This window comes from Mesoplodon mirus (genome assembly GCF_964341445.2).
Source record: "Mesoplodon mirus genome assembly, chromosome: 16".
In the NCBI taxonomy this organism is placed as follows: domain Eukaryota; kingdom Metazoa; phylum Chordata; class Mammalia; order Artiodactyla; family Ziphiidae; genus Mesoplodon; species Mesoplodon mirus.
The window spans coordinates 32,727,861-32,799,949 of record NC_138992.1 but is presented as its reverse complement, the minus strand read 5'-3'; positions in this window follow the sequence as shown (position 1 = coordinate 32,799,949).

Here is a 72,089-nt window from a genome sequence, read left to right as displayed (position 1 = left end):
CTGCTTAGTGTGTGTGTGAATCTTAATGATGGAATCAAGAGCTAATACTTATTGTGGATTAGGTTCTGGACATTTTTGTGGTACAAAGTAAGTGCTCAATAAACAGAAGTCAAAGAAGCTGAAGGTGTAGGTGGCATGTAGGTGAATGAGACGAGGAAAAGAAGGAGCAGTAACTCTTAGGTTGGCTGCACAAATGGGGACTTTCTGGGGGAAAGAGCAGCATATTGTGCCCTCAGGAGCTGTAAGTTAGGACCCTCGGGCCCATAGATACAGAGATCTTTGCTATGGACCCAGGATGAAGAGATGCATCCTGGTGCTTGGCTCATCACACGCTGAGAACAGGCCAGGAAGTTTACCATAGGTGATGTAAAGGCAGTAAATTAGCAGAGTAATTTAGCATAGTTAACAGTTAAGCAGGGCTCTGGACTCAGCTCTACCAGTTACTAGTTATGTGACACTGGCAGGTTACTTAACTACTCTGAGCCTTAGTTTCTTCTTCTGTAAAATGGGGGTGATGGTATTACCTACCTCACAGAGTTGCATGAAGATTAAATGAGATAATGCAAGCAAAGCACAGAGTAAGCCCTCAGTAAATTATTATTATTCCTGGGCCAAATGTATGGGATACTGGTAAAGCATTTCCAAAGATGTTTCAAGCCCATTAACCACTATGTATTGTTAGGGACTTGTGTGAGGACACTAATTCTATGTCAGAAGAAACCTGACAAGCACGTCTAAGGCTCAGGAAATCCTGGTTAGGAAACAGAAAGCCTTGAGGACATGCTTCAAATCAAGTGTTGGGATTTGGGGAGAGAAAAGCGATGTGAGAAGTGCACGTATAGAGATATAGACTGTTTGGCAAAATAGGATTTAGTTTTTTGGACCATGAGTTAATAAAGAAGAACCAATATCTTCTGGCTTGAGACAGAACATAAGGGGCAGGGCGTGTGGTGTGTACAGAAACATCCTGTGTGCCATGCCCTGTGCATGCCCTCATTTAAACCCCAAAGTAGCCCTGCAGCTGAGTGTTAAGTGTCCACTTACCCCATAAGGAAACACAGGCTCAAAGAGGCAGAGGTGAGACTTGAAATCAGTCTGACTGAAGCCAACATTCCCGCTTTTAAGATGCAACCACGGCAGACGGTACGTGAGGTTTTCAGGACATCATCACTGGGAAGAGAATCAGAATAATACTTATGGCCTAATATTTATATGAATAATAAAGAGATCTCAAATATAATCTCTAGGAGTTAAGATTCTTTTAGTTATAAGAAAGAAAAATCGGGGCTTCCCTGGTGGCGCAGTGGTTGAGAGTCGGCCTGCCGATGCAGGGGACACGGCTTCGTGCCCCGGTCTGGGAAGATCCGTCATGCCACGGAGCGGCTGGGCCTGTGAGCTATGGCCGCTGAGCCTGCGCGTCCGGAGCCTGTGCTCCGCAACGGGAGAGGCCACAACAGTGAGAGGCACGCGTACCGCAAAAAAAAAAGAAAAATCAATTAGATCCAGCTTATAAATAAATAAATAGATAGATAAAATAATATTATTATTTTTGGAGGGGGAGGATCCCAGGGAAAGTTGACCAACCAAATCTCAGAAGGAACAGAAATTGGGGATCCAGGTAGCAGGAGTTTATTATGGACTTTCTAGAGAACTGCCCCCTACATAACTCAGCTACAGCAACCCCTAGGACCTGGGTCTCTTCATTCAAAATTCTGAATTTCTAAGAAAGAGAACCTGACTTGCCCAGCTCAGGCCAGGTTCCCATGCCTCCAGCTGGGTCTAGGGACAGGACCTAAAATACAAACATGGCTGCTGAGGGTCAACCCCATGCATCAGGGCTGCCTCAGAAGAAAGGGGTTCAAGGGTGGGGTGTTGAGCAGGCACCCACACCTCCCCCAGAGGGATCCAAGGTACTGTAGATTCCAGCAAGATTCAAAAATGGGATCAGGCAATGGAAGAATAAATCTTAATTTTTTTATCAAAAATAACTTAGTTATTTTTGAGTTATAATAAATTTCATTATATGAACTCAGTAATTCAGATATAGAACAGGTCATCCAGGTGATGTCATCTAACTGTGGATCTAGGTGGTAATTCAGGTAGTCCAGGTAGTAGTTGTGTGGTGTGGGGTTAACTGTTCTGGTGACTACCTGTAGCTGGTGGGAGGAAACCCATGTCTGGGGACACCACCTGAAATTTCACTTTCTAATTTTGAAAGGTATTATGGAAGTTACATTACAGGAAACTTAGAAAGAGGAGAAAATGCTGCCCATAATCCCACTACCTTAGTTCCATCATTCTCTTGTCACTTTAGTTGCCATCACAATGTTCATACAACATTTTTAAAAAAAATAAATTTATTTACTTATTTATTTTTGGCTGTGTTGGGTCTTCGTTTCTGCGCGAGGGCTTCCTCTAGTTGTGGCAAGCGGGGGCCACTCTTCATCGCAGTGCGCGGGCCTCTCACTGTCGCGGCCTCTCTTGTTGAGGAGCACAGGCTCCAGACGCGCAGGCTCAGTAGTTATAATAACTTTTTAATCTGCTTTTTTCATTGTCACGAGCATTTTTAAGTGCTCATAGTCTTCTCAAGCATGATCTTTAATAGCAACATAACAAGAAAGTACTTTGTATAAAATAAACAGACTTGGTGTGAAGGGAGGTAAAGTAGACATTCTTGCAAGAAAATACTGACCTATATGAAAAATTCCTAAATCTGATGCCAGCTGCCAATCAACCCACTAAGGATCACCTATTCCTGAATTCTTTATGGCCATGATCTTCCTGTCTGTCCTACTGTGGGATTTCAGATCTGTTGCTTCCAGGCAGGAGGAGTCTGCAAAGCAGAGAATGCAAACTTAGTGGGGCAGGTACGAGATGTTTAGTCCATGCTGATGGTCTGGACATCTAGAGGGGTGGTCCTCAACTGAGCGCAGTTTCCTCCACCCACCTACCCACCCAGCGGACATTTGGCAATGTTTGGCGACATTTTTGTTGCCACCACTGGGGACAGAGGAGGAATGTTGCTAGCATCTAGTACTAAACTAAACATCCTACAATGCACAGGAGAGTTCCCACAACAAAGAATTATCCCAGCCAAATACGAGTAGTTATCAAGGTTGAGAAACTCTGTTCTAGACTGCACTGCAATTTCTTTTAAAATGTTAATGAACTCCATATTTACATTATCTGCCCTTGTTTGATCTGGGAAGGATTCTGGGATTTTTGCTGAAGGTGATGGGAATGAATGGATTGAATGGGTTTGCAAGATACTTGAAATAAAGCATGGGGCAGGGGAATGCAGAGGCTAAGTGTAAAGACTGGAGTTTGGAAGAATCAAGTTGAAATCCTGGCTCACCAAGTAAGCCCTCTAGGGCCTGCACATGGGGTGATAATACTTGCCTCCTGGTGCTGAAATGGGGAGGAAATTAATGTGTCTGAAGCACTTAGCACAGGGCCTCGCATGCAGTGAGTACGCGAGAAATGGGGGGAGGGGCGGTGGTGGTGATTACTGTGCCGAAGCTCAGGTTCACGGTGTTTACCACTTCTCCAGCATCGACATTGCAGCTGCATTTCGTACATTCTTACTTTAGGAAAAATAGATTTTAAACACATTTTTATGATCTCGTCTGTGGAGACCCAGGCAATGTATATAAGAGACATGATCTACATGCATTTTACAGGAAGAACTCCTTAGGTGAGGGTTGTCCAATTGAAATCTCTAATATATTTCCTCTGGTGTTTTGGTTTTTTCTTTCGAATATTTATTAATTTTCTTGTTAATTTGGAAAATACTTGTTTCCTGACATTCTTTGTTAAGCTCTTTTGATCTACTGAGAATTTAAGAGTGGGCCAAGCTGAGATAAAGTTATTGGGTAGCTAAACAAAATTATTGTCCACAGAGGCAATTCAAGTCCCCCGTGCGGTGTAAGAATCTCTCTCGTCCCCATCCTGAGCTAAGTGTCTGGTTATCAGAAAGCAGCCATAGGAGACCCAAGGGTGCACTGGGGATCTGTAACCACTCTATTACCTACAGCTTGTTTTTGTGTGTCTGAGAACATCGGAGGAGCATTAAACACGTTAGGAGCATGAAAGGCATCCTGGGCTTCCTGGGGTGGCCACAGAGCGAGTCCTAGCACAGGCAGGAGTGAGGAGGAGAAGGAAGGAAGGCGGGGGGTAGGGAAGAGGGCCTGCCGGGGACAGCCCAGGACAGGGGCCCAGTGAATAGGCAGGGGTGGAGCCTCAGGAGAAGAAAAAGGAGAAGGGATCCACAGTGTGAGAAATGGTCCAGATGAAGACCGGTTCTGATCAGCAGGGCGATTGTGGGGAAGCCACGTGTGGGTAGATGGTCCTGGGTGGCCCTGGACTGAGATGGCCTCTGATAAACAAATATGAGGCCTGAGAGAAAGAGGATCCGGAAAGAGCCAGAAAGGTGGGGAATAAAACCAGAAAGAGTGTTTGATAGGAACCAAGAGAAACAGGAGTTTCATGAAGAGGGAGTGAAGAACAGATCCAGTCACAGTAAGACAGCGCCTAACCGTGTCCTGGGGATGCTGGAAACGGCGGTGATGTCCGTGGTAGGAGCCGTTCCCGCGCTGGTGTGGCTGGGAACCAGGTGGAGTGGCCAGACGCAGGGAGTAGTCGGGAGAGCATGTCAACTGTTCTTTCAGACGTTTGGCTCTGAAAGGGGGTCAAGGCCACTTGCGGGGAGCTGGATGCGGGATCAAGTGGGTTACGTCTCCTGTGTTGTTGAGTGTGGTGATGCACTGGTGGAAAGAAGCCAGGACACGACCGGGAATAAAGGTTCAGGAAAGAGAGTGGAGAGAGACGGAACAGTTCTAGGTGCCCAGTTCTGGATATGGGGAGGGAGGGAGTGAAGATGATGCAGCCTGTTCATCACACAGAGGCTGACGGCCCAGTGACCTCTGCTTCCCCCAGGAAGTAGTGAGAGTGGTCGTCTGCTAAGAGAGATGGGGCCGGGATAGGCTGGACTGTGGAGGGGAGTGGGGCAGGACCGACAGGGGTGACGAAGCAATGGGGAGGCCCACACATGTGCAGCCGCACCAGTTGCCCCATTTGGGGGTTCTCTCCAGCAGTGAGACTGCTGTGGATACCCCACTTGACGAGTCAGATCTCTCCTTCCCAGCATCACCAGGTCCTGCCCTTCCTAGCTTCCTGCTGCTCCTTCAGGAACTGGCACCAGGCTGAGTGTGCGTGCGCGTGCGCGCGCACGCGTGTGTGTGTGTCTGTGTGTGTGTGTCTCTCTCTCTCTCTCTTATAAAAGCCCTGTCAACACTTCATTGCCTGAAATGAGTTCAGTCTCATGTGAAAGTTCTCATCATGTTGATTCAAACCCTGCTTCCCAGATAGCCTATGTCTTGGGGTCTCAGTAACTTCTACAAACTCTTCTAATTCTATGTTCCAAAGTCAGACCAATCTAGGTTTGAATCCTGTCTCTGCCCTCACTAACTATATCCTTGAGCAGAGTTTTACCTAACTGTTCTCTACCTCAATTTTTTCAACTATACAATCAGAATAATAATACCATTTTAGGGGGTTGTTGAAGGATTGAATGAGAAGGCGTGTAAAGCATTTGGCACAGAGTCTGGTATATGGTGTGAGCTGAATAAATGATCGCCATAATAACAATATATTAGTGACAGAGCTTAATGTTAATCTTATCAATGTTAATAATAATTATAATTACGGTTCATCAAATATACAAGGCAGCTATGTTTCCACTGAACTCTTTTTTTCCAGCTTAAAGATCCTCAATTCTTTTAACATTTTCTCCTGGGGCAAAGGTTCAAACAGCAGCTCTGTTGGGGGTAGTGAATCCCGTGTCCCTGGAGGAATTCAAGCAGAACGTGAAGCGTCACTCGGTGGTGATGCTATAGAGGGCCTTGAACTTCTGACTGAGGCTTAAGCTGAAAAACCTTAGGGGTCCATTCCACCCTATGTCCTTCCAACGTTCTGACTTAAAAAACAAGGTCAGAAAGTGTACAATAAATGCTTCTCTGTGTCGTAATCATTGTTGTGTTATGTATGTTTGTCATTGTTATCGTATTTTAAATTTTATCACTTTTAATAGTTGTCACTGTTATCATTGTCAAGGCCAGGGTTTGTTTTTTGTTTGTTTGTTTTTTGCGGTACGCAGGCCTCTCACTGTTGTGGCCTCTCCCGTTGCGGAGCACAGGCTCCAGACACGCAGGCTCAGCGGCCATGGCTCACGGGCCCAGCCACTCTGTGGCACGCGGGATCCTCCCGGACTGGGGCATGAACCTGTGTCCCCTGCATCGGCAGGTGGACTCTCAACCACTGCGCCACCAGGGAAGCCCAAGGCCAGGGTTTTAATAAAAATGCCCATCTTCTAAAGTCTAAAATTATTGGAGAGGGTCTAATTAATTCAGAAAACATCAACAGCATCGTGCTCGATTCCTAAGGCTGTGAAAATGTGTAAAGTGTTACCTTTCTTGATAAAAATAATAGCACCACTTACATGGTGCTTATTCTTTAAGTTCTGCCCGTTTCACATGTATTCATTACCTTGATTCTCATAAAACGTTATGAGGAAGGTATTGCTGTTATCCTCATTTGACAGAGGGGAAACTGACACTCAAGAGGTTAAGTGACATGCCCAAGGCCACAGGCTGGTGAGTGTGGGAGCTGCACTAGAGCCCAGGTGAACTGGTTTCAGATCCTTTCTTGACCACTAAGCCATACAGCCTCTCCGCTGAGGATGGAAACCACAAACATTTCATCGAGTTTTTGCACCATTTCCCAGAAGAACTCCAGCCCCTTAAACTCATTTCTTAGTTGAAAAGGAGTCTTTGAAATCACTTTGGCCCCCATTTTACAGATGAGGACCCCGAGACCCCGGCAAATCTGGGGACCTCGCCTGAGTCCAGGTTTTTATTCCTAGCACAGGAGCTTTTCTGCCCAAAATGCTTTTTGTCCCCGTCACTTCTCTTCAAGGGGGTGAGGCCCGGGCCCCGAGTGGTACTCAGGGCCCTTCTCTGGCCTTGATGGATGCTGGCAGAGAAAATCAAGGGCACAGTTGCCTCGTCACAGAGACTGGCGTTTCCGTGCCACAGTCAACAGGCCTTGCCTGCGCCTTTAAAGAGGAATCAACCCAGTCCCTGTTAGTCCAATAGAAGCCCCACTAACTGGACACCTTAACTCAAAAACTAGGCCTTTCCAGGTCAGACCCAGGGGGCTTTCTCCTGGTCTGCCCCACCTCCATCTGTTTGGGCCGAGATCAAATAAATAACTTCACCACCAGGGAGGTGTTAGGAGCCAACTGGGAATTCTTTATCTGAGATAGGACTTGATTGGGAACAACTTGGGATGACTAATTATGGCTTTGAGGGGAATTCACTTAGTGGCTGCCGCATTGCGTGAAGGATTCTTCCCATGTAAACTGGGCCATCTCACAGTTCTGAGGCTGATGATTTAATTAGCTCCATAGATAGTCAGATGTTATGGAAGCCAGTGCAGCACGTCAAATAGACAGTTTTACAATGGTCCTGCAGGGAGGCTTCACAGTCCATGTTCGTGGGTAGCTGACGTCTTGTGCTGTTGAGAGGTTGCGGCCGAGTCTGGGCTCCCCAGGGCTGCCACCAGAAAATCCTCTTAGAATCTCACCAGGTACCTGTTTTCCCTTTGACTGAAACTCGGAAAACTCTTTGTTAAGCTCTCAAGATTTTAAAAATTAAAATTTTATTCATTTGATACTTTTTCTGGAATTTTAAACACAGACACAAATGTAGAAAGAAGGGTATGAACCCCATTGACTCAACACTCAGCTTGAACCATTGTCCCACTGTCTTTTCATTGAGCCTTCCCCAATCAAACAATTTTATTTATTTGTTTGTTCATTTTTGCTGGAATATTTTAAAGTGAATTCTAGACGACATATCATTTCACTTGTAAATACTTCAGGATTTATCTCTAAGCAATAAGTACTTTAATAAAAACATTACTTGATGCTCTTGTCACACCTATCATTACCAGGAACTCCTTAATATCATTTAATATCCTGCTGATAAGATATAACAACAATATATTTGGATTCAATTGTCTAATTGGTTCAATTTTCCCCAACTGTCTTTAAAAATGCCTTTTTACAGTTGGTTTATTTGAAGAGAATCCAAACAAGTTCCACACTCTGCATTTTTTTAATCTCTAACAATTCCCCTCCCAACCCCACTCCCTTTTTCATGCCATTTATTTGTTCAAAACCCGAGCCATTTGTCCTATAGAGTTTCCCTTGCTCTGAGTTTGGATGATTGCATCTTTATGCTGTCATCTAACATTTTCTGTTTCCTTATAAAATGAAATCTAGAGACGTGAGTGGAGTCAGGTTCAATTTTTTTTTTTCATTTTTTTGCAAGAATTCTTCATAGGTTGTTCTGGGCTCTCCCTATTGTGTCACCTCTGGAGGCACCTAGGGACTGGTAGACTCAGTCTTAGTGAAATTCACATTGATCAGGGGCTTCTGGTGATATTGGCCTGATCCATCCATTATAAAGTCTCCATCATCACCTAAGTCTGTTCTTTTATTAGGTGTGGCTCAGTCAACCAGACTTATTAACCTTTAAAGAATAAACTCAGTTTCCGTTAGTCATGATTTTCCAACTGTAGCACCAGATTTCTTTTCTTTATAATTCTGTGTATCATTCTGAATGCTCTGTGATCCTGTCCAGAACAGTTTTCCCTCAGGAGAGCAGCTCTGACCTCCCGAGTTCTCTGGCCCTGGTGAGCTGGGATCGCCATGTGGGGAGTATCACTCTACATTGAAACAAACTCCGGGGCCCCACCACGAACCCTAAAGTAATTCAACTAGAAAATCAGCAGTTTTGATTGTTTGATTTCCTTTTCCCTTCCCTTCTTCCCCCTCTTGGTGGTTTTAGATAGATGAGGCAAAGTTTTCTCACGATATCCAAGTACTTTAGTTTCTCACGTCTTGACCCCATAGGTCGTGTTGACATTTGTTAAGCACGTCCAAGTGCCTGCTTCGTGCAAAACATGTTCTGTGTCTGATCTTGCTCAATCCCCATGACATCCTTGTGATGTCGGGTATTCTCTCTAGCCCTACTTTTCAGATGGAAAGCTGAGATTCTGAGAGATTCAGACAGAGCCCCTGCTCCTAGCCACCATGTCACAATGTCTCCTAAAGATATGCGGGGAGCTCTGTCAGGTTTTGTTCACCTGTTTTCCAAGAATATCCACTCTTGGTCATAGGGTCCAATCTGGAGGTCAGCAGGGCCGTGGAGCCAATGAGTCAGGCAGAGTGGCCAGTACTTAGCATATACTTAATAATGAAAATTTGTTTAATGAATTACTTAGTCATTCTGATCCTTAATTTGTTTGTTTATAAAAATGGAGATTAAAAAAAAGATTTTTGCAGGGCCGTTATAAGAGTCAATAAGGGGCTTCCCTGGTGGCGCAGTGGTTGAGAGTCCGCCTGCCGATGCAGGGGACACGGGTTCGTGCCCCGGTCCGGGAAGATCCCACATACCGCGGAGTGGCTGGGCCCATGAGTCATGGCCGCTGAGCCTGCGCGTTCGGAGCCTGTGCTCCACAACGGGAGAGGCCACAACAGTGAGAGGCCCGCATACCGCAAAAAAAAAAAAAAAAAAAAGAGTCAATAAGATGGTAGTACAGTAACTGGTGCAAAGTAGGTACTTGGTAAGTAAAAATTGTCATCATATGAATAATCAAAAAACCCAGATAATCCCAAATATCCTTATATTTAGCTTTGGGAGTGCCTTATCGGACTTAGGCAAAGTTTTACTTTCCTAATTATATTTTGTCTAGGCTAGTGACACTGAAAGCCCAGTCAGTCCATGGAACACTAGTCCCTTGAGATGGTTAATCATGGTTCTGGCCAAAGAGCCTCATAAGTAAATCATGGAGCCCCTTTTCCAAGTAATACTCTTTGAAGTCCAACAAAATTATTTTCTGTAGACCACCTTTGGGGAATGCTGGTGTAGGCAAGTTTTAAAGCTAGTTTGTATCACCTCATTTCTCCTCTGAGGAATGTGATATGCTCCGTCACAAGCAGGAGAGGCCCCAGGAAATAGCCCTGATGAAAGTTTGCCATCCGCAACCTATAAAGTAGGTAAGAGAGACAGCCGAGTGTTTATAGCAAAGGATGAAAAAAGATGAGTATGTTTATAGCACATGGATCAAGTCTAGACGTCCTAATGTTCTAGGGCTGTCTGGTTTTAATTATTTCAATTTATCTATTTGGAATTGACTTTTTCTCTGTTGGGTGCCTGAGTTTCTGGCTTCCATCCATGAGATATGAGCTAAAAACATTCGAGAATAGCATAAAGGCAAACAATGATCTGCTCCTGAAGAAGGCTGCTTCTGCAGAGTTGCTGCTTTGTCACTTTTTTCCCTCTCTCTTAAGGATCTTCTTGCTGACATGATTCTTTATTATGTAAAAAACATCAACAAGGGCTTCCCTGGTGGCGCAGTGGTTGAGAGTCCGCTTGCCGATGCAGGGGACACGGGTTCGTGCCCCGGTCTGGGAAGATCCCACATGCTGCAGAGCAGCTGGGCCCGTGAGCCATGGCCACTGAGCCTGTGCGTCCGGAGCCTGTGCTCCACGACGGGAGAGACCACAACAGTGAGAGGCCCGCGTACCACACACACACACACAAAAAATCAACAAAAATTAGATAAGTGATAATTACTTGATATGATGGAGCAGCCATTAATCATAAAAAATTATGTTTTTGCTATATCAGGGTAACATCTGTATTATTATTTACATACTATTTTTCTTTAAATCATCTCACTTTTTTTAACATAAAGAAATATATTTAAATGGAAGTTCATAGTACTTTATAAAAGCCAGTATCACTCATCATGAAGAAGGAAGTTTTAAAATTACAACAAAAGCATAATAGCTTGTTAAATTTAAAACATGAAAAGGATTAAAGAAAACAATGAAAAGCAAGTAACACATCTAATAAATTTTCAAAAATGCATACCTAGAAGTCAAGAGATATTTATTAAATTTGTTAGATAAATGTAAGTTCTATAGTTCGGAAAGGGTAAAAGAGACCAGCTTAGCACTAGTTATCAAAATGACAACTGCACATACCCTTTGACCCCGTCATTCTCCTCCTAGAGGTTGATTCTTCAGACGCACTTACATACTTAACAAATAATGAAGGTACAAAGCTGTTCATTACAGTACTATTTGTGTTGCAAAAATTGAAAACTAAAAGATTGGAGACCCCTAAATCAGGGGTCCCCAACCCCCGGGCCATGGCCTTCTAGGAACCGGGCCACACAGCAGGAGGTAATCGGGAGGGGAGAGAGCGAAGCTTCAACTGCCGCTCCCCATCACTCACATTACTGCCTGAACCATCCCCGTGGAAAAATTGTCCGTGGAAAAATTGTCTTCCACAAAACCGGTCCCTGGTGCCAAAAACATGGGGGACCACTGCCCTAAGTGACCTGTGAGACAAGTGAGGTTAAAATAAAACATGATAGGGGTCCATGCGATGAAACACTACACAGGCCCAAAAAAGAATGATGCAGCTCTTTATGTATCAACCTGAATGATCTCTAGGGCATATTATATAATTTTTATTATTATTTTTTTTTTTGGCTGCGTTGGGTCTTCGTTGCTATGTGGGCTTTTCTCTAGTTGCAGCGAGCAGGGGCTACTCTGTGTTGCGTACGTGCTCCTCATTGCAGTGGCTTCACTTGTTGCGGAGCACGGGCTCTAGGCACGAGGGCTCAGTAGTTGTGGCGCACAGGCTTAGTTGCTCCACGGCATGTGGGATCTTCCTGGACCAGGGATTGAACCTGTGCCCCCTGCACTGGCAGGCGGATTCTTAACCACTGCGCCACCAGGGAAGTCCCTAGGGCATATTATTTAAAAGAAAAAAGCAAGGTGTAGAGCGTGTGTATAATGAAGGTAAAAAATAAAAAACTTTAAAATCCCAATACACATGTTTGCTCTTCTATGCATAAAATAAATCTAGAAGGACACAACAGATCATATCAGTTGCTTCCAGGGAGTGGAGTTGTGGGGGGGCAGGCATAGAAGAAAGATTTTTTACTGTAACTTTTTTTTTTTGCGGTACGCGGGCCTCTCACTGTTGTGGCCTCTCCCGCCGCGGAGCACAGGCTCCGGACGCGCAGGCTCAGTGGCCATGGCTCACGGACCCAGCCGCTCCGCGGCACGTGGGATCTTCCCGGACCGGGGCACAAACCCGTGTCCCCTGCATCGGCAGGCACACTCTCAACCACTGCGCCACCAGGGAAGCCCCTACTATAACTTTTTTTGTTCTGTAATTTTTGAATTTTGAACCAAGTAAGGTGTGGTGGGCAGAATAATGACCTTGCAAAGATGTCCATGTCCTCATCCCTGGAAGCTATGAATATGTTATGTTTTGCAGCAAGGAAGAATTAAGGCTGCAGGCAGAATTAAGGTTGCAGAATCAGCTGACCTTAAAATAAAGACATTATCCTGATTACTTGAGTGGGTCCAATGTAATTATAAGGGTCCTTAGATGTGAAGGAGGAAGACTGGAGAATCAGCACCAGAATCTGAACGAGAATTGAAGATGGTATGCTTCCAGCATTGAAGATGGAGGAAGGGGGTCAAGAGACAAGAAATGAGGCAGCTTCTAGAAGATGGAAAAAGCCAGGAAACAGATCCCCCAGAGCCTCCAGAAGGAATGCAGCCCTGACTACACCTTGATTTTAGCCCAGTGAGACCCATTTCAGACTTCTGATCTTTGGAATCCTAAGATGGTAAATTCATTTTGTTTTTTGTTAGTTTTATTATTTATTTGTTTGTTTATTTATTTTGACTGCACCATGCCTTAGTTGTGGCATGTGGGATCTTTGTTGTGGCATGCAGGATCTTTGTTGTGGCATGCAGGATCTTTTCGTTGTGGCATGCGGACTCCTTAGTTGTGGCATGCATGAGGGATCTAGTTCCCTGACCAGCAATCGAACCCCAGCCCCCTGCATTGGGAGCACAGAGTCTTACCGACTGGACTACCAGGGAAGTCCCTCATTTTGTTTTAAGCTACTAGGTTTGTGGTAATTGCTGCAGGAGCAATGAGTATCACTTATTTTAAATACATACATACACACATTTATATATTTAAAATATACAGGCACACCTCAGAGATACTGTGGGTTTGGTTCCAGACCACTGTAATAAAGCAAATATCACAATTAAGCAAGTCACACATATTTTTTTGTTACCCAGTGCATATAAAAGTTATGCTTACACTATACTGTAGTCTATTACGTGTGAAACAGCATCATGTCTAAAAAACAATGTGCATAACTTAAAAATACTGAATTGATTAAAAAATGCTAACCATCATCTGAGCCTTCAGTGAGCTGTAGTAGTAACATCAAAGATCACTGATCACAGATCACCATAACAAGTATAAGAAGAAGAAGAAGAAGTTTGAAATATCATGAGAATTACCAAAATGCGACACAGAGACTTGAAATGAGCAAATACTGTTGAAAAAATGGTGCCAAGAGACTTGCTCAACCCAGGGTTACCACAAACCTTCAAGTCGTAAAAAATGCAATATCTGCAAAGCACATAAAGTGAAATACAATAATACAAGGTGTTCCTATATAGCGTAATGGTTAAAAGTTTGGCCTTGTGTGCCAGAATTGTCTGGGCTTTAATCCTGGCTTTCCTAGCTGTGGAAACTTTGGACAAGATGTTTAACCTTTTGCGCCTAAGCTGTATCATTTATAAAATAAAGGCAATAACATTTACTTCTTTGTGGGGTAATACCTACCTCATAGCATCACTGAGAGGATGAAATGAGTTAATATGTGCACTTCCAATAGTGCCTTACACAAAGAAAGTGCTAGTAACTGTTCACTCCTGCTGTGATTAACTGTCTTCTCTGATTGGGTCAGATGCTGAGAAATAATTCCCACTTAAAATGATGTAAGTGGAACAAAATGATGTGAATTGTATTCAAAACAAAAAAATCAAACAAACTAAAAACTTGTATTTTAGGAAACCGTCTGAAGGTTATCTCCAGAATCTGTTCTTCTTAAGAAGGTCTAAAGTTATTAGGTGATGCCCTAAAGTGGTGGAGTAAAGGTTTCGTTGTCTGTTAAGCCACTTGCAGTGTGGGGAAAATAAATAAATAAATAAAGCCTTCTTATTAAGTCTTTTAAGTGTCTCTTCCTAACATATTTTCAGATGAGTGAATACTAAGTCTTTTAGGCAATAGAAAAAAATTAGAGTCTTGGCCCTGTGGTGCCAGATTTGCCTTCACTGCAACTCCTTGGTCTGGATTGTGGAACTCACACACCTGCCTTGTAACAGTATATATAGGTGTTTAGATGAGCACATAGATTAATTTGAAAAGCCAGGCCCATCCAGGTATAATATCTCACAAAGGGAAAGTGAAAAACTGAAGTTCCTCTTATAACTTAAATGAACAAGCAAAAACTTTTCTAATCAAAAGACAACGAGCTTTAATTTAAAACAGTAGCTCTTTGTAGTAATTGCCCATTTCTTCACAAGCCAAGAAAAAAGGTCGGGTATTCAATCGCCTGCTTGTGACATGATTGACAATTTTATCAGCTTTATTAAGTACTTGTCTTAAATTTTCATACATATTCTGGAAGGTAATGGTATCCTTGAATCAGTGAGGAGCTATAGCTCTGGTGCATCTACTTGACTAAGTAGACAGGTCTTCTGATACTACCAACCAGAGCTCCAGCCCATTCCCCATCCATCCCAAATCCTCTCTTCTGGCCTATGCCATGAGGGTCAGTGAGTTGTCCATACCAGTTGGCCAAGGTTAGCAGCATAAAATATCTTCATAGACTTCTTTACTCAGCTCATAGGTTGTCATACTGACAACCCTAAAATAACACCAGAATTCAGAATCTCACTGGGTTCACCAATTTGCACTGACTCATTTCACTTCACTGTGCTAACAAAAACGGCTGCTTTATATCAGCTGCCATTTCTGTCATTTATGTTACTGGACAGAGGTATCTTGTCAATCACTATGCTTACTTTGCTCTGATCATTATTTGTTACTTTTTTTTTTTGGCGTCAGGACTGACAAGTTGTCAGTACACTTAGCAGTTCCAGGTTTTGTAATTAAATACAATTATATACATTTGGTTTCCACAGATTTCACATTTTAATCCCCTGAGACACTGTGTTCTGCTCCTAAGGTTAGACTATTTTGATAGCTTTTATATAGTGTTCTGTGTACATTTCAAAATGATGCTTGATGTTGGATAAATTTATGCCAGAATTTAGGAGCATCTCTAAAATATGTGACATAGGATGGCATCGATTCACTTTCATTGCCAGTCCGGTGGCAATCCATATTTCAAATTATTGCCTCTGTGTGTGTGTGTGTGTTTTATTCTGTTTTGTTGTCATTTGCCTGGTTTGCATCTGATACCTTTGCAACACTAACAGGCAGTTCATGAGATTTATTCATGGGGTTATTACACTTGTCCAAAGACAAATACCTTTTAAAATCACAATCCCCAGGAAAGCCCCCATTTCCAACACAATTTTCACCTGTTTGCAACCACTGAGCCACAATGGGTTCAAATGAACTTTTAAAAAAATCAGATCAGAATCTCAACACCAGCACACAATTATATGTTCTTATACAATGCAAACTAAAAGACTGTCAACTTCCAAAAGAGATGTTTTGATTTATTACTGAAAAGAACACACTACCATACATACAGGAATTCAGTGTTTGAGAATCCACTGTAACAAATGGCTCTACTTTTTCCCATAGCACTTATAACTTTCTAACATATTATTTTCTTGTTTATTACAGATTTTTTTGTGGTCTGTCACTCATCTCTTCCCCCACAGGAATAAAAGCTCCATGAGGTAGGGACTTTTGTCTGTTTAGATTTACAGCTATATCCCCAGCATGCAAAACACTGCCTGGCACATAGCAGGTACTTAATCAGTACTTGTAGAGTGAGGGCATGAATGAACCAGCAGTGCAAGCATACGGTGGGTTCCCGAATGAACCCTGTGACCAGCAGCACAGGGACAGCATCAAGGACCCAGACTCTGTTTACCTCTCAGCTCTGCCATCCTCAGTGAGAGCTTTCTCCTGGGCTGGTTCCTTTGTGGTCACAGAGACAGCTGGAATTATCTTGTTCACAGCTATGAGGAGAGGGAAAGCACTTGACTGGGTCAACTTGGGTCTGTGCCCTTAGTCAGGGTTGGGAGGGTGTTGATATATATATGGAGAATGGCTAAAACTCATCTGGACCCACTTTTTCTCTGACAGCCAAGTTGAAGGGTTAGAGTCAGCATCTCCTGAACATGTAGTGGGCCAGGCCGAGGCTGCTGAACACCTGAAGTGAAGAAGCGAGGGTGGAGAATGGGAGATAGATAGGAAACCAACGCTGTCTGTTATAGCACTATTGATTTTTACAATATCTAATAGTTCAGAGGGTTAAAAGGAAATAGGAATTTTTGTCTTTTTCCTCCATCCCAAGGCAGCCAGAAGCAACCTTGCAATGGTGTTTTACTGAGCACCTATTAAGGGCAGGGTATCAGTGAGAGACAAAACCCAAGAACTGCCAAGCTTTGGGAACTTGGTGGCTGAGACCCAAGAAATGGGGAGGAAAGATGATGCTGATTTTTTTAAACCTGGTATTGGCGTAAAGAGGTGTCAGAATTGTTTCTAGACAGGGTGAGTCTAAGGTGGGAGCCAAGGGTAGGTATCCAATAAGCCAGTCATTCACCATTCAATAAATAATTAGTAAAGACCTACTCTGTGCCAGGCAATGCTCTAGGCACTGGGATGCAGCGATGAGCAAACCCTGCCCTCTTGGAACTGACCTTTTACTGGCGAGAGATAGATAATTAATAGAACATTAATAAAATATGAGTATAGCAGACAGTGATATGTGCTATGGAGAAAAATAAAGCAGGGAAGAGGTTGGATGTGTTGACTGGGGAGGAGAGGGCTGCAAGTTTCAATAGCATGACTAAGAAAGGCCTCCCTGAAGAGGTAACATGTGGACAAAATTTGGAGATGAGGGAGCAAGCCCACAGATACTGGGGAAGGGGCTCAGTTTAAAAAATTTTTAATGTCAGATACTTGCAGAACATCTAAGAGCTTATTCCTATAATGCAGTAGAAATTATAATACATATATAAAATAGACTTGGGACTTCCCTGGTGGCGCAGTGGTTAAGAATCCACCTGCCAGTGCAGGGGACATGGGTTCAAGCCCTGGTCCAGGAAGATCCCACATGCTGCGGAGCAACTAAGCCCGTGAGCCACAACTACTGAAGCCCACACGCCTAGAGTCCGTGCTCCACAACAAGAGAAGCCACCACGATGAGAAGCCCACACACTGTGACGAAGAGTAGCCCCTGCTCACCACAACTAGAGAAAGCCCACACACAGCAACAAAGACTCAACGCAGCCAAAAATAAATTTAATTAATTAATTTAATTAAATAGGGCTTCCCTGGTGGCACAGTAGTTGAGAGTCCACCTGTCGATGCAGGGGACACGGGTTCGTGACCCGGTCTGGGAAGATCCCACATGCCGCGGAGCGGCTGGGCCTGTGAGCCATGGCCGCTGAGCCTGCACTCCGCAACGGGAGAGGCCACAATAGTGAGAGGCCCACGTACCACAAAAAAATAATAATAATAAAATAAAATGAAATAGACTCACATTCAATCCAGAGTAGGAAACAGTGGGTTACCCTTCTAAAGCCTGGATCCAACCAGAGGAGCTGACCCCTGAAGGGCGGGAGAAAGAGAGAAAAAAAAAAAAACTAACAAGGATTGGAGAATTCTTGAACAAAATCTTCCCTCATTACTCCATTAAATTTGAGTTTTGAAATAAACTTCCGTAAGAGAGTGTTACTATGTTCTACAAATTTGGGGCCCTTAAATTTGGTTTCTAACACTGGGTAAAGTACACCTTCCCTACCAGCCCAGTTTTGGTGGGGGAGAGGAGACGATGAAGATATAAAATGAAAAATATTGGGACTTCCCCAGTGGTCCAGTGGTTAAGATTCCGTGCTTCCAATGCAGGGGCCGTGGGTTCGATTCCTGGCCAGGGAACTAAGATCCCACACGTCACATGGCGCAGCCAAAAAAAAAAAGAAAAGAGAAGAATATAAGAGGTATACACATACACACAGAATATTGGGGAAAGGCTTCCTACCCAAGGAATCACCAAGAGGTGACATTTGATTTGGGAGAGGATGGTGGGAGAATGTCCCAGGCCAAGGAAAGAGCATTTCTGGGGAGCAGGGAGAAGGGCAATGGGGATCCAGTGTTGAGGGGACAGAGAGACCACAGGATAAAGGGCTTATGTGCACTTCTCTCTCCAGAGATGAAACAGATTGTCTTTGCTTTGGGAATCAGTAACACTGATGAACATCTCCATCTTGGACAACTACATTGGACAATTATCAGGGGAGCATTTCTCCTGAGCAAAGCACACACTTTGGACCCACTGTTCTGCCAGAGGTTCAGGGAAGAGACCAGAGATGGAGATGGAGGTTGGCAAGTCAATGGTGTGGAGAGCCATGATAAAGGGGGGAAATGTAGGGTGAAAAAAGAAAGAGCAGGACTGGAGCAGACCCACACGGGCTATGAGGAAGAGCTGGTGCTCTTGAGAGAGGCATGAACCAGGCTTGCTTCAGTTGGCCTCAGGAAGATGGCGGCCCCTTGAGGCATTTGCTCCTGCAGACAACTCCCTTCTCTAGAACTCTCTTCTCTGATCTCCTCCCCAGTTTATGAAACCACAGTCTCTTCTCCCCTTCCCATCCCATTCCTGAACTTTCCCTGATGGAAGCTCTTCCTTGGCTTGATTATTGGGTATTGATATTGTGGCCCTCTTCTTTCATACTGTAGCTACACTTTTCCCAGAAGGCTCCATCCAAGCCTATGGTTTCCATCTAGACTCTTCCTGCTTTGGAAGGCAGAATGCGTGAAAGGAGGGAGGAAGGCAGAGGGGAAGGCAGGAAGAAAGAAAGGAGTGAAGGGACTTCCCTGGCGTTCTGTGGCTAAGACTGCGCTCCCAATGCAAGGGGCTCGGGCTCCATCCCTGGTCGGGGAACTAGATCTCACATACCACAACTAAAAGATCCTGCATGCCCCAACAAAGATCCGAATGCCGCAACTAAGACCTGGCGCTGTCAAATAAATAAATAAATGTTTAAAAAAAAAAAAGTGAAAAAATTTCTGGAAAGCACTGCCACCCAAGATACTGCTTCATTAGTATCAGTCTTGTTTTACTGTTTTCAAACTTTATAGGGACTTGATATTTGATTTCTAAAACTCAATGCAATATTGGCATCCTAATAACGTTTATTAATCAGGGCTCAACATATCTATAGCATTTCATTTCTTAACGAAAAAGTGTACAAGAAAATGCACACATTGAGCATGGCCGTGTCTTGGTCTACTCTGCTGCTTCTCGAAAACCACCCCCGCCCCCCATCTACCCAGGAAAGGGGAGCCCCCTGTCCCCCTCACTGGTAGAGGAGTCCACAGGGGTCAAAGCTATTCAGTCCATGCCTTCTCCCTAGATGCCAGCATTCCCTGCCCAGATGGCCCCAAACCAACTCCAGGGCCCGTGCAGTGCCTCTTCTCTGGGCCGGTCCTCTGGAAGCCCTTGTGGAGCTCAGGCCCTGGGCAGGCTGAGCAGCACTGTTTGCGGGGGTGTGCATGCAGCTGGGGCTGGGTCCCGGGCCCTGGGCGTCTGTCTGCATCTGGAGAGCCCCTCTGGGTGTGCTGAAGAGCAGGTGGTGGGGGCCAGGGGTGAGGAGGGAGCCCCGCCCACACCCCACATTCCAGGGCAGAACTCCAAGAAGTCTGAGAGTTCTGAATTTGATCCTGACCTTCCAGGGCATTAGGCAGTCATTCGTCAAGGTAGGCAGACAAACCCTATTCTATTTAACAGTTTGTGGGTTTAATCATTTGTAAATCTTTGACATGCAGAATAAGGGCCTCTACTTGTACTCTTGCCCTGGACCCTGCAAACGTTCGAGGCGCACCCGATGTTAAGAGAGGAAAGTCACTTTTGCGATACCAGTGAGTAGACACCTTAGAGAGAAGAGATAAAAAGGAGGAGGTACAAATACAGTTTGTGTAACGGAAGTGCTTCCGCAGCCCATCAGAAGCATCGGGAGGAATTTTTGCTAGGCGATACCATAAACTAGTAAATACCGTTTCTGGCGCTTCCTCCGGTGCAGCCTTTCTCTCCTATGTTCTCAGTGGTGTCAGATATAAAACGGGCTGGCCTCACATCAGATTCCAAGAAGTTCAAGGAAGTACAAGCCTTCTTGACTTAAGAAAATAATCTGACAAAACGGTTCTTTAATTTATTAGAAGATATTAAAATGTTTATAAACATATTCTTTGAATGAACATTATATTTCACTGATATATATAGTGTGGGTGTTTTGTTACAACAGTGAGTGAAATCTGTTCCAAAAAACCTGGAAGCTTTTTGTTTTGTACTTCTGCGAAAGAGCTTCTGGGGCAGTGTTCCAGGTTCTGTGCTGACATGGGTTTAAACCGTCACCTGTAAGCTCAACCGGCTTTCAAAGCTTTACCTCCAGCCCTGGCCTCTCTCCTGAGGGGAGCTCCATGTATCCACCCGCCCAGCCAACTTCTCCATCTACCTCCCCACACTCAACATGGAGTGGCCTGTGTTCATTTCCTGTGGCTGACATAACAAATTACCACATACTTGGTGGCTTAAAACAGCAGAAATTTTGTCTCTCACAGCTGTGGAGGCCAGAAATCTGAAGTCAATGTGTCAGCAGGCCATGCTCCCTCTGAAGGCTCTAGGGGAGAATCCTTCCTCGCCTCTTCCAGCTTCTGGTAGCCCCAGGTGCTCCTTGGCTTGTGGCTACGATGAATCCACTCTGGGTCTCCATCTTCACTGAGCCTTCTTCCCTCCCTTCAGTGTCTCTGCATCTCAAATCTCTTGCTGCCTTTCTCCTAGAATGCCTGTCATAGGACTTAGTGCCCACCCTAAATCCAGGATGGTCTCATCTCAAGATCCTTGACTTCATTACATCTACAAAGACCCTTCTTCCAAATAAGGTCACCTTCATGGTTCCAGGGATTAGAACTTGGACATATAATTCATCCAAGTGGACAAATCACTATTCAGCTCACTACATAATCCATTGCGTTTCATCAAAACCAGTTCCTGCGACTTCCCTGGTGGTCCAGTGGTTAAGAATCTGCCTTCCAATACAGGGGATGCAGGTTCAATCCCTGGTTGGGGAACTAAGATCCCACATGTCACGGGGCAACTACTGAGCCCACATGCTCTGGAGCCCACACGCCACAACTAGAGAGAAGCCTGCATGCCGCAAAAAAGAGCCCATGTGCAGCAGCTAAGACCCGACACAGCCAAATAAATTAATTAATTAATTTAAAACCAAAAAACCCCAGTTCCTTCCGCCGTCTCTGTCTGGGGGAGGAGTGGTACCCACATTCCCAAAGTGGACGTGGGAAGTCATCCCTGACCCATTCCCTCCTTTTCCCTCCCATCCAGACAGTCACCAAGGGCTGTCAATCAACCCCTCATAGCTCTGGAATCCATCCTCTCCCCTTTGGTTTCCACTGCCTCTCTCGCTGGCCTTCTTTCTGTTTTTCAAACTCCCACCTCAGGGACTTTGCTTGAACTCTTGCCTCTCTGGAAGGCTCTGTCCCTCAAGCTTCACAGGCAGGTTGGCTCTTTTCACAGAGCGTTGAGCTCAAGTATCATCACTTCTGAGAGGGCTTTCCCTCCTGATCTGCCTCAAATAGCCTCCCAGTGACTCCATCACATCGCACGGCTTTATTCTTCCCAAACTCCTTTGAACCATATTGTTTATTTGTAGATTTGTTCTTTTCTGTCTCCCTCACCACTCACCACACACACACACACACACACACACACACACACACTAAACTACTTGAGGCCAGAGAGCCTTGTCTATGTGTTCTGGTCTGTAACCCTAGTCTTGAGACTCGTGCCTGACATGGAGTGTTTAATAAAAAGCTACTGAATAAATGATTGATGCTTCAGTGCTTGCCTTTATCTCCTTTGTCTGTTCAAACAACCACATGACCTTTTAACGGTCTCAGGTCAAATCTGATCACACTTCTCCTGGGCTTAAAGATCATTCACCATTTCCCACAGGATTGTTCTGGGTCCTTGGCTTGGCATTCAAGGCCCCCAGTGAGCTTGCCAGTGTACCCCAAACACTTCCTCAAACTTGCCTTCCAGTCACACTTAAGGACCGTTTCATGGCTCTGGTGCTGTGCCTTTGCACCCGATGTCCCCTCTCTGGTGTCATCCTCTTCTTTCAGCTTGGGGTCTGACTCTGATTCTTCACTCAAAACCCAGTTCCTGTGTCACCGACTCCACGAAGGCTTTTTTGACTTTTCCCCTCTGCCATCCTGGTACCATGTTTTTACTGTTGCATTTTCACACGATTGTATCACTTGCTTTCTTTGCTGCTTCTCTGTTTGGCCTGACTTCCTGAGGATAACCGCCAGTGCGCGTGTCCAGCACTAGCATTGTGACTGCTCTGGACCAGCATCCCTTTCTACTTCCTCCGACCCTGCAGCCCTCCTGCTGCCGTCTCAGCTCTGGGACCTCATGCTGCATGCTCCTGGGAGCTTCATCAGGCTGCTGTTTGCCTTTGGAAGGCCTCCTGGCATTGCCCTTGGGGCACCTCGTTTTCTAGAATTGCTTGTCTGGCTTCTGACTCACCCAGATGGCCTTATTCCCCTGCATTTATGTGGGCTCAGGTTCCATGGTTTCCAGGTCCTTGCCAGCTCCCCTTGACCTGCTGCCAGTGACTAGTCTTCACTTAGCTGGAGCAACAGATGCTGAACCAGGGCCATAGGGTGTCCCAAAGCCAGGAAGATGAGTTTCAAAGAATGCAGAGAAGTGCAGCAAGGTAAGTTCCAAGAAGTGTCAATTTAGCAATCATGACTTCACTAGTGATCTCCGGAGGAAAGATACTCAGAGTCGTGATGAGAGAGGCCAGATCACAGGTGGCCAGCAGGAGACCGGGTGTGGAGACGTGGGGGCAGAGGGGTGGGTGCTCTTCAGCTGTGTGAGAGCAGAAGGAGAGAGAGGGGTGGTGCCTGAATCCGTTCAGGCTGCTCTAACAAAACACCACAGACTGGGTGGCTTATAGACAACAGAAATTTATTTCTTAGCGTTCTGGAGGTTGGAAGTCCGAGATCAGGGTGCCAGCATCATCTGGTCCTGACGAGAACTCTCTTCTGGGTTGTAGACTGCTGACTTCTCATTGTGTGCTCGCATGGCAGAGAGCACAGAGAGGAAGCAAGTGCTCCTATGGCTCTTACACGGTCACTGATCCCATTCAGGAGGGCTCTACCCTCATGACCTCATCTAATCCTGATTAGCTCTCAAAGACACACCTCCTAATGCCATCACATCTGGGGACAGTGAATCTTGGGGGGACAACATTCAGTCCACAACAGATGGAATGGCTGCTTAAGGGGTAGCAAGGTTGAGAGAATTTTGTGGTTGATGTTAGACTAGAGCGCCTCGAGCACCACAGCAGACTCTGCTCATATTCTCAAGGATTCCCTTACCATTTCTGGCACGCCCTCTGCCAGTACCTGTGTCACTGTTAAAGGTGAGGGTTTCTCAACCGCAGCTCTATTGACATTTTGGGCCAGAAAATTCTTTGTTAGGCTTGGGGTGGAGGGCTGGAGAGGAGGGTCTCTGTTCTGTGTATTGTGATGTGTGGCAGTATCCCTGGCTTCTATCCACTGGATGCTATTAGCACCTCCACAACCAGTGTGACAATAAAAAATGTCTCCAGACATCGCCAAGTGTCCCCTGGGGGAACAATATCACCCCCAGTTGAGAACCACTGGTTTAAAGGTGTGGGAACCCACTTTGGCAAACACACGGCTGAGGGGGAGTGCCTGGGAAATAACAACCCCTCGTCCTGTGTAACCCTTAACCGATGCCTGACATATGGGGCGTGAATGCCCCAGCTCCCTCACCTCTTCACAGGAATACTTCGGAGGCACGTGTTCTGTAATGCTTTCCAGTTTGCCCTGCGGGATTCAGCTCCAGTGCTCACTGTGGTACTCGGCTTGACATTGCTTTTGGTGACTTTCTTTTCCCGTATCACTCCTTCCCCACCCCACCCCCTTCACCTACCCAGTCCCTCCCACCTCAGGGTCTGCTTCTAGGGTGATCCACACTAAGACAAGAATGACTGAAAGTGGAGAAGTGGTATCAGGAAAGAGAAAGAGATGAATAAGGAGACAAATGGAGCAAGGGAATGTACTTCATCGAGAATATAAGGAAAGAATAAGGAACGAATGATTCTCTGAGTTATATGGAAAGGAAGAGAAAATGTGAAGGAGAGGGAGTTTGTGTAAGGGAGGAAGCTGGATCAGGGAGCAGTTTCTGTAATGGCTTCAAATTCTCCAGTAAAACAAAAGATCAGGTCAGCCGCTAATGGTGAGGAAAAGGAGTGTAGCACATTCCACTCTGTTTCAGAAAAAGTTACTGTTCTTGGGACTTCCCTGGTGGCACAGTGGATAAGAATCCGCCGGCCAATGCAGGGGACACGGATTCAATCCCTGGTCCGGGGAGATCCCACGTGCCGCGGAGCAACTAAGCCCGTGCGCCACAACTACTGAGCCTGCGCTCTAGAGCCCGCGAGCCACAACTACTGAGTCCGCGTGCCACAACTACTGAAGCCTGCACACCTAGAGCCCATGCTCCCCAATAAGAGAAGCCACTGCAAGGAGAAGCCCGCGCACCACAACGAAGAGAAGCCCCCGCTCGCCACAGCTGGAGAAAGCCCACGCAGCAATGAAGACCCAATGCAGTCAAAAATAAGTAAAATTAAATCTTTAAAAAAAAAAAAGGAAGAAGAAGAAAATGTTACTGTTCTTCATGATGTAATAGGGCATGGTTAACTAAAAGGTTCCAAGTTCAAGTACTCTGGGGAAATTTGCATACTATTTGGTGCTTCATAACGTTTATCAGTGATTAAAAGTTCTGATAAACTGGCTTTTTTAATTGATTAATTAATTTATTTATTTGACTGCATCGGGTCTTAGTTGCGACATGCGGGATCTTTCATTGCGGCGCGCAGGCTCTTCATTGAGGCGCGCAGGCTCTCTAGTTGTGGCACGCGGGCTTAGTTGCCCCATGGTGTGTGGGATCTTAGTTCCCCAATCAGGGATCAAACCCACGTCTCCTGCATTGGAAGGCAGATTCTTAATCATTGGACCACCAGGGTAGTCCCCTGATAAACTGTTCAACATGAGACCAGTTTAACACTTTTTGGAAATTTCAGCTTTATTGAGGTATAATAGACATATAAAATTGTAAGATGTTTGAAGTGTACATCATGATGATTTGATATAACTTTTTGTTTAACCTAGCATTTCCCAAATTTATTGGGGAACACTTTCCTTCCTTAACTTCCTCCAAAACAAAACACAAAAAAACCCATTCATATCTCAAAGGACACATGTAATCACTGGGACACATTCTGGGAACCACTGTGTGAGGGCCCCAAGAGGAGGCTATTTGTGAGCCAGCCTAAAGGCGGTGGGGGTCAGCTAAGGACAGATGAGTTTGTTCGTGTGCAGAATTAACACAATTTCCTGTTTTTGTTTTGTTTTATCTATCGATATTAACTGACCGAGAGCAAAGAGCCCCTAGAAATGCAGCCAGCTTCCAAGAGGGTGGAAGGTGACAGGGACAAGGGAGTTGGGTGTTAGTGACACGGTGTTGAAATTGCTGGCCTGGGGAGCTGAGACCTGACCCGGGTTCTCTTTTCACTCACCATCTTCTCCAGAGGACAGTGTCAAGGCCTCTGGGGACAGGGGGAAGGGGTGGGCGATTCTGGGTGAGGCGTCACAAAGGAAGGGAACACAAAGCTGAGTCTTAATGAGTAAACAGGTAGGTAGTTTGCTAGGTAGGTAAGAAGGGAGAGGACATTCCAGGCAAATGGCATAAAGGTGCAAAGGTGTGGAGGGGTAAAAGAAGGTGGCAGCTTCTAGAACTGTTGAAAAATACAGTGGCAAGAGTCAAGGAAATATGGGGAGAACAGAGAAAGGTGGATAGGGTGTCATGGGGTACAAACTATAGAGTGGGTTTTCAAATGTGGTAGGGAAAAAAGAGCATGGATAAAAGTTTTGTGCGTTCGTCATTTTTGATGTTTCCAAAGAGTTTACTATTACTTTCTAGATAATCTTCCTTTCTTGATTTGTATTTCCTCTTTAACTCAAGTTGTTTAGGATAAATATTAAAAACATCTTTCCAGGTGGTAGTGACTTTTTATCTTCTGTTGGTTATTAAATTCTAGTTATACTGTATTACAATCAGAAGATTGTTTGTACTCTGCTTTTTGAAACCTATTAAGGTTTTCTTTATTTCCTAAAATATGGTCAATTTTGGTGAATTTTCCTCAGGCTCTTCTATTATCTATCTTTAGAGGAAAAAACCCCATACAAATTAGTTCTACCTTATTATCTATGTTATTTCATTCTTTCACATGCTGTGTGTGTGTGTGTGTGTGTGTGTGTGTGTGTGTGTTTCTGTATCCACATCTACTTATTCTCTTAGGGACGAAGAGTCTTGAATTAAATTCTATCTCCAATGACTTTCTATTTCTCTTTGAAGTTCCTGTAAAGAAGTTCTTAATCTTGTGAATACTGTGATCACATTAGTAATTTAGAAAAGGAAACTTGGGGGCTTCCCTGGTGGCGCAGTGGTTGGGAGTCCGCCTGCCGATGCAGGGGACATGGGTTCATGCCCCGGTCTGGGAGGATCCCACATGCCGCGGAGCGGCTGGGCCCGTGAGCCATGGCCGCTGAGCCTGTGCGTCCGGAGCCTGTGCTCCGCAACAGGAGAGGCCACAGCAGTGAGAGGCCCGCATACCGCAAAAAAAAAAAAAAAGAAAAGGAAACTTGGGCAGCAGTATGGAGGAGGGTTTTGGGTGGAGATTGGAGGTGGCAGACTAGGAGTCCAGGCAGAGGTCATGGAGAAAGAAAAGGAGGTGACATACTGGCACAGAGAATCACCTGGACATGTGGGCGTGCAGGAGGTGGAGAAGCCCGGAGGACCCAGGATTCTGGGAGGCTCCAAATGCTACTTGATGATGATGCTAGTATCCAGGCTTCAAGGTGGGACAGGGTGAGTAGTAGGGTGTCCTCACAATGTATTGCAACAAGCTGTTGTTATTTGACTTCTCTCTATGTTCCCAGTAAGGGCAGGCCCATGTCTGCTTGCTGTCTGTTGTGTCCTCTGAGCCTGGCACAAGTGGCTCCTGGCCCAAAATGCAGGTTGCAAGAAGGAATTTAATAAATGAATGAAACATTGTCACTGAGGTGGATGTGAGGCCACCAGGGCAGGTGTCCAGCGGGTGGCGGGGCATGCAGCTCAGAGAGGGGTCATGGCAGCAAGTCCTGGGTGAGAGAGCATGCTCACTGAAACAGGGGCTGGTGCAGGGTGGTGACAAGAGAAAGGGGTCAGGGTGGAACTGTGGTGGGGTCAGGGGGCTGCCCTTTCTGCAAGGGACTCAAGTCTGCCTGAGGCCATGGCGCCCATGCACCGGGAATTAAGAGATCTGGGAATCTCTCCTTCTGTCTGAGGATTTTAGTTGTCCGTCCATTCAAAGATTCGACCCACCTCTGTCTGTTGTCTATTCTATCCACGTCACTTCATTGACTATTTCCCCACTTCTGCATCAACTCTTCTCCAGGTTATTTTTTTCTCTCCCTGTATTCTCCTGTCTCCTCTTGGATTCTTCATCCTCCAGTTCAGAAGACAGAGGGTCTGGGCTGTCCCCTGGCCCCTCACTGATCACCTGCAGGGTTTCAAGGCACTGCTCACCTCTCTGTGTCTCCGATCCATCACCTGCAGTGTATAATAAGACCTACCTTCCCCTGTCATACTACCTTTACACAGGCCTCTCTTTCTATAGAAATAAACTACTGTTTAATAGCAGTAAAGACTTTCACCATCTTAAGCCAAAATTCTGTGGCGATTCATGACACTGCTTCTAAATGCTGTCAACTCTTCAGAATTCTTTGGGTGGCTGGGTGGGCTCTTATAGGACAAAGCAGGCGTGGCCTCAGAAGGACGTCTCTAGCGCCGGGAGCACACACTAACCCCCTCTGCCTTCCCAGCACTCCACCTGGAATGCCGTGGAGCTTGACAAACATTTGCTGAATAAGTGAAAGGCGCTGTTCTCTATCGCATTAATATTCATTAAATGATAAAGTGTAAGAGATGAAGAGAATTCTTACAGACATAGTCTTTCCATGGGTTGGGAGTGAGGGAGCATCCTCAATCAGAGGCTCAGCACCCAGAGGGCTATGCGGCCTGGGGTCTAGAGAGGGCAGCTGGAAAGGGCGTTCCTCTCTGGTTAGGGAGGGGAGCCCAGACTACAGGAATGGCCCTATGGGCTTCCAGGAAGGACCCTCAGGAGAACCCTCCCTAGGAAGAGACTTCCAGTAACCACACCGATGGGATTAAGGAACCTCTCCCCTTGAGGTACCTGGACGCAGCTGGGCTTGACTGTAACTGGCGAAAAGTAACCTACAAACTTGGGAGTTGTAGCATGTTATGAAAATCTGTTAAAATGAAGAAGGAGCTGCCTTCATGGCTGTTGAGAGCATTTATGGATCAGTTGGGGGAAACAGATTTCTGGGGTGAGGACACCCAAGCCCCGGAAAGTGCTCTAGGGAGCACAGCTTCCTCACTGGGGTCTGGACTCCTCTGTGGGCATCAGTCTGCTGTGAGCCTCCTGACTCATGTGTAGAAATCATGCATGTGTAGGTATGTGCATTTGGGGTGGGGGGCTGAAGAGTCTATGGCCAAGGAAAGACCCAGGCATCCCTGACCATGCTCTGCCACCGCCGAACGAGTCTGCAAGACGATGCTGTCCCCTTCGTCAGTTCCGTGCCCAGAAACCCACCTTCTTGGGACAATTTTTCCCACCATTTCCTAAATCTCCCATTTTATTTCTTCAAGGCTCTTTCCTGGGAATTTCCTGGCAGTCCAGTAGTTAGGACTCTGCACTTCCACTGCAGAGGGGGCTCGGGTTCGATCCCTGGTCGGAGAACTAAGATCCCAGATGTCATGCGGCACAGCCAGAGAAAAAGGCTCTTTCTCATTTTTCTGGACTCTAGTACTTTCTGGCTCCCCAGGGACCTCGATCCATCAACAATCTTCTTGATTGCCTGTCAGTTTCTCTATCCATTGGCTTCCTCCCTGTTGGGTCTGACATGCTCGAAACCCTTCCCCATGGAGTGCGGCTGGGAGGGGGAGTCCTTCTCTTCCGTTCCCTAGAGCTGTCTCTTTCTTCCCTTCCCAGACAAGCTTCTGGAAAGACTTGTGAACATTTGTTATCTCTACTTGTCTCTTATTCAGATTTCAGCCTGATCCAATCTGTTTTCCATCTTTTTCCTCAGAAACCTCTCTCCAAGGTCATCAGTTTGCCAAATCCAATTCCAACAGAACCCACTTTCCAAACTTACCTTACTTATCCTCTTTGCAGAATTTCACATCTACATTTCCTTCTCCTTGACGTTCTAAGGAGGGTGAATATATAATTCATCTTCCAAACTGGGCCACTGTTTAAAGTGAAAAAGGGCACTCATTAATTATTATGCCAGGCTGTCCTAAACCAAGACTCCCCCAGGCAAACTCAGACTTATGGCCTCCCTTCCTCCAAAACCTCCCTCTCCCTTCTCTGGTTGCTCATCCTCAAGCTCCTTTATGGGATCCTTTTCCTCCATCCTCTCCTTAAATGTGCCCTGGGCACTCCTCCGTTCTCATGCTACCATCTCCCTGTATGATGTTATCCGCCCATGGCTCAATCCCTATCTGTCTACAATATCTTGATTTCTATACTCCACATACAAACCCAACTGCTGAATAGAAGTCTCTACCTGGTTGTCCTAGAGGCAACTCCACATCTATATCTAAAACCATACTCATTATCTTTAAGCCCAAACATGCTCCCTTCCTGTGGATGAATGGTAGAGGGAGGAATATGAAGGAAGCGGTGATTAAGAACATAGCTTCTGCAACCTAAGTGTCCATCGACAGGTGAATGGATAGAGAAAATGGGGTGTATATATACACAGTGGAATATTACTCAGCCATAAAGAAGAATGAAATAGTGCCATTTGCAGTAACATGGATGGAACCAGAGATTATCATACTAAGTAAAGTAAGTCAGAGAAAGACAAATATCATATGATATCACTTATTTGTGGAATCTAAAAAAAGGATACAAATGAACTTATTTATAAAACAGAAACAGACTCACAGACATAGAAAACAATCCTATGGTTACCAAAGGGGAAGGGGAGGGAGGGATAAATTAGTTTGGGATTAGCAGATACATACTACTATATATAAAATAGATAAACAACAAGAACCTACTATATAGCACAAGGAACTGTATTCAATAACTTATAATAACCTATAAAGGAAAATAATCTGAAAAAGTATATATATATTTATGTGTATGTATAAATGAATCACTTTGCGGTACACCTGAAACTAACACAACATTGTAAATCAACTATACTTCAATTAAAAAAAAAAAAAGAACATAGCTTCTGGAGTTATGACCACCTGGGTCCAAAGCCACATCCTAATCTTGCATATTAGGGTATTTATTTAACCTCTCCAAGCCTCAGTTTCTTCACCTGTAAAATAGAGACAAAATCGCCTACGTCATAGGTTGAGACAAATAATGCCAATGAGACAATAATGACAATGACAGATATTTAGAGGGCACCATATGAGCCAGGCACTTCTATGTGGCTCACATGTATCATTTCACTTCATCCTCACGACAGCTCAGTGAGGCAAGTGCCATTATTATGCCTATTTTACAGATAAGGAACCAGAGGCCTGGAAAGTTTAAATGACTTTCTCTGTGTCAGTGGCTGAACTGGAGTTCAAATTCAGGCAAGTCTGGCTCTAGAGACATTTTCTCAATCACCTCGGTGTTCTGTGTGTACCAAGTGCTTGGAACAGTATCCAACAAGTAATAAGTGTTTGGAAAATTATTTCCACCCTCCATCCAGTCCAGCAAGCTGTCTACCCAGGAGGAGGCCTGTTTTCCTCATCCTTCCTCACTCTACATCTGTCAAGTCCTGTCAACTATACCTTAAAATGCTATGTGTTTTCCCAGAGTTTACTTATTTAATTATTATTCCTTTTATTTTAATTTATTTTATTGAAGTATAGTTGGTTTACAATGTTGTGTTAGTTTCTGCTGTATAGCAAAGTGATTCAGATATATATATATATATTCTTTTTCTTATTTAATTATTATTATATATTCCTAGTTCATTGTTCAAGACGTCTTGATATTTGAGAAGTCAACTACCAGAGTACCAGGTATGAATGGAAAGGCCCAGATGTCTGCGTAGTTTGAGGTTTTCCTTCCAAACCTCCATTCTGTTTGCTTTCTTAGAACCTTGCTGCATTGCCACGAAAACAAGCCTGGGCCTGCCTGCTGGAGGATGAGAGATGCTATGGAGCAGAGATGAGCCATCCCAGCTGACGCCACCCTGACCAACCAGTGCCCAGCCAAACCAGAAGCTGCCACAGACCCAAGACCAGAGGAGCCGCCTAGCTGAGCCCAGACCAAACTGCTGACCTGAAGAAAGATAAGCTAAATAAATGGTTTTTGTTTTCGACCGCTAAATTTTGGAATAGTTTGTTATGCAGGAAAAGCTAACTGGTATACTTAGATACTGTATTAGTCGGCGCAGGCTGCCCATAACAAGATGCCGCAGACCAGGTGACTTGAATAACAGAAATTTATTTTCTCATAGTTCTAGAGGCTAGAGGTCCAAGATCAAGGTGCCAGCAGAGTTAGTTTCTGGTGAGACCTCTCTTTCTGGCTTACAGATGGCACTTTCTCGCTGTGTCCTCATGTGACCTTTTCTCTGTGTGAGCCTAGAAAGAGAGATCTCTGGTGTCTCTTCCTCTTTGTATAAGGATATCAGTCCTATCAGATTAGGGCCCCAAACTTATAACCTCATTTGATTTTAATTACCTCCGCAGAGTCCCTGTCTCCATATACGGTAGCATTGGGGATTAGGGCTTCAACATATGGATTTGGGGGCACACAATTCAGCTCATAGCAGGTATCAACCATGAAGTGGAAGTAGAAGCCATGAGAGCTGCTAAGATCACCTGAAAGGAATGCGAGGGCAGAGGAGACCCATGAACCAAGGACAGACTCAGGGTCCCCACAGCCTTCCTGTGGCCAGTGGCGGATGAGAAGCCCGGAGACAGAGAGGGGAAGGCAGAGGAAGTACAAGGAGAACCAAGGGAGTGATAAGGGAGCACAGAAGCCAAGCCATCCACAGTTTCACAAAGGAGGACACGATTAACAAAGTCAAGGGCGGGAGGCAGAGGTCAGGGACTGAGACGTGCCCACTGGTCTTAGCCAGGTCCTTGGTGACCCTGACAAATGTCAGAACTATGGTAGAGCCAGAAGCCACGTCCCTGAGGAACAGAAGGGAGATAAGGAAAGGAACAAGCTGATAAAGGATGCTTCTGAGAAGTTTGGATGAGAAGGGACAAGAGAAATCAAGAACATAGAATCAAGAAGTGACTTTTTTTAGGACAGAAGAGACGGGAGTCTCTTTATATGCTGAGAGGAATGAGCTAGAAACAGGGAGAGGTTCATAATGATGGAACAAAGTTTGGAGGAGGCAGAGAGGGAGATGTCAATAACTAGCCTTTGTTAGCATTTGCCTGTGCCAAGCTCTCTGTGTGGCCTATCTCGTTTTTTTTTTGTTTTGTTTTGTTTTTGTGGTACGCGGGCCTCTCACTGCTGTGGCCTCTCCCGTTGCGGAGCACAGGCTCCGGACGCACAGGCCCAGTGGCCATGGCTCATGGGCCCAGTCGCTCCGCGGCATATGGGATCTTCCCGGACCGGGGCACGAACCCGTGTCCCCTGCATCGGCAGGCGGACTCTCAGCCACTGCGCCACCAGGGAAGCCCATCGTTTTTTTGTTGTTGTTGTTGTTGATTGGTTGGTTTTTTTGGCCTATCTCATTTAATCCTTCATTAACTCTGTGAGGTAAAGGCAAGCATCATCGCATTTCACTGATGAGGAACTGAGGCACTGAGGAGATCAAGAAATCTGCTCAAGATCACAGAGCCAGTAAGGGATGTACATGGGATTGGAACCCTGGCAGCCTGACTCCGTAGGCTGCGGGATTGACCTGGAGTTTAACAGGAAAGCAGCGGGATGGCAGCAACAGAATCGGTAGGGGCGAGAAGTGGATGGAAATCATGTGATCCCAGCGGCTTCCATGTTTTTTCCAGCAGTAGGAGACAAGACGCTAAGCATTGGACTTGGGGTCAGAAGGGAGCCCGGGGACAGTGACGAAGACCCAGAATAGTAAGTGGTTTGGACCCAGGACTGCTGCCTGTGCTGGCAGGTGGCACCGAGATGGGAGTGAGCCCATAGCGGTGCCAGTGCTGTGGTGGTGGCCTTTTCCCAGCAGCGCTCAGGAGCCAGGAGCAGGCAGGTGGGGGCACCCTGGCACCTGCTCCGGGCTGGGAGGCTTGCCAAGGGGTGTGTCACCAAAGGCAGGGAAAAAGGGCAATGGGTACTGGCGAGCATCTGTCGTTCCTGACCTCGCTGTATCTGAAGGTACGGAAGGTCTGAGCCCCATCCCACAGCAGTTACACCTGAATCTCTGAGCAGGGGTCTGGCCTGCTGTGTGTTCATGGACCCCAGTGAGGATCTGACTCCAGTCTAGCCTGAGTGCTGGCAGGGGTGGAAGGATGCCTCAGGTCTGCACTGTCCTCCTGGGAGGGCCTGAGGGGCTGGGAGAGGATGAATGGTGGGAGGTTTTCACACCCTCATCCACACCCATATTTCTGCTGGGTGACGGGGCAGGGTGCCAAGGAAGGTGAAAACGGAGGTGTGAGTGCTGGCAGGGGTGGAAGGATGCCTCAGGTCTGCACTGTCCTCCTGGGAGGGACTGAGGGGCTGGGGGAGGATGAATGGTGGGAGGTTTTCACACCCTCATCCACACCCATACTCCTGCTGGCCAAAACTGAATGGAAGTGTCTCAGAACTTTCCCTTTGTCCTTAGAATAGAGACCTCTGAGGGGCTAAAACAGGGGAGGCCTCAGGAGCTGCCTAAATGGAATTTTCTCTCCATGTGACCCCAGCACAGCCGAGAAGACCCACACAGGGGTGCCATCGGGAGTGGGTCATCTGTAGGATGTGAAGTATCTTTCACGGCTGAGGGACTCTTCAGGGAAAGGAATCTCGGGGAATGGGCTAGGATGACCAGAAATGGGGGAAATGTGTGTTAATTTTATCCAGTCCGTGTTTATTGAGCTCCTAATATGTGCCAGGCGCTGTCTGAACAAGACAGGTAATGTGATCTTGTGTGGCACCTCCCACAGCACATTCTCCAGGATGGTAACAGTGTCCCGTTTGTAAAAAGCGGTGGGGTTCCCAGGTGCAAATAAGTTTGGGAAACACTGGGTTAGAGAGAGTTAAACAGGTTTAACTCACTGCAGGACTTTTCAGAGCCTTTAATCTGTCAATATGCTCCGAGACATTCCACCAAGTGGAGCTGAATCTAGAGTACTTCCCTGGCATGCTTGACCACAGGTTTCTCTCATTCCTGGCAGACCTACGGGAACAAATGATCCACGGAATATGCTTTGAGAAGTGTAACGTGGTAGCAAAGTTCAGCTTTGAAGTCACAAGACCTGGCTTGCTCCGCCATGTGGCCTTAGGCAAGCTGCTTAAGTCCATTTTCATTGTGTCCATTTTCCCATCTGCAAACAAGAGCTCAATCATAACGTCTCCCTTGTGCAGTTGTTATCAGGGTTAACTAATGCCTGTGAAGCCTTGAGTGCTGTGCCTGGCACCCAGAAGCCACTCACTGAAGGACACCAGCCTGGTTTGAGAGATCCTTATGTCTGCTCTAAAATTCTATTACTCGTTGGCCTAAAAATCCCTAATGGGGGGCCAGGGGTCAGAGCTTCTGTCTCCTACGGAGTTACATGGACACAAGACTCAAATGCCTGTGGAAGCCTGTGACTGGACCAGGAAAAGAGCAGTCATGGGGGGTGGGGGGAGGGGGGAGGGAGTGGAGGACAGGGGAGGGGAGGTACTTCTGCTTCCATTCCCACCAGCAAGAGGAGGCACTAGGAATCTGCGGTTGGCTTCTTGGAGAGGGTGGCGACAGGGAGGGGAATGGCCCACCAGCCACCCCTGCCCCTCAAGGCCCCAGGATTGCGAGATGGTCCGAGTAGGCCAGGCAGGTGCGGAGCAGCTGCAGGACTTGGCCCGGGGCCCAACCTTGTCCTTCCCGGAGGTGGCCGCTGGCAGGAAGAGGTTACCAGAAAAGCTCAGCAGCCGCCGTCTCAGGCTGACGTCAGCGCCTTGGGAGGACTTCGGGTTTGGGGGATTTCTAGCCCCAAGGGTGTCTGGGAAAAGGATGCTTCCTCTCCCAAGGGCTCTGTACCATTTCTTTAGGGCCTGAGAGAAGTGGGAAAAGGTGGTGGTGCCTAGGAGGAAGGGAGTTTGAACTGGGAGACAGTGACTAAGGACCAGGTCCCCACCCTGGGACCAGGGGCACCTCTCTGGCACTGCACTCTCCCATCTGGCCCCTAGAAACCAGCCCCCATGGCTTTCCCCACACAGGAAATATCCTTCTGTACACTTGACTGTCTACCTTCACAGTTAGTATGTTTCCTTTCATTCTCTGAACCCAGGGCTTGGGGGAGGGAAGAAGATGGCTGCCCACAGATACCTGCGAGGTACTGTGATCCCCATTTTACAAGACTCAGAGGTCAAGCATCCTGCCCAAGGTCAACTGCTGCCCTGGAATTTGAACCACATTCATTCACTGCCAAGGCTCTCTCTAATTAGGAGGGAAGTGCAGGATCCCCAGTTTAAACTTCTGGTTTATTGGGGGGAAAAACGCCATATGTATAAATCAGTAGAACATCTCTGATGGAAGGAATGCTAATCCTGCTTTTTGTCTTCCTTAAGGGAAAAGAATCGCAGAGCCCCAGTGTGCGAAGCTTTGTTGGCTGCCTCTGATGAGGACCTAACTGTTTTTCCAGAAGGGCATCCCATCACCACCATACAACTCAGACAGCTCCGCCCTCCCCCAGCTTCTGGGCTGCCCCCCAACTCTCCCCTAGTCTCCTTTTCTAGCCAGGGTGGGACCTCCAGGGCTCATGGCCTCGGGCCCAAGGCTCGCCTTGCCTCGCCTCCTTTCCTGGCAGCTGCTAGAGATCGCTGCAGTTTTGGCCTAGTAAAACCTTTTCTTGCCTCCCCAGGGGAGAGTTTTGATTGGCTTCAGCTGGGATGACCTAATCCTCTCTAGAATTGGGGGATGTTCCCATTTTCCATGGCTCCACCTTCATCCAAGGAGTTCCCTTCTGGCCATCTTTTCTCTGAAGGCCACCCCACCCCAACCTGCCTGAGCTTTAGAATCCCCCAGACTCCCTTGGGAAGGCCAGTGTGTGCCCAAGAGTCTTGTTCTCTTTCCAGAGCAGCGTTCCTGGGCAATCTTGGCTGCCCCCCCCCACCCGGCTTTGGCCAACCCCTCCTGCATGTTCCCTCCACCCTCAGATTCTGCCCCCCCTCCACGGGCCTCTGCACCAAGATTCACAGGACACTGCATTATTTAAAATAATCACATCCCTCTTTATCAGCTCTTCTTTTACCTTATCTCACGTAATCTTCCTAATAATCCCATGATATAAAGACTGTTATCCCCAGTTGACAGATGAAGAAACAAGAGTCTTAGAGAGTTGATGTAACCTGCTCACGGATGGATGGAGTCTGGATCCAGACCCAGGTGTGTTTGGCTCCAAAGCCACCACATGGTATTTGCTGCATTGAGAAATGCTGCTGGCTGCACCCACGTGTGTGATCCTGCCAGCCACAGTGCTGGCTCTCCTGGAAGGATCAACAACAAATCCCATTAGCTCTACCTTCCAAATATCTCTGGAATCTGCCCACTTCTACTACAGCCCCTTGGCTGAGCCAGCACTGTCTTCCACCTGGATTTACTGAAACAGTCTAGGAGGTCTCCTGCTTCTGCCCTCTCTCCACACAGCAGCTCCAGTGGTCCTTTAAACAGCCCATCTGATCCTCTCTCTACTGTGCTCAGAGCCCTCTGTGGCTCCCATCTCACCCAGAGTCAAAGCCAAAGTCCCTGCATTGGCCCAAGAGGCCCTCCACACCCGCAATCCTATTGTGATCCCTCCCACCTCCCACTGTGACCTCTGATTTCACTTCTTACTGTTCTCTCACTCTGACCCAGTTACACTGGTCTCCTCGCTAGTCCTTGGAAACACACAGCAAGCTGCTGCCTCAGGGTCTTTGCACTTGCTGTCCCTGCTGTCTGAAAGGCTCTTCCCCCAATAGCTTCATGACTCAGTCCCTTATCTCCTTCAGGTTTTGCTCAAATGTCACCTTTTCAGTGAGTCTTTCCCTGTTCCCTTTATTCCTTCCATCCTGCTCCCAAACCCTCTCCACTCCCTGCTTGTTTTCCTCCCCAGAGTGCTATCACCGAGGGATAGTATTTTACTGTTTTATTAGGTAATCGTCTCCTTCCCCGGTAGAATGCAAGCTTCATGAGGATAAAGATTTTTCTGTGTGTGTGTGTGTGTGTGTGTGTTTGTCTTTTTCACTGCTGTATTTCTAGAGTCTAGAATAGTACTTTGCACATAGCAGATGCTCAATAAATCTTTGTGGGAGGGGAGGAAGCTGTTGGTCAGCCAATTTCAGATGGTACCAAACAGAAGGGAGTGAGTGTGTGGGCAGGCCTGTGAGCATCCTGGCCAGGCCTTGGGAAAGCTGAAGATTCCCTTCCAGGGAGAAGTGGCCTTTGACCTCTTATGCCTCTTCTGTGGCTTCAGGACCAAGTGTTGACTTGAGTCTCTGGAGAAGCCAGTCCGGGTGGGTTCCTGGGAGGCAGACTCGGAGCCGAGTGGAGCGTGGAGGAGGCCTGTGAGAGGTCTCTTAGGAGCAACACTGAGGAAAGGAGGGCAGGGGCAGGAGTGGATGTCAAGCTGCAGTTTAGGCCCAAGGACAACCTCGGCTGAGCCCACGGAGCGCTTTGGAGCTGAAGTGGCCCCTCAGAACTGCCCACACAAGGCTGAACTGCGGGCCTTGACATCCCAGCCTCAAGCCTCACTGGCTGGGGGCCGGCCCTTGGGTGGGGTGCAGTGAGGCACCCTCCCACAGCTGAGGTAGCAAGTCCTTTTTCGGGGGTTCTCAGCCACACTACCACAAGACCCTCGGTGGGTCTGCCTTATCCAGTGACAGCCTGATCCACCCGTGGGGTCCCTGAGACCCAGGAAGAGATGAACTGGATCCTGGGGTTACCCAGGTCAGGTTCAACACACTCGTTCAGAGATGACCAGCTCCCAGTGAGAGAACCAAGACAAAGCCTGACTAATTTAGGGTCATACAAACGGCGCTTTTTAAATTAAAAAAAAAAGGGGTGGGGGGACCACGAAGGTGCAGGACTCAAATCACGATGAACTGCTGAGCATTTTGCCGACCTCCCCTCCTCCAGCATCTCCTCCCGCGTCTCTGTGGCATCTGCAGGTCTCTCCCCCTTGGCACACGGAACGACGGGTGTCAGATGTCGCTGTGAGAACCAGAAAGGAAGGGATCTCACGCTCATTAGCACGAAAACAGAGGTGCCCTTTTTCTTCTCTGGAGGAAGGCTTGTACGGGTCGGCAGGGCACTGGCCCAGGAACTTGTGGTTCCTGCAAAAGCGGCCAGTGAAGATGGGAACATTCCCTTATCAGAGCAAACGTCTGTCAACATCTGCATGGAGAAAAGACTTGAGCTATTAGTATATCCCTCCAGAGGAAAGCATAGAAAATAAGAGATTATATTTAGGAAATCTTCTGACGTGGTAGGTGGGCTCCAGCCTCTGTGGTCGCCAATCTCCTTGCCACAGATATGCTCTACAGGAGAGAACCAGGTGGCCAGGAAGAGCCAGATAGGAGACAGGATAGGGTTTGGTTAAGAGCTGGTATCAGATTGTCTAGGTTTTGAATATTGGCTCCATCACTTAGCAGAAGTGATATCTTTATGTTATAGACTAAATCGTTGAAGTCCCCAAAGTTCCTCCCAAAATATTTGAAGTCCGGACCCCCAGTACCTCAGAATGTGGCCTTATTTGTAAATAGAGTCTTCATAGAGATAATCAAGTTAAAATGAGCTCGTTAGAGTGGGCCCTACTCTGACAACTGTCCTTAAAAAAGGGAAATTTTGGAGACACAGACACACACATGGAGAATGGCACGTAAAGATGAAGGGAGAGATTGGGGCGAGGTATATCTACAAGCTGAAGAATGCCAAAGGTTGCCGGCAACCACAAGACGCGAGGAGAAAGGCATGCATGGAATAGATTCTTCCTCCTGGTCCCTAGAACCAACCCTTCTGATGCTGTGATTTTGGACTTCTAGCCTCCAGAACTGTGAGGCAATAAATTTCTGTTGTTTTAGGCACCCAGTTTGCAGCACTTTGTTATTGCAGCCCTAGCAAACTAATACACTGGTAAGTTTCTTAAGTTCACTGAGCCTCTGTTTTCTCATCTGTAAAATGGGGGCGATATTATTTACTTCACAGAATTGTGTCAATTACATGAAATTAAACCATCTCTGTAGTAATTTCAGGCACAGAGTATGTGCTTTCTCAGGTCAGTGGTGGTGGCTCTTAGAGGTTGGAGAAGCACATAGCAGAGGTCTTTTCCATCCTGCACGCACTTTAATTCTGTGATCCACAGATGGAGTTTGACGAGTTCCTGCACCTCAGTCCCCACCCATCTGTTTCTCACCACTGTTGTCCCAGATGAAGAGAACCATCCAACAGCAGTTCTGTATTCTGAGGGCTCTCAGTTAAAGTTACAGCTGTTCAGTGGTCCACGCGGAGGGAAGGATGGGAAGGGCTGTCTTCAGAGCCTGCAGCAGCCTTCCTGGAGCCTGTGTTAACCCTGACCCTGAATCCCTGCCTAGTAGCTTTTAAACACAGATGTGGAGGAAGAAGAGGATGCTGCGTCAGCCCTTCCGGATATTTAAAACAATTTTCAGTCAAAGACACAGCGTCATTATCATCAGCAACAGACACCTAAATCCTATGCCTCATCCTCAACCACCCCAGCATGGAGCTCCAAGGAGTGATTTTGAACATCCTGGTGTGCTTCAGAGAAAAAGAAGGCATTAAGATCAAGCATCGTGCACTTCTGAAGTCAAAGGTGAACAAAACTATTGCCAATTAGATGTGTACTATTTACTGTAGACAACCTACTATGCCTTGGTATGTTATAAAAGTTGTGTGTGCGTTTTAATATGCGATACGTACACTTAAAAGTTCATTGCAGCCCCTTATATAATCAATGTGATATGTACATTTTGTAGGGCTTGGAAATTAATTTTACTTCTTTGAATGATTGGGGAGATTTACAGTTACTATGACATTGGTCTTATGGTATATGCTTTGCTGTATCTATGATTCATTTGTTCAAGAACTTCCAATTGTAACAGTATTCCTTTGGGAAGATTTTCTACTTTCCCCTTGACACCCTAGAGTTCATCTTTTTTTTCCTCGTTGCTTCTACAGTTTGTGTTGTTAATTTTGTATTTTAACAAAAACATCCACCACAATAAAAGCTTTTATTGGGGAGTGCGGTGGGGTGAGGAGATTGTAAGAGGGAGGCGTGCTTATTTTCTAAATTTTGGAAAAGACAGCAGAGTATGAAAAAGAAAATAAAACCTCCCAGAATCAACACCTCAGAGTATTTCTTTCTTGTCTTTTTTCTACATCTGAGCATGAGTAAGCAGCACACGTGTAAGAGAAACAGGTGGGACTACAGTGCTGTGCTGTGGCAAAACTGGGACATGCCTAGGCTTGTGTAGGGAAATGGTGAGGCAGCCTGCCAGGAGCTGATGCTGCAGAGGGAGTGAGGAACCTTCTGCGGGAGAGTAAATCCCAGGGGGAAGCCCCTCAGGCAGTGAGAGAGCTTTGTTATTGGAAAGGGGATGCACCTGAGCTCAGAACCTGTGGAATCCAGTCTGAGCCAAGTGTGTGTGTGTAGACAGATCGTCCTAGGCAGCCACGTCAGACACTGCAGAGCCATTTCACTAAAAGCGCCGTAAGACAAGGGCTCAGCCAGCCCAGGTTTACGACTCTCTGGCGGAGTGTGACACTGACGGGGAGAGGAGTGTCCTGCGACGTCACCCCTGGTCCACAACCTGCTTCACCATCTGCCATGGGTGCCCTGCAGGGGTGGAGTCCACAGGGCACAGACCGGAGCAGGGAAGAGGAGGAAAACAACCATAGAAATCACGTGTTAGGGGCAATGCCTGGACTTAGGCATGAGCCCACGTGAGACGCCATGGGAAACTTCTAGAAACACCTGGGGAGAGCTTGCAGAGGCAGATGGGAGCCAGAACATGTGAAACTGAGGGGCCTTTTACTGTGATGAGTTATTTCATGACTCTAGCAAGACAGACCCCTGAGAGCAGAACCCTGTCACATTTAAGTTTAGCCCCCTTCACCTAGCTCATGGCCTGGTATATTCGTAAGTGGTAAGTACACTATATTTGTGCTGACTAAATACAATCTTTTTTTTTTGATAATCTGATTTATGACATAGTTTCCAGAAACATATTATGATAAAAAATGGAACTCCCTGGACAGAAAAATGAAGTCAGAGATGCTGATCGCAAATTTGGCCTCAAGGAATCTTGGCACTCCCTTCCCCTGAATTCCATGGGTCTCTGCAATTCATAATGTCCCAAAACATCAGGGATTAGAAAGTAGCCAGAGTTCTCCATCAACACTTCATTATTTAACCGGAATCACGGAGAGAAGAGAGCACAGACCCTCCCGAGCCACCTCCTCAGATGCATGCAGCCTGAGGACATGGCCTTTGTTTTACTGGTGAATTGGAGGATATTCACTGGGTGCCCACCACTGGGCTGGGTATCCTGGGGCCTCCTAGAGAAACAGAGATCATAGTCCTAGACCTCGGGGGAGTTTCTCACTAGTTAGAGAGATGAACTGGTTAAATACCTCTGTGCTAGAGAGCCGTTCAAGGCAGCATGCAATCAGGAAGCTACAGGTACAGATGATGTGGTGGGGAGGATCTGGGAAGGCAGAGACCCTGAGGGGTCAGAGGAAGAAGAGGGCTTTGTGGAGAAGGTGGGAGAACAAGTGGGCACATCGGCAGTGTCGAGAAGGAAGACTCGAGAAGTCAGCAAGCTGGGTGCCGATCCAGCCCTACCCCTTTCTAGCTGTGTGACCTTAGGCTAGTTAGTTTGCCTCTCTAAGCCTGGGCTTCTGTAAAATAGTTCCTACCTCACAAGGCTGTTGAAGAGTAAACAGAGGCGATATGCATGAGTGCCAGGTTCATAACAAGCACTCAAAAAATGTCAGCTGTTGTTGTTCTTATCTGGAGGGGCTGGTAGGATTTGGAGAGATGGGAAGGTTGAGGAGCCTGGTCGAGCTTTGGGAGTAGTTCAGTTCAATTGAACTAGTGTTTATTAAGTACCTACTATGTGCCAGGCACTGTGCTTGGCTCAAGGTGGTGGCGACAGGGGCCCTGCCCTCAAGAGTGCAGACAGGCAAGTGGGGCTATGAGCAATCAACAGGCAATTACAGCAAAGCAGGGAATGTGTACCATGCTCTAGGCTCTTGGAAGAGGCCAAGGCTGCAGGTAGCCCGAGAGCCCTTTCCTGGGAGGTGCATCTCAGCTGAGATCTGGGTATGAGCAGGAATTAGCCAATGGGTAGAAGGGGTGGAGGGGAGAGGAAGGGGAGTGTCTCAGGCAGAAGGAGGAACCTTTCACCATCTGGAGAACCCAGTCCACTCAAGCCTTCATTCAAGCCACTGTAAGTCAATTCTGCTTGTCTGGATCCAGTGAGATGGGGAGGGAGCGGGAACTGGTCATAAGAGCTCCTCTGAGGACAACAGGGAGCCCCGAAAGAGAGTGCCGTAAACTCGTCTGTGCTTTCAAAGGTCACCCCAATGCCCGATGGGAGGGGGCAAGGCCAGAGGAGACAGACCATGACATTCTGTGATCATCCAGGTGAGAGACTGGGGTGGCCTCAACTAGGATGGTGGGAATGGTGTCAAAGGGACAGATTCCAGAATTCCTGAAGCGCATAAGTGACAGGAGCCAGTCCTTGTCCTCAGGGATCTTACATGTTCACTGCATTTCCATTAGATATGTGAAAGACACCTGTAGATCATGCGAGACGGGTAGCAATGGAGCAAGGGGTGCTGCAGGAGTGCAGAGGAGGGGGCTCAGCAAAGGCTACACAGCGTCAGGCCCTGGAGGTACTGTGGTTAACAAAACCTGCCCCCATGGACTCTAGCGTCCTTTGAGGGAGACTGACATGAAACAAAGAAGATGCAAGTAAACATAGAATGCAGACCACACGAAGGGCCAGGAAGGAAAACGGACTCCAAGTTACAAAGCCCCCGGTCTCACCCCATGGCCCAGAACCCTGGACCACAAAGGATCAAGGCATCAGAGACTGGGGGCTGGGTTCTCCAGCTGGCTCCAAGGCAGCACAAGCCGTGGTGGCACCTCCAGGCCAGGGCTTCCTCACTGGAAGAAGCAGAGGCAGGCTAGAGCACTGGCGTTCAAACTATGTCTTAGCTGAGGAACCTCTTATTCAAACATCATCTTAAGAACTTCCCTGGTGGTGCAGTGGTTAAGAATCCACCTGCCAATGCAGGGGACACAGGTTCAAGCCCTGGTCCGGGAAGATCCCACATGCCACGGAGCAACAAAACCCGTGCGCCACAAGTACTGAGCCTGCACTCTAGAGCCCGTGAGCCACAACTACTGAGCCCATGTGCCACAACTACTGAAGCCCACACACCTACAACCCATGCTCCACAACAAGAGAAGCCACTGCAAGGAGAAGCCCGTGCACCGCAACGAAGAGCAGCCCCCACTCGCCGTAACTAGAGAAAGCCCGCGCGCGGCAACGAAGACCCAACGCAGCCAAAGATAAATAAATTAATTCATTAATTTAAAAAAATAAGCAAACATCATCTTAAGCAGAAGCCAAGTCCAACGTGCAAACAAACACAAGGTCAGCTGCTCTGATTGAGGGCATGCCCTGCCCCACCTTGGCCCTCTTTCCCTCCCGATCCTCAGAGGCCCCAGAGGAGTCTCACAGAATTCCCAGGGCTCCATGGAGCCCAGTTGGAAAACCACAGGACCATAATCATGCTTGACATTAAACAGGCACTTACTAAGTAAGAGGTGCACTCAACACATACGCAATCTCAGGTAATCCTCTCCACAAACCTGTGAAGTCGTCATTTTACCAGTGAGGAATCTGAGGCTTAGAAGGGTTAACAGTGTGAATCAATCAGGAGTTGCTTGAAATCGCTGCTTGTTCATCATGGTCTGGCTCTTGCCTCATGGCTCCCACCCCTGAAACCCCATACACATTTTCTTTTTTTTAGATCATAGGTACCCACTTCTCATCCCTGGCCTTCGCACACGCTTTTCCATTCTTCTCCTGTGGTGTTAGTTCCCTAGTGCTGTGGTATCAAATTATCACAAACTAGTGACTTAAAGCAACACAAATGTATTATCTTATGGTTCTGGGGTTAGAAGTCCAAAATGGGTCAGCCAGGCTTCCTTCCTTCTAGAGGCTCTAGGGTAGAATCCATTGCCTTTCCTTTTCCAGCTTCTAGAGGCTTCCTTGGTGCATGGCCCCCTTCCAGCAATGCCATCCCTCCCACCTCTGCTTTTATTGTCATATCTTCTCTGACCTTCTACCTCTTTCTTATAAGGACACCTGTGATTACATTGGGTCCACTCAGATAATCCAGGAGAATCTCCCATCTCAAGATCCTTAACTGGGCGGAATTCCCTGCTGGTCCAGTGGTTAGGACTGCGGGCTTTCACTGCCGGGGCCTGGGTTCAATCCCTGGTTGGGGAACTAAGATCCCGCAAGCCATGCAGCAAGGCCAAAAATATATATATATATATCCTTAACTGAATCACAACTTTTTTGCCATGTAAGGTAACATAGTCATAGATTCTGGGGATCAGAATGAGGACATCTTCGGGGCCATGATTCAGCCCGTCGCACCTCGTAACCCCACTCAGCCTTCCGATCTGAGCTTAAAGGTCATGTCCTCAAGGAAGCCGTCGCTGACCTCCCTGATAAGACCATCTTGTGCTGGGTTCTCATAGCACCCTGGACCTCTCCCTCACATTGTCACAGTCACAGTTGAGCATTCGTTTGGATATTATTTGATTAATGCCATGACTCTACCTAAACATCACGAGTGTGGGGAGTCACTTTGTGTTTCCGTTTGTATTTTCAGCAGAGTCTGGCACACAGACTGGGGCTCAATTAACATTTGTTACATAAATCGATGAACAAATAAATGAACTTGCCTGAGATCGAAGCAGCAAGCAGCAGAGGCAGGATTTGAACTTGGGCGCTGGGCTCACAGAGTCCTATACCCTTAGCCTTACACTGGCTTGCCTCTCACAGACCTGTAGTAGCCCAGGCTCAGGGGGTATTGTTAAGTCTCCCCAGCAACATCCCACCAGGTGCGTGGTGGGCTTCCCAGCCCACACAGGAACCTCTCCAGGCCCCACCAGTCTGACAGTCTGTGATTTAGGACTTGTTTTTTATGGGGTGGGGCAAGAAGCTCTGTAAAACTTGGCCACGTAGGATTAGGGAACGTGGGTGGTCAAGGGCGGAAAAGCAGCGGTGGAGGGAGGTGGTGAGGCGGTGGGCACCCGCTGGGGGAAGAGCCGAGGGCAGCGCCTCTGTCACGCCCATGGTGAGAAGCCAGGAGGAGGTGACGCCAGCCAGCGAGGAAACGAGCTGTCAGAAATCCGGAGGAGACGTGGGAAAGTGCAATGTCATGGAAACCGGCGGGGGGGGGGCGACCGTGTCCGTTGGTTCTAGAAGAGGCGGCTGTCAAAGCATCAGGTGCCGCCACAGGGTGGGAGCGGGAGTGGGAGGCCCAGGGCCACCTGTCCTCCAGCTCTTGACGCCCTTCGGCAGGGTGACTTCAGCAAACTGCATGGGAGCTGGAGCACCGGGTGGAGGCTGAGTGGGCGCTTCAAGGATTCAGGAGGAAACGGCCGAGACCACACATTTCCGGATCTGGCAGAGAGAGCGGAGGGTGGTTGCTAGGAGCGGCGATGCGGACGAGGGGAGCCCGCGCGTGGGTTTGCAGACACCTGGGCAGAGCCTGGGAGTTAGCGTAGAGAAGCCAGAGGGAGGGCGCGTCGTAGGCGTGCACCCCTGGACAGGGAGAGACCGAGGATGAGTCAGCTCCCACGTAGCTCCTGGCTCCGGGCCCTCCTCACGCTGGCATGGTCACTAGGGCCTGGGAGCTAAGCTTTCTCCCTCCAAGTTCCCTCCCGGGATTGTTTTGGAGGGGACCCTGGAGACCCGGGGCTCAGGCCACTGAATGCAGAACCACAGCACAGCCTCCTGCCTGGAGGCCAAGCACTCCCGGGGCTCTGGGAGACCTCAGAGGGCCCCCTGCCCTGGGTGGGGAGTCCAGTGTGAAGCCACCCTGGAGGGACTGGATGGAGGAGCTTAGTCCCCCTCCTGCCCCACTTCTCCAAATGGTTGTAGAACTGCCTTCCCAACCCCAAGGGACCTGACAATCGTCTTTTGAAGATGTGAGTCCAACTTTGTGCTTTGGAGCCCTTTGGCAAGCTGGTGAAGCCTATGGACCTTTTCTCAGAATAAATGCATAAAATAAAATATCATTGAAACCAATTATATTGAAAAGAAGTTACCCAAATATATATATTTAAAACCAAACGTCTAATATCATAATATATATGCTTCTTTATCAAATGTGCTAAAGAACAACATCTGGCAATAAGTCATGATTTTAGAGTAGTGGTGAGCATAAATGACATTTGGAGATATCTGTGAAACTCTAATGGGATATGAAAATGTCTGTGATTTCTTCTGGTGACAAAGTCACAGATCTCATCACTACCATGGTCTCTGCCTACAGTTATAATGGAAGGAAATGCTCGGCGTTAGGGGTTAGTGAAAATCAAGATGTAATTTTTACCCATCCAAGTCCTTGGGTCCCCTGAATTATATCCATGACCTTCAAAATGTTAAGAGCTTCAGTTCTGTAGCAAGAGTCAAAACACCCAGTGCCTACAGGGTGTAGACAGGTGGCATCACGGAGGTGAGAAGCAGGGCATGGCTGTAGGCCTGGTGCCCTGGAGAGCACACACCTCTTCTAGGGGTGGCAGCACTGCCTGGGACAGTAAGCCTAATACTGCCTAATCTTCACCTTTTTAAGAGATGCCAGAAACACCAATTCATAGGTGAATTCTCCTAATTTTAAATGTTAACCCGAATTTTACATGTTAAAGGGGCCAAACATTATACACATGCTGGCCAGATGCAGCCTGGAAACACCAGACTTGGGATTCCTGCTGGATTGGGTCCTTAGTGGGGTGTGGGCATCACCCTCCAGGTCTCCAGTCTTTCCACGAGAGGCCTGTTGGATCGCACGTAACCCACAGCTCCAGGCTAAAAATGTACTAGGCAATAATCCCAATCCACAGTAAATTACCACATCAAACCTAGCAATTGTCAACTATGCCACCTCACAGGGCTCTGCTTCCTTACCGCCCAACTACCCGCTGCCCCGGGGGCTGATGGGATAAGGGCTATGTCTCACGTGCATTGCTCCGTGAAGGGAGCTGGATCTGGAGCCAGAAGCCCTGAGTTTCAGTCTTAGCTATGCCACTTAACAGCCCAGTGACCTTGAGAAGTCATGACTCTCTCTCACCCCCTACAGGGGCTGTCTACAAAAATGGTTTAATGGGATAATGGGACTTGTAAGTTGCAGGATGCCGTCCACATGCAAGGAGTTCTGATTATTTCCACCTGGTTTCTTTTTGTCATCTGGTCTGGTCAGCTGGGTCCCTGTGGGGTGAGGGTTTAAGACACAAGGGAAACCATGTTTGTCCCCAAATGCCACATCCTGGACAACATCTGTAAAATGCAAGAGGGTGTGCAAGGCAACTGTGACTCATTCAAATGATGATCACCTTGGAAGGGTCCAGGGACTGGACAGTGACCTCGGTTTTTTTTTTTTCCTGGCGGCAATGAAATCCGGTGTTTTGCAGATTTAAGAGGGGAAGGGAGGAACGCTGCAGGCCTCCGGGGCGGTTGCTTTCATTTTGCACACACCGTGGTTAGGCCGCCCCGCCCCTCCCCCCCGGGGGGAGTTTCACTCTCATTTTCACATGGTGCAAACCGTGCTCTCAGCTGCCCGGCAGCAGGTTCTCAGGGGTGGGTTGTTATGGGAGCTAGGAAATGAGACTGGATAAGATTCCTGCCACCACACTGTCACATCAGAGCTCTTTTTTTTTTTTTTTTAACTCCCCGTGGCTCCGTGGGAGTTTTGCCTGCGTTTTCCGGGTAATTGCCTCGCCCCCGCTCTGTGTGAGCCGGGCTGTGGCAGGCGCTGCGACTGGGGGTGGTGACCGCCTCCTTCCCTGCAATCAGCTGAGTGGGCGGGCTGCCGGGGACACGGGTGCGGGAGCTCCAACCTCCCTCCTCAGGCGGCCTGAGAATGAATTAGGGCCACGGGGAAGTGGGAGCCCCAGGGGAAAAATTCATCCTGGGTGCACAGAGGAAAACCAGGATCTGTGTTAGCAAATGAAACTTCCAAGAGTCACACACAGAGGCAGATCCAGTAGAGGCTGAGGGCCCACGTTCGGAAGCAGGGCTGCTGGGTTGGAGTCCCAGCTGTGTCCTTTCAGCTGTGAGAACCTGAGCAGATACTCAGATCTCTCTGTACCTCTGAGTATCTATCTGCCTTGTGCTTTATTGCAAAGATGAAGAAATTGACATGGGGAAAGCTTTTAGAACAGCTCAAAGGAAAAAACAATGTTTCTTCACAGAATGTTTCTTCCATCACAGAATACTTCTGACACCAACGCCTGGGGGTTTTCCAAAGGTCTGGTGATTCTCCAACTGTCCGGATGCCAACTGGGTATCCTACAATCCTGTCCCGACACTTACTGCCCGGCGTTAGCGCAGACGCCACAGGCTGTGGCCTCAGGCCCACGAGACTGCCCCCCACTTCAGATGCCAGTCCCAAGATCCAAGTTGGCACCTGTATTTCTGACCAACTGCCTATAAAGTGGGGACTTCTACAACCCCCTCCTCAGGTTCGATAACTTGCTATACTGGCTCAGAGAACTCAGAGAAACACTTATTGACATTTCCCAGTTTATTATATAACAAAGGATACAGATGAACAGTCAGATGAAGACGTATGAGCATAGCACAGGGTGAGGTATGGGGAAAGGGGTGTGGTCACCAACCCAGAAGCTCTCCAAATCCCATACTTTAGGGATTTTTATGGAGCCTTCATCACACAGGCATGATCAGTTAACTCAGTCTCCAGCCCCTGCCCTACCCCCAGAGCATGGGCAGTGGGGCTGAAAGTTCCAAGCTTTTATTCATGCTTGATCTTCTGGTAACCAGCCCTCATCCAGGAGCGCACCAGGGCCGACTGAACCCGTGCCCTCAGCAGTGAAAGCTCGGAGTCCTAACCACTGAACCGCCAGGGAATTCCCCAAAAGACACTTCTTTTTTTTCCTTTTTTTAAAAATTTACTTATTTTTTATACAGCAAGTTCTTATTAGTTACCTATTTTATACTTATTAGTGTATATATGTCAATCCCAATCTCTCAGTTCATCCCACCACCACCACCCCCTCCCCACCAAAAGACACTCATCACCCAGGCAATTCCAAGGGACTTAGGAGCTCTTTGTAAGAGACTTCTATCACCCCATCACTTGGGAAACTACGAGGGTCTGAGGAATTTTGTGCCAGACACCAGGGACAAAGACCAAATAGATTTGTTATTACACCACAGCAGTACATCACAAGTGCATGAAAAATGGCTGTTCTTATTATCCCATCAGGAGCATCCCCTGCAGTCTCTAATGAGGCCCATGGAGACGTACCTGCAATATGTGATGTCTGTTTGGAACCTAGTGAACTTCTACTTCTCCATAAAGACCCAGCTCAAATGACAGCTCCCCTGTGAAGCTCTTTTTTCATGTTACCCATTATTAACTGAATGCCTTATGCCAGGATCTGTGCTGAGTCCTTCACATTTTATCTCGTGCAGGGGCAGATTCAGCTTTAGTGGGGCCTCAGAGACTTATACAATTTAGGAGGACTTCTTTTAAAAAACAAACAAACAAACTATCTGGTTTTATAACATTTGTAAAACAAAAATGGCCTTGTGAGCACATAGCTAGAGCCTTGGAAGGAGCCTGTGAGGGGCCTTGATTGGTACTTAAGCTTCATCAACTTCACGGTAAACACATCTCTGGTCTCATGTAATCCCCACAGTCGCCGATGTAGTCGGTAAATATTGTCCCCGTAAGTGTCTCCACGTACAGATAGGCAGAGTGAGACTCAGAGACAAGAAGTCATTTGCCCAAGATGGTGCCCTTGACCACTGCATTGCACTGGCCTTCCTGCTTGGGTCCCTGATGGGTAGAGACCATCTTTGAGCTGATCCCTATACTTTGGGGCATCCCCTGTGAAAGCATGGCGCTGTAATCACCAGCCGCCCATCTGTCTCTACTGTAATGTCAGCTTCTCTCAAGCTCAGAGGCAGATTTCATTCATCTCTGCATCTGGGGTGGCCCACAGAAGGCACTGAATAAACACATGTTGAGGAAATGTACACCCTCACCTTCTCTGCTTTGTGCCCTAGGTCTCCACCAACGAATCTATTGATATTTCACGCTCCTGCTCAGGGGTTTCCAACTGTAGCTTAATGTTTTGGAGAAGGTTTCTAGGGAACAGAGGAGGGGAAAAATGAAACCTTCCTATAAGACCTAAACAGGGCTGCAGAAGAGGATAGTCAATTCAGACATCCAACAACCGTTTGTCAGGTACTTCTGTATTTGGAGCCAGAAGTGAATGAAACAGACAAATAGCCCTGCCCCCAAGGAGCCTGCATACTACTGAGGGGAAATAGACCGTGACAGAATAAATAATATCATAGCCTGTCAGAGGGTGATAAGTGCTGTGGAGAAAAATAAAGCAGGAAAGGGAAATCAGGTCTGCTGGAGGAAGTGCGGTGTGTGGGAGGGCCCTGTGGAGAAGTTGACGTTTGAGAAAGCCCAGAAGGAGGTGAGAGAGTGAGCCATGTGGCCATCTGGGGAAGGGCCTTCCAGGTAGAAGAAACTGCAAGTGCAAAGGCCCTGAGGTAGAAGAATGCAAAGGCCCTGAGGTGGGAGGGACGGCAACTCCTGCTTGCTCCAAGTGAGGAGAGGATGGCAGGAGAGGGGGTCAGCGAAGTGACAGGGGTCAGAAGAGACAGGCTCTGGGGGCCATTGTGAAGAATGTGGACTTTCCTCACAGAGAAAAGGGAGCCAAGCCACTGGAGAGTGGCGAGCAGAGTGATCTGATCTGACTTTCATTTTAGAAGGATCCCGCCATCTGCCAAGTTGAGAATAAACTGTAGAAGGCAAGACCGGAATCAGGGAGACCAGTTAGAGACTATTTCAAGAATCCAGTGGGAGGTGGTTACAATGTGGACTAGGTTGGTGGCTGTGGAGGGGTGAGAAGTGGCCCATTTCCAAGTGATTCTGAAGACAAAGGCAATGAGAAGGAGGATGTGAGGGAAAGTCTAGAGTAGGAATGATTCCATGGTCTCTGGTCTAGGTACCTGCAAAGATGGGAAAGCCTAGGGGAAGAGAAGCTTTGCAGGGTAAGTTCAGGATTTGCGGTTTGGACATGTTAAGTCTGAGATGTTTCTTGAAATTGAGTAGGTGGTTGGATGCAGGAGACTGGAGTCAGGGGAAAGATCCAGGCTGGAGGAGAAAAATTGGGAGTCGTCCACACGTGGCTGGTAGTCAAGGTCATGAGACTGAATGGGCTCACCAACAGACTGCAGACAGAGGGGACGGCCAAGCTGTGACCTCAGGGGGCCTGCCCGTGCTTAGGTGGAGGAGATGGAACTGAGTAGGAGCAACCAGGGAGGCTGAGGGGACCCAGGAGAGCTGGTGTTTCCAGGAGGAGGGAGTGATCCTCTGGGTCCGAAGTTGCCAGTGGGTCAGGTAGATGAGACCAGTGATGACTGGATTACTGACATGAAGATCTTTGGTGGCCTTGCCCATAGCAGTTTCCTGGGAGGCTGACTGGACTGGTCTAAGAGGGCAGCAGAAGAGAGGAACTGCGGACAGCAAGCACAGACCACTGTCCTGAGGAGTTTGAGGGGAAAACAAGAAAGAGGCAAGGGCTGGTGAGGGAATTGGGGTCAAGACAAGGGTTCTGATGATGGGGAAATACAGCATGTTTCCACGTTGGTGGGAATGATTCAATAGAGAGGGGGAATCCATGATGCAGGAGGGAAACAAGGGAATCAGGGAAGCGGTGGGCTTGAGTCAGTGAAAGGGGTTAGGATCTGGGGCACACAGCAGCATGAGCCTCAGGTAGGAGCACCCATAATGGCGGCAAAGAAGGATGAGGTCCTGGACCTTATACAAAATGAGAGGAGATAGGGGAGTCGAGGAAGCAGGAAAAAGCTGACGAGGGCTGTTAAGAGGTGGAGCTGTGAGGCGGAAGGAGGGACAGTGGGAAGGCCCTGGGTTCAAGGGTTCTCAGTCCTGGTAGGGAAGAAGAATTGTTGGAGATTGTGGCGGACCACTAACTGACCCCCCAAATCCATCCTCTCCTTCTTCCATAACTATAGAGTCTGGCTGGGTACATCCTTGCCCAGACAACACCCCATGTCTCAGCCCCCCTAGCAGCTAGGGGCAGCCACGTGACTGAGTTCTGGCAGTGACAGGTGACAGAAGTGAGGTGTGCAAGTTCCACATCACTGGCCTGGAAGGAATTTGTTTGCCCTGCACCTGTACCCTTTCCCCCTTCTGGAATGTCGACATGCAGCGATTCAGCTTCAACCAGCGCAGGGAGTGACACGTGGGACGGGGCTTCTTGGTTTTGTGTGTACGTTGGACCCCCTTTCGCTGTCTGGTGAAGCCTGTGGACCCTTCTCTGAATAGTGTTCTTAAATTCATGCAATAAAATCAGAAGATTACCAAGGAAAACAACTAGGCTGAACTATTACAAAAATATTAAAATTTTACACTCTAGTAGTATGTATATACTTCTTATTAACGCATTAAAGCACAATCTAACAATGGATCTAATAACTACTGTGCTCTCAAAGTAATAGTCATGAGCATACACAGTATTTCACAACAGAAATCACAGATATTTTCCTGTCATATTAGTTGTTGCAATACCTGCCAATACCCCCATTAGGCTTCCTGTCAGAATGGGAGGGAATGCTCATTTTCAAGTAGATCTTGTTGTAAATCAGGATGTAGTTTTTTTCCCATGCAGGTTCAGAGAGCCCCTGAATTCTGACCAGCCCTGTTTAGATCCCAGGTTTAGAACATCTGTTTTTTGGAGATGGTAGAACCACAAGATGGAAGAAAACTGCATTCACCCAATAACCACGAAGGTGGCAAAGCCAGACTGTCCCGCAGACAATCCTGTCTTATATATACTATTGTCTTTTAGGGTCTTTTTGTTATAGCAACTTATCCTGTACCCTAACAGAGAGGCAGACAGTGACTAAACAATTTCTAAGATGCAACTGCATGAGTCAGCTGATTGCCTTGCCCCACAGCAACCTGAAACCCAGCTGAGGGCCTCGAGATTCCGCAGCCTGTGAACTCAGAAGTGAGCCCTTTTCTTTCCGCCGCCATGCACCTCCTGCTGCCCAGACGTGGGCCTCCTCACGTCCCACCCCCCGTCTAGGCCTCAGCAAAGTCCACCTGTTTCCTGTTCTTGGCCTGGACAGGCTGTGCCCTGGCCTCACCGCGTGGTGGCTGGCTAACAAAAGAGCAGCTGCCGCTCCCCTCCCTCCCAGGCGCAGACACACCCAGACAGACCTTGGGCAGATCCCTGACTACAGTTCACAGGAATGTTAGCAGAGAACTCGGGTTGGTTGGGGCCATGATTGCTGGCAGGATCTCAGGACTCCGAGAGGTCTGAACGGGAGCTGCCTGCGCAGCCGGCAGCAGCAGAAATGCCCTTAAAAAGGGAAAGGAGAGATGCCAAGGAGAGAACGAATGCCTGTGCCAGGAGCATGAAACTCTCAAGAGGTAGGCAGAGGGAATGAAGCCAACAATCAGAACGATGAGGGCCGCCACGGATTAAGCACCTACGAACAGCCAGGACTGTTCGGTGCTCTCCACACACAGCCTCTTTTAACCCTCATAAAAGCCCCCGTGTATTTTTACAGCTTTACATCTTTACAATTTTACATCCTTACAACTCTGAAAACTGAGGCTCAGAGAGTTTGAGTCACCTGCCTGGGGTCACACAGCCCTCAAACTCATAAGGATTCAAACCTCTTCTTAACAACAAGGACAGGAACTAAGCATAAGGGGCCTCTTTCTTTCATAGGAAAAAGAAAGTCCAGCCCTAAGTTCAGAAATTCCTGCTGTTCTGGGAAAATATGTGGTCTTCACAGAAAAAGGCAAAGCTGGAATCTCTAGGGAAACTGCTCTGTGTCCTGGGTGGTAGGGACCGCACATGGTAGCCACGTCGAGCTACAGGATAGCCAGTCTGTCCATCCATGCCCTGTACAGGACAGGCTGGACAGGAGCTCTGTCTTGGCAAAAAGCCACAGAGGGTGGGCTGTGGAATTCCAAGGGCCTGAGGAAGGGAACAGGCTGGCCCCAGATTTTGGAGAGAGGCCCTGATCTCTGGGGAAGGGTAGGGCTAGAGGAGCAGCCCTGGGCCAGAGAAAGAGCATGCGCTGTGGGGTCAGACCCCGCCTGTCCCAGACACGTGGCCTTGGATGAGCACGTTTCACGAAGGACATTCACAGCCTCTGTGGGAGCTCGATGATTGAGATCACACGAACTCTGTTATAAAACACCCAGACTCTGAGGAGAGTGCTTGGCACACAGCGTCCACTACTCGGTCGCCCTAATTTCTGTCCTGAAGCTCTGGGTGAAGACAGGTTGTGGTGCGGCAGCCGCGTGTCCTGAGAAGTGGGGGAAGTCTCAGGGGGAAGGCGGGAAGCCGACCGCCAGATGGAGCTGCCTGGCTCCCTGGCGCGCAGACCTAAGTGCTGCCCCTGAGCTCCAGGGCGGGGCCGGCTCCAACCAGGCTGGGGACTCATGTGGCTCCAGGACAGCAACACAGAGGGGCCTGCTCTGGCCTTGCGCCCAATCCCCAGGACTTCTTCCCCACCTCTAAGGCTATGCCTTGCGCATGTGTTCAAGGAGTGAAGCCCCCGGGAGCCTGTGAGCTGGATGCCCCCTCTTCACCTCGCTTCCCCTCTACCCGGTCCTCCCAAGCCTGCTCTGCACCTGCCATCTCCTCCACGAGCTGCGGTGTCCTACTGTCCACTGCTCTCCCCACTGCTGCCCAGGTCCGCCCACAGCCCTCCCCGACCAAGGCCTCTCCCTAAGCAGGGTCCTGCTATCCCGCGGCACAAGCCGGTCCTAAGGTGAGGCAGCCCAGAGCCGTGAAGAAGAGCAGTGAAGGAATCAGGGTGGAGGTCCCCAAATCTCCCCCATCCACAGCACCCTCAGGTGGCCAGGCAGCTTGGGAACCCCAGCAGCAGGGAGAGTCATTCATTCAACAGAGCGTTTGTGGAGCACATCTTCTATGAATTGGACCCTGAGCTAGGAGCAGAACACACCACCAGTGAATAATCCAGCCCTTAAGGAGCCCCCTGTTTAAACTAAGAGATGGACAAGGAAACACACAGTCATCCGCTTCCCACAGTCGCAGGGCGGAGAACACAGTGGGGTGTGCGAGCGGGGGTCTGCCCTCCCCTGGGTGCTCAGGGAAGGCCCAGAGCTTGGCCAGGCAAACATGGGAGGGATTGGGTTGGCCAAAGAGTTCGTTCGGTTCAGGAGTACGTTGTTCGATAAAGTTCTTCGTGAAAATGAAAAATGTCTTTTATTTTTACTTAAAACCAAACAAGCTTTTTTTGGCCAGCCCAATACCCTGGGGTGAAGCACAGAGCGACACGAGAAGATTGTTAGAGGGAGCCTGGCATCACTTTAAAGACCAGCAAGGAGAGATGAAGGTGGATGGGTAAGCAGGAACCAGGCCAAGGGGGAACCACTGAAGGGTTTTACAAGGGAAGAAACTGGTTGAACCCATCTTTCAGAACCAACATCCACCTGCAGTGTGAAGAATGGACGGGGAGGACAAGACTGGGACCCAGCTGGGGGGCTGCTGCAGGAGCTCAGGCGCTGGTGGTGGTGGCTGGAGCCAAGGTGTGGTGCTAAATGTACAGGCTAGGAACTGCAGGTGGGACTGGATGGTTGAGAGGGTGTGGGATTGAGGGAGAGGGAGGAGAGGAAGTGACGCCCAGGCTTCCGTCTCCGGCTGCTGGGTGGATGGATGCGGGGTGGGCAGGGCGTTTAGTCTCAGCGGTCCAGGAGGCAAGCAGGCTTGGGCAGAAGGGAAGTGATGAGCCCACTCGGGACTTGGATTTAAGGTGCCTGTGGGACCCCCAAGTGGAGACGACCCAGGGTGCAGGTATACACACGAGCCTGGAGTTTAAGAGCCCGCCTGGGGAAGGGGCCTGAGGCAGCACATAGGTGGAGCCAAGCATCCAGGCTGGGAGGCTCAAGAGAAAGGGGAGCCCCTGGGAGGAAAGAGCAGGTGGAAGGGACGGCATGTTCATGTCCACACCTGGGAGACTAAGAGGGGTTCTGGGCGGCTGGGACAGGGAGGCTGGGCTTTAGCTTGCGGGCGGTGGATATCAGCAGGGCAGTGCCTTGCTGCGATTGGCTTCCATGACAAATGAATTGACGGGGGGGGGGGGACCCATGCTTAGCAATGATAAGCTCATCAGGAAGTCACAGAGATGGCAGGGACATGGGAGGAGGAGCACTAGATGAGGAGTCCTGCTTCGTTTGCTTGGATTCCCTTGGCCTCAGTTTCCCCATCTGTAGTACAGGGGTTATAATACCTGCCTTCTTGGGCACATGGTGAAGATTAGGTGGGGTGTGTTTGAAACTGTTGCCTAAGGGGCTATGCATAAGTGTGATGGGTATCCTTGCATGGGTGAATAGTTGGGCTGCAGCCCTCAACATGAAAGCTTTCTGGAATGCATTTGGAGGGGTCCTGGAAGGGAGGAGGGGAGAACTCAGATCTCCAAATCCCACCAGCCTATCGGCTCACCACACGTCCCTTTTCTTGTCAAGGCTTGATGTATAGCCTTGGCTAGGCCAGGAATGAGAAGAAGGACATATGGGGGGCTGGTGTCAGCCTGAAGGTTTTTGGTTGTAAATTACAGGAAACCCAACCCCATCGAAGCACAGAAAAGACTATCGGCCACATCTCATTTCACTCTTCCACTCACGTTTTCTCATCCTGGATCTAGGGTTTCAAATGATATCGTCAAGGCCTAGTGTCCCTTTTTCCTGCTCTTAGCTGCCTTCCTCAGGGCTCCTTACACTCTCAAAGAGCTCCTCTCCTGGGCTGGCAAGCTGGCCACACCAGCTCCAGCGTGATACCCTCCCGGTGTTAAACGCAGGGGGAACACCTCAGCTCCGCCTTCACTGTGTCTCTCTGGCTTGGACTGGGTCATGTGATCCTCCCTGAACAAATCATGCAGCCGGGAAACCAAAGCCCGGATCTCACCCCCATAGCAAAATCGTTGCACATGCCAGAAAAAGGGCAATGAGGCCACTGCTTCCCACTGAAGCACCTGCTTCTTGTGAACCCCCTCGGTGGTCTTGAACTGTGCTTTCCTCTGTTCGGGAAGCCAAGGCCAGAGGCAAGGTGAGGGCTACAGTTCACTGTCCCTTCCCTACCCACATGCAGGCTCCTGCTGGCAATGCCCTCAGCTGCAGCCTGTTCTCTGAGGGGCTCTGTATGTGCAGGTGGGCAGCACTTTATAACATCACACGTGAACCCAGTTCCATGCCTGGCACTGCTGTGTTCCCAGGGCGTGCTCCAGAGAGCACTGGGTCTGGCTGCCACTGCATGGGCAGCCTGGGTCCCAAGTGGCCTGAAAGCCAGTCCCTCAGTCATCAAGAGCACTGAGGGGGCTCCTGGCCTTCAGCCAACAGGACTGCACAGGCCAGTTCTGCCATCTCTAGCTGTAGGACTAGTCACTAAGCTCTGAGCCTCCATTTTCTCATCTACAAAATGGGGTTAGTAACACCTCCCTCAGAGCTAAATGAAATAACATGTGAAAGTTTAACAGAGTTCCTGGGGCTTAAACCAGTGCTTCTCAAACTATCTGTAGTGGACCAGTATTTGTGTAAAATATAATAAAAATGAATTACTAGGAAAGTTAACTTTAAAAAGATATACAAGCTCCAAATTTTTTCTATTATATTCAACCAATATGAAATTATTCTGTCACATAGCTATAAAAGTTTCTAAAGTCTCAATCTCTGTACTTCTCTCATGTGCAAACTGGTAACAAACATTTCCTAGACCAGTATGATTCCCTAAACCACACTTGGAGTAGCACTGATTTACGGGGCTCTCCACAAATGGTTGTGGACTTTTCCATAGTCCACTTTTGTTCATGTGATTACTATTTGAAAACTGACTTTTCTCTTCCTCCTCTTGCAATTTCAGGTTTCACTGGACCATGAACTAGGCTTGTTGACTGAATGGTGGAAACAGCTGTGTGTGAGGCCAGGGAGGGTCAGCATCACCCCTACCCAGGATATCATGAGCAGCTGCAGAAGACACACGGAATCTCTGACTTCACCAGGTTTATAACCTTGCAGTGGCAGAGTCTCTTGGTGTTCTCCAATATCCATTCTTCCCTCCTTTCATAATAATAAAGTTTTACGTGGGAACGTGGTTGCTCAGCTAAAGACTATGTTTTCCCCACTTCCCTTGCAGCTAGGTGCAGTCATGTGACTGAGTTTTGGCCAATGGGATATAAGCAGAAACGACTTCTGTCCTTTTGATGGGGTGAGTGCTCCCCTGTCTCCTTTACTCCTTCCCATCAGCTGGAAGATCACAAGAACTAACTAAAGCAGCTTAGGAGCCAGAGATGGAATCTGTGCAAGGAGAATGGTAGAGTCTCCCTAAAAGTTCTGGATTGCTGACCTGCAGGCAAATAAACTATTTTGTCTAAGCCATTGGATCTAGAGGTTGTTTTTTTCACAGTAGCCTAGCCTGGATCCTACCACTGAAATGAGCAGTGGCAATAGATCTCAGTGGGTTTCTGACTTCTAAATACAATACAATAAATAAATACAATCTTCCAACATCCTTTAAGTACTAATACGCCAGAAACAATCCTCACAATAGCCCTCTGAGACGGGGAGGGCCTGTTACCCATTCCCTGAGCTTCTCCCAAGTTCTACCCTTTCTCTGATGGGGAACCAAATCAAAAGCACCTGGAAGCAGGGTGGCTGTGGAAGCAGAACATCCACAGAAAACTAGAATTGGGATGCAGAGCTAAGGCCATTCAACTCACTCATTCAGCAGCTAACTATCGTGTGCCGACTGTTTGCCAGGCTCTGAACTAGGCACTAGAGGCACAGTGGTGAGCAAGTCGACTAGCACCTGCCCTCCTGAAGCTTGCTGCCTCTGTGGGCGAGACCCAGGCTAAACAGAAAAACATGCAAGAGATAAGTAATTACAGTGGGCATGAAGGTGAGGAAGGGAAAGGCTACTGGGCCAAGGTCACCAAGAAGTTTCAGGCAGGGTATAAGGAGCCAGGTGTGGAAGACACAGTAACTAGAATACAGGCTGGACCTCTGGGAGCTTGGATAGATAGCGAATGAATTGATTTCCCCAACATGGGCACTTAGGCGTCCCACCGATACAAGAAGGCCGTCTGCATGTTTATCATGCCAACCTATGAGCATGGAACCTCTGCACAGAACAGCCCCAAAAATCTGTTTCCTGGGTCCTAAAAATCTGAGATAAAGACTCCCTCATACCTCCTTGGTTTTACTCAAGATGATTCTTCTCAAAATGTGTCTTAAAAAGAAAGAGCTCTTACTTCAGCTACTAACAACAGCAATAAAAAATTCCAACACCTTCTTACTAAAAAGGTAGCTTTTTGTGGTTGAAGAACTCAGAACCCATTTGACAAGCGGTTAAAAGAGCCAGAACTGTGAGCTGGACCCCTTTCTCTTTGTGCTTGTCCAAGGCTGAGAAGTTTCTGGAAGCATGTCTGCTTTATCATTTAGGGATGGATTTGCCTGGGAGTCTCCCACCAACACCCCTAAGTCCTGAGGCCTGGCAAGTTGTCATTTCCTGGGGTTACTCTATGTGTTTTTGCAGTCCTCCAATTTATCAAGGGAGTAGACAAGGTGGTGGGGTGTACTTTATGGAAGGCTTAGCAGCTTAAAGAGTAAACGAGCACAGATCTGTTCATCCAGTTAGCAGTTCAGGATTGAGCTGCCAGCTGCAGGGGACTTTTTATGTCTAATAATTCTCAGTCTGGCCCTTGGGTTTGAACCTCTCTATAGGGATCAGCTTCCACCCAGATTGGATTTATACTGGGGCCTGGGAAGCTGCAGGTAAGGCTCCCCTTATGGTTTCTTGGTGAGTGAGCACTGCTACTTTTTCTCCTCCACAGAAATCTGGGTCTCCAGTGGGGTGGGGCAGGGGGCAGGGGGTGTGTGCAGAGCAAGGAGGCCTTTCCAGGCCTGTGTGGGTGGTATCGAAGGGCCAGGAGGGAGCAAAGTCAGGAAGCTGGGAAGGGACAGTGGCTGTGGGAACGACGTAGGGTGAGGCCCACTTGGGAGCGTCCCAAGTAACCATCTATACTCCACACAGAGGCACTGGGAAGCAGACCCCAGCCTTCAGCCCCAAGGACAAGCTCCCTTGTGATCAGGGAAAATGGGCTGGTGGGCCCTCAGATGGCAGCCAGCGCCAGGCCTGTGTGACGGCCTCACTCCAGGAACAGAGAAGCAGAGGCCTAGAGCGGGGACAGCGAGCTGAGTCAGAGCTCCAAATCCCACGCCTCTGGCCTTCGCCCTGACCAGCCCCTCTGTCCTCCCTTCTCAGGATGACACCACCCGCCTGGCCTCCCCAGGGGCCCAGCAGCCAAGAGACTCATTGGCTCCGACTCCGGATGCCCAGCAGCTGCTCTGCCCCCAGGGGAGAAAACCGTGATCTCTCATCAGGCCGCAGCATTAGGAGAGGGCGAACCCCTGCGTGTGCGCATGCGCAAGCGCACGCCCGCCGGAGACTGAGTTGAGGGTAATACATTCTAGTCGTATGCTTTAAAAAGAGAAAGCAGAGGGCCTCCCTGGTGGCGCAGTGGTTGAGAGTCCGCCTGCCGATGCAGGGGATACGGGTTCGTGCCCCGGTCTGGGAGGATCCCATATGCCGCGGAGCGGCTGGGCCCGTGAGCCATGACCGCTGGGCCTGCGCGTCCGGAGCCTGTGCTCCGCAACGGGAGAGGCCACAACAGTGAGAGGCCCGCAAAAAAAAAAAAAAAAAAGAGAAAGCAGACACACAATGGCTATTCAATAAAGGTTTGCCCATTGCACGATGCAAGTAGAAGAGGGGAAAGATGGGGTGGCAGTGAGATGAGACAAAATGAGAACACGGAGGAAGCCCGCTGGGCTTTGCTCGTACCGGGGGCACCATGCACTGGCCTCCTTTCTTGTCATAACCGAGCACCTACTGTGTGCAGGCTCTTTACTTCCATCACTTATTTTGACTTTCACAACAAACCCGGAAGGGGAGTAAGATTAGCCCAATTTTGTAGATGAAATAGCTAAGGCTCCTAGAGAGGCTTCGTGACGTGGACAAGGCTACACAGTGGACCTTAAATGGGTACCAGGATGCAGTCTGGTACCCAGAAACGCTTCATGCTTCCTGCGGCGCCTGAGAGGCGGCAGGTCCTCAAGAAACGTGCAAAATGAATGAGAGGAGAGAGGATGGGGGGCAGGTGGAGAGGGGAGAGCGACTGCACTGCTGCTAGGATGGGGAGGGAAGGAAAGAACAGCAGAGCTGCCCCAGGCAGGAGCCCCAAGACTACGGGGCTGTGCTTGTGCCGCCACCTGGCTGGGTGGGCAAAACTGCGGCCTCCGCTGCAGGTTTTCTCTTGCACTGCTCAGCTCTTCCGCAGAGCCTGGCAGGGACTGCGCGGGAGGGAGGGAGGGAGGGAGGGAGGCACAGTTGAGTAGGGGCCAGCCTGGGGCACTAGACCCGGCAATGGCAGTGGATACATTCTACCCTCCAGCCCACAGGCTCTCCCCACTGGCTGCCCTCAGGAATCACCTGGGGAGCTGTGAAAACAACATCTTGGGCTCCACCCCCAGAGGTCTGTGTTAATTGGTCTGGGTTGGGTCCCCGACAGCAGAATTTATTAAAAGTCCCCCAGGTGGCTCCAGTGTGTAGCCGGAATTGAGAACCATTGCAAGCCCAATGTACCACATACAACTGACCCCTACGAGGCGCTGCCCACTGCCCGACAAGGTAGGCATCCTTATGCCCCTACTACAGGTTACAAACCAAGTTTCTGTGAGATTAAGGGCCTCGCAGTTGTCACTGCTAAAGGGCAGAGGTGTGATGGGAATTCAGATCTGACCTCAAAATGCCAGCTTCCCCATCCAGCACACAAAAGCCCATCCATTTGGGATGGGCCCTGACTGGGGTTGCCCTGGGTTTCATTTTAGAAGGCTGCTGCCCTGGCTTCAAGTCCCCCAGCTCACTCTCGGGTCTATGGTGCACCCCCCTCCTTAGCCAGGGTGGCTGGCGAGAGTTCGCGCTACTAATGACAAAGCTGCCATTTGTAAGCTCTTCCCATTCACAGAGCTTTTCCCACACATTATCCCGTTTAGTCCTCATACCTACACCACGAGGTGCGCCCAGCAGGAGTGATCATTAAGTCCACTCTACAGTAGAAGGAACTAAAGTTCTGAGCAGCTAAGTGATTTGGCCAAGATCACAGAGCTTATTAATTGGCCCAGGGGAGACTAGACTCCAGCTCCTCTGTCTCTAAGAGCAGAGCTTTTTTCCCTACCTTATTCCTGAGTCGGGGTTTGGACACACTGGCTTTGCTAGAGGAAAGCACAATTGGTAACAGAGCAGGCAGCCCAGCTTAGCACGGTCAGGGGCAGAGCTGCCCTTGAATGGCCTGGAGAATGGCACTCAGAAAAGTGCTGGCATCTATGTGCTTACAAAAGTGTTAGTTATTATGATTATTATTATGTGGCACAAAAGTGTTCTGGGCCGTGTTGAATCAAAAACCAGGAAACACTATCTGGCAAGTTCAAGTTTTAGTCGGAACTTTTTTCTTTTTAATATCAGGATTGAATTGGAGGCCTGTATGTATCTTTGTTTTGAAGCAAGCCTCTCAAAGGTCACCAGGCCACCAAGGGCAGGGCCTGAGTGGCTTGATCTCAGAGCCTTCCTGCCTGGCGGAGGACGTGCTTCTCTGACCTCTTGCAAATCCTGTGACCTTGGCAGAGGTGAGTCTGTCCTGTTGGAAGGGGTGGGGTTAGAAACCAGCTTGGGTGTTACAGGGTGAGACCTCTGCGTTTGCGGGTGTCAGCAGCACATGACTTGGAGGATAATTGCTGTTTGCCACAGGTCCTGGGGACTTTTGACTCACCTGTCTTGACTAAATGGCATTAAGAAGCCTGAGAAGGAGGAAATGTAAAGAGCACAGAGTTTGAAAACCAGGAGACAGATTCCCATATGTCCTCAGCTGACCCAGCCAGAGCAGGAGCCTGAATTCTAGAAGAGGGTCCAGTGGCACAGCTGGTTTCTAATGCAGCTTCCCATTCCTAGCCGAAGCTGCTTGGATCCCATGAGGGCAGGAACAGGGACATGAGGGCAGGTGGAGGGTCTAGGCAGCCAGGGGACCCAGTTGCCCAGCCTCGCCCACTCCTGGAGGTCAGTCCTTGGATGTTGCCTCTGTATGCATCTCTCTGATCTAAACTTGTTGAAGCTTTTTTTTTTTTTTTCTGGCTCACATTTTCCCAGTTTACAAGTGAGTGTGGCCCTGGAGAGGGTTGGATCCAGCCATTGAATTCATTTTAATAAACACTGAGAGATTGATTGAGGGGGTATAAGCTTGCTCAGGGTACAGGGTACAGAGTGAGAAAGACTCCACCTTTGCACTGAGGGAGACCAGGGTCTCTACTTTGCCCCGCCCTCTTTCCATCTTCTTCTCCATGTGTTCCCTACACCACCCCATGCCACTGAGGATGCCACACTGCCTGCCCTGATGCCTTTGCACATGCTGTTCCAGCTGCTTAGATGTTCTTCCTCCATCCCCACCCCTACCTCCAAAAGTACCCAACCTTCAAGATCAAACATCATGAATAATTCATATTTATTGAGGACCTACTAAGTACCAGGCACTACTCTAAGCATTTTATGTTCATCATTCTCTGAATGCTCAAAGCAACCCTGTGAGGTTGGTATTGTTAGCACCCCATTTTAAGGGTGAGGTCACTGAAGCTGGCACAGCTAGTTACAGGTAGTTACAGGTGGCAGGGCTACGTTCAAAACCCAGCCAAACAGCCCCTAATATCACCCAGGAAGTGAAAGGCTCACTGCACCCCAAGATGCAATTAACTAATGGACTCAAACTCAGAGTTCCCTCTGCCCTTTGCACATATGGCAGTGCTGGTCCATACCTCATTCTGGTGTAACTACTGTTCATGACTGTTGCCCCGTGTAGGAACCTCGGCAGAGTCAGTGTTCTGTTGGATCTTTGAATTTCCAGAGCCTAGCAGAGTGCCTGGTATGCATAACATACTCAAAAAAATGTTGACTAACATTGAATAAATGTTGAGTGAATGAATAAAGATAAATAGGCAAATAACAGTAGACAGATTATGACAAATACTAGAAGAGGGATCTGAACAAAAACAGGAGGAGTTTGGAGCAGGAAGTGGTCACATCTGGGTGGGGAATCAGGAAAGCTTTTCTGAGGGAAGGGGAGGTGGTGTTTGGTCTGAACCTTAGGCCTGGCTGGGTTTCAGCATAGTGAGAAGGGAGGGAGGGAGCCAGATGAGGGAACAGACAAGCGAAGGCCTAGGGCCCAAGTACAGGGCGTGCTCACAGCTGGGGGTTAGGGGCACACAGCAGCATGCTGGGCAGCAGTGGGAGAAGAGGGTAAGTGGAATAGGCTGGTGTTACGGGTTGAATTGTGTCCCCCCAAAGATGCTGAAGTCCTAACCCCCAGTATCTGTGAATGTGACCTTATTTGGAAATAGGATCTTTGCAGGAGACCAAGTTAAGATGAGGTCTGTCCAATATGACTGGTGTCCTTACAAAAAAAGGGAGATTTGGACAGAGATAGACTAGCACCCAGGAAGAACACCATGTGAAGATGAAGGCAGAGATTGGAATGGTGCATCCACAAGCCGAGGAACACCGAAGACTCCCTGCAAACTGCCAGAAGCAAGGTGTGAGTCCTGGAACAGATTCTCCCTCACAGCCCCCAGAAGGAACCACCCTGCGCACACCTTGATCTCTGACTTCTAGCCTCTGGAACTGTAAGAGAATACATTTCTGTTAAGCCTCCCGGTTTGTGGCGCTTTGTTGCGGCAGCCCCGGGAGACTAGTACAGCTGGGGAGGGTCTCCCCTGGCCAGCCGGGGGTTTGGTCCTTGGCAGCCAGTGGGAAGTCAGTGAAGGCTTCTGGGAAGGAATGGTCCCGTTTGGATATCTGCCGGTGTGTTCTACCCTGATGAGTAGAGGATTCTCTAGGTGGAAAGGTCAGTGGTAGCCAGCATGGAAATAGGCTGAAGGAAGCTATTAATGGATTGCACAGCATGGGCTCGGCTCTCAAGCAGGTGCTGTGAGTAAAAGTTACGGTGTCTGCACTTCACTGCTTACAGTGGAGCTGAGGGGCAGGACAAACATGCAGGGACAGTGGTGAGCAGCACAGCTCAAGTATGGCCTCCCGGTGATCCAGCATTGGGAGAGAGTAGCGCATGACTACGGCTAGAGCAGAGGCGGGTGCATGGCAGCAGCAGCCCTCCTGCTGGCTCGTTTGGGCCTCGGGTGGCTCATCAGCTCAGGTGCTCAGGTCTTTTAGGGTTCCAAGCTACAAAATACAATTCTAACTTGAGCAAAAAGAGGCATTTATTGGGCATAAATAATCAGTGTGTGAATAATGGCGAATAAAGGCTGAACGAATGGAGATGAGTTGGCAAATAATTATATGCAAGTCAGTGACAAATACTAAAAGAAAGATCTGAACAAAATGCTACAAGGCAGGATGTGACCACATCTGTTGGAGGTAACCGGAACCGTCTCCGGAGGGAAGCTCCCGAATGGAAGGAATGGCTGCCCTCAGGAAGGATAAGAACCAGCAGCTCTGGGGAGTGGAGTGGGAACTCTGGAAGTCTCTAGAGGGTGGCCATCGATGTGGCATCTCCGAGTGTCTCCCCCAGGATGCCAATTCTCAGGAGAGAACTGATTGGCTTAGCTTGGGCCATGGGCTTACCCCCTGGGGGCGGGGCCTGTGATGGGCAGCTCAGGTCAAAGGCACTAGTTCCCCAGAGGAAAAGAAGAGGGAACAATTCACCAGAACCAGGTGGAAAAGCACGGGATTCTAGGCAGGCAAGACAGCTAACACCCTGTGCAGGAGAGGAGAGGGCTTGAAATTCAGGAGGTTGAATGATGAAGGAAAGAGTTGCAATGAGTCACGGTTGAGACTCAGGCAGGGAGGAGACACACCTGGTGGGAGCCCAGTGCCAGTGTAGGAGTAGTGGACACCTATCCTTTCGTTGGCCCAGAAGCCACACCCCTCCCCTCCTTCTGAGAACTTTCGCTCCCCTTCCCTGCCGCCACCCACATCTCCGTGGTTCCCGTGGAAGGCTCTCTGACATCCCGTCCTAGTGGATCAGTCGGGGCTGGCAGCGGACCCCATTTGAGCCAACCACGGTCATCAGCCCTTCACCCCAAATCCTTCCTAGTAGGTCTCTAGGGGAGTTTGAATTAGATTTCTGCCCCTGGTAGTTGCCTAGATTTAGGGTCCTATCTTTTGCACAGTTCCTGCTCTCAGGGAGCTCAAGATAAAGCAAGAGAGACAACAATTAGAAATGTAGCTAGGGGGGCTTCCCTGGTGGCGCAGTGGTTGAGAATCTGCCTGCTAATGCAGGGCACAAGGGTTCGAGCCCTGGTCTGGGAGGATCCCACATGCCGCGGAACAACTAGGCTCGTGAGCCACAACTACTGAGCCTGCACGTCTGGAGCCTGTGCTCCGCAACAAGAGAGGCCGTGATAGTGAAAGGCCCGCACACCGCGATGAAGAGTGGCCCCCGCTTGCCACAACTAGAGAAAGCCCTTGCGCAGAAACAAAGACCCAACACAGGAAAAATAAATTAATTAATTAATAAACTCCTACCCCCAACATCTTAAAAAAAAAAAAAAAAAACTAGGACCAAATGTGGAGAAGGGTAGACACAAGGACACTGGCACCTGACATCATTTGAAAAAAAAAAAAAAAAAAAAAGAAATGTAGCTAGAAAACAATGTAAATATACCTATCCTATAGACTTGCACAGTGAGCACAAAGGTAAATACTTACAAGTCGTATACATGCATTCGTGTACAAAGGTACTGGAAACAGATGAAACTTCATAGAAGAAGAAGGGCATTCCAGGAGAGAGAATAGCCTGAGCAAAGAGTGGAAGTAGGAAAGGACTTGTCAGTTTTGGAGGATTCAGTCCAGCGTGACCGGAGTATAGCGTACATGACAGGGAGCAGCCAGAGAGGAGGTGAGTGTCACTCGCATCGTTCAGGTTTGGACTTCGTTCTTAGACGTGGGGAGGAATGGAGAGCCAGGTAGGGAGCTGTGCTTTATGAACAGCACGCAGCAGTGATGTGGAGATGCGTACAGTGTTGGGGAGAAACTGTGCTCTGGTGATCAAGCCCCCTCCCCCGTCAGGTGGGCAGGAGGAGAACCCCAGAGCTAATGCGAGCTCGGGGGCCAAGGGGTCTCGGCAGCCAGAGCACTGACGCCATGGGCAGTGTCTGGAGATGTGCTGAGGGTCAGGCCAGCAGCTCCCAAACTGGGTCATCAGTCCAGAGGGCTAGTTGTCAAGGAGTGGAGGCTCAAAGGGGAAGGTGGGAGGGGAGGAGAGGTTGGAAAGAAGGAAAAGCCAAAAGCAAGGAGTGGCAGAGCTGGCAAACAGGAAGTGAGGAAAAGTTCTGGAGCTGGGGTGGGCTCCCTCTGGCGCTTCATGCCCTCTCAGAGGGAACTGCAGGAGCCCCCGGTCCACTTAAAGGGGCCTGAACTGGACAGGAGCAGAGTAAACAGCAGGAGGCTCTTTTCCTAGTTTAGGCAAGAGTTGATAAGGACCTAGGACAGTGGCGGTAGGTATAAAGGGGAGGAGAGAGCCCAGAAGCATGTTTTAATTTAAATTTTAATAGAAAATACGTTCTCACGGTTAAAAATAAAAAATATTAAAAAGTATTCAGGGGAAAGCCTTGTTCCCACCCCGACAGCTAACCTTTATTATTAGATTTGGCATGTTTTCCCAGTTTTTTTTTTACAACATAAATAAACAAAATGAGTATCTATTATTACTTCTATCCTTTTTTACTCAATTCTATAAACACTGTTTTACACTTTGCTTTTTTTCCCACTTAATATCTTTGAGATCTTTATAATACATAGAAAACAGCATTTGTGTAATATTTCCTTGTGTGAATAAAGCAGAATTTATATAACCAATCCCCTGTTGATGGACACTTGAGTTTTTCCCAATCTATTTCTATTACACACACCATCCCAAAGAATAGCCTTCATTATTTCCCATGTGTGCAGAGATTTCTGTAGGATAGACTCTGAAGGTGGGATGGCTGCATCAGAGGACATATGCTTTGATAATTTTGATGAACTTGCAAACTACCCTCTATAGGGGTTGTACAAATGTATACAACCAATAGCAGTATGTGAGAATGCCTGTTTCCCCAGACTTGTTAGTAAAGTATATTATCAGACTTTGGATTTTTGCCAGTCTAATGGGTGAAAATGGTATTTCATAATTTTCAATTGCATTCTCTTACTATGAATGTGATTGAGAAATGTTTTCATATATTTATGAGTCATTTGCATTTCCTTTCTGTGAACTATTTGTTCATATTCTTTGCCTAGTTTTCATTTGGGTTGTGGCCTTTTTCTTCTACAATCAATTTCTAGGAGTTTTTGCACCAGGGTGGCCATAAGATGTGGAAACAAAAGTGAATATACATTATAAATAGTTTATTAATATATTACAATACATATATTCCGTGACATTTCGTGATATGTTCCATGTGTTATCCCTCATTAGCAACTGCTGTGCAAAATGGCAATGGCTGTGGTACATAAATGTCACATCTCTATCAATTCCACATAGGCACATGCCTCTCTGATGCACTACCACAGATCTTTTGCATCTCTTACTTTCACAGAATAAATCTATACCTCTATCACACTCCAAAGAAACATATCAAGGACTTCCACTTCCAGCTGTGATGGAGTAATGGGCAGATTTATCCTCCTGCCTTAAACAACTAAACACCTGAACAAAACATATGAAACAATGGTATTAAGACACTGGACAACAGCTAGCATAGAGAAAGGAAACAAACAAGGTGAGCCCTGTGACTTTCTTAGCTTACTGCCTAAAGAGAATTTTCAGTCTACAAAACACAGAGCAGGTACCCAAACAGAGCATGGGAGTCTTTCTGAGCTGAGAAAACAGAGTTCAGGTTTGGGGAGGCCAATGTGTCTGGAATTTGTGGGGCAGAATACTGGAAAAGAGAGCTTTACAGCTTTACACAGAGCGAACACTCTGGAGCTCTGAGGAGGGTTCCCTCAAGTCTTTAGCTGAGTACTGATCCATGCAGACAGGTATGAAAACTAAGGTCAGGGAAAAACCACTAAAATGGATCAGTCAGAACAATTGCAGAGCTCACACAGGATCAGGAATAGTTCATGTTCCCACTAGCCAGCCATTTCCAAACAGCCAGAGTGGAAAGTCTTCCTAGTACCAAAGGCATTAAGTAGAGTCCTCAGAAGGGTACTTCCTTAGCAGTGGGCAAAGTTAGCCCTAGACTCATCCCAAAACAAAATCTAAAATTACTTAAAGGAATATTTAAAAGCTCTAGCACCCACCAATGTAAAATTTACAATGTCTAGCATCTAAAAGAAAAATCCTATACATGCAAGGAAGCAGGAGAACGTGATCCAAAATATGCAGGGGGAAGAAAATCAACAGACCTGGAAATGACAGAGATGACAGAATCAAAAGACAGCATGGTAAAACAGCTATTATACATATATGTCATATGTTCAAGAAGGTAGAAGAAAGCATGAGCATATTAAAGAGAAATAGGGGGCCTCCCTGGTGGCGCAGTGGTTGAGAGTCCGCCTGCCGATGCAGGGGATACGGGTTCGTGCCCCGGTCCGGGAGGATCCCATATGCCGCGGAGCGGCTGGGCCCGTGGGCCATGGCCGCTGGGCCTGCGTGTCCGGAGCCTGTGCTCCGCAACGGGAGAGGCCGCAACAGTGAGAGGCCCGCATACCGCAAAAAAAAAAAAAAAAAAAAGAGAAATAGGGAATCTATAAAAAAGATCCAAATCAAACTTCTAGAGATGAAAAATATAAAATCTAAAATGAAAAATACACTGGATACAGTTAACAGCATTTAGATACTGCAGGAGAATAATCAGTGAACTTGAAAATACAGCAATAGAAACTAATGAAAATAGAAGGCAGAGAAAAAAACTACAGAAAAAAAAATGAACAGGGCATCTCAGTGACCTGTGAGGCAACAACTAGCAAACTAATATATGTGTAACTGGAGTCCCAAAAGGGGAGTAGAGAAAAAACTGGGGCAGAAAATATCTGAAGGCATAATGGCCAATATTTTTCTGGATTTGATAAAAACTATAAACCTAAAGATTCAAGAAGCTTAACAAACCCTAATCAGAAGAAGCGTGAAGAAACACCAAGGAACAACATACTTGAAGTAAAGGGCAAGTCAAGAGCAGCTGAGGATGGGGAAGACAGTGAAAGGGAAAAAAACTGTCAACCTATACTCAGAGAAAATCTATTTCAAAAACAAAAATGAAATAGACTTTTGCAGATACACAAGAGCTGAAAGAATTCACTACCAGCAGACCTGCACTGCAAGAAATGTTAAAAAAAAAAAAAAAAAAAGTCCTTCAGCATTAGAATAATGATAACCAGATGGAAATTTGGGTCTACACAGAAGAATAAAGAGCACAGGAAATAGTAGATATGTGAGCAAATATAAAAGACCCTTATTTAACAAAAAAGCAGTAATCAAAGATGTTCAATCTATAAAAAGTAAAATAATATAATTCATGTTTCCAGAGATCATCACCAGTCTGTATATTAGGGAGACCTGTTCTATGTCTGTGATATAAGTTGTAGTTGGCTTTTCCCAGTTAGTTGTTTGCTAATGATGCTTTCTTTTATTTGTTTGTTTGCTTGTTTGTTTTGGTTTCATGGCCTAACAGAACTTTTTAATTTTTATGTAGTTGAATTTATCGATCTTTTCTTTTATGGCTTTCAGATTTGGGGATTATAGTTAGAAAGGCTTCTCTACCGCAAAGTTATAAAGAAAATCTCCTAGAAAGTGCTCGATATCAGAGAAAAACAATCAAGTTGACTGAGGTTTCTGACTTGGGTACTGACTAAATGTTGATGCCATTTACTGAGTCAGGGAACCCGGGGCAAGAGCTGATTTGGGAAGTAAAATAATGAGCCACATTTGGACAGGTTGAGTTTGAGGTGCTGCAGAACAGTCAAATGGAGATGTCCCGTAGGCATCGGGAAGCATGAGCATGGAACTCACAAGAAAGGCATGGGGGGAAGGTATAACTGGGAGTCATCAATGCAATTTGATGCAGGATGGCATTATGGATATATCTTGTCCAAGGACAGTAAAGGTAATAAAAGGGTAAAAGATCAAGGATGAAAATGTTGGGAGGATAAACATTTTCAAAATGGGAGGAGGGAGGAAGAGGATCAAG